The 72089-nt window shown below is 42.3% G+C and overlaps 1 protein-coding gene across 2 annotated transcripts; it reads right to left on the bottom strand.

Moving 5' to 3' along the window:
* Positions 1 to 21539: 21539 nt before the first annotated feature.
* On the bottom strand, positions 21540 to 64642 carry LOC149452425 (uncharacterized). 2 transcript variants are annotated; one of them, XM_089689405.1, is made up of 5 exons: positions 64530 to 64642; positions 54867 to 55202; positions 44797 to 44945; positions 33536 to 33654; positions 21540 to 21855 (listed from the first exon to the last, which is right to left on the bottom strand). In XM_089689405.1, the coding sequence occupies exons 1-4, from the start codon at positions 64594 to 64596 to the stop codon at positions 33562 to 33564; spliced, it is 645 nt and encodes a 214-aa protein (XP_089545531.1). In that variant the 5' UTR covers positions 64597 to 64642; the 3' UTR covers positions 21540 to 21855; positions 33536 to 33561. The 2 variants fall into 2 exon arrangements, with proteins under 2 accessions (XP_089545531.1, XP_089545530.1); XM_089689404.1 differs by lacking the exon at positions 21540 to 21855 and adding an exon at positions 29798 to 32576.
* Between the last annotated feature and the right edge of the window lie 7447 nt (positions 64643 to 72089).

Raw genomic sequence — 72089 nt, 5'->3', positions numbered from 1 at the left:
AATTGTACTTGCTAGTTGAAGGACATCTAGGAACTGCGAGTCTCAACAGAATATAGCTTCAAGAGCCTAAAACCCTTGGGAACGGATGGTGCAAATACACAAGAAAATTAATGAGAGAAAAGGGAGAGAATGAAAAGAACATAAGAACAAAGAGTAACAATCAGTATTAAATCAACTTGAAGTATCAAGCCCAAATGGCTTGCCCCTGTGCATGAAGATTAGGTGAAGCTGAAATGTCCATTGATATTTGATATTCTGGTTCATCAGCTGGGTGTGAAGAGGTTTCAAAGACCACCTCTTTTGGATCATTGATGGGGCAAGATCTGCAAACAGTTGGATGTTGTGCCCCAGCAGGGTGATGTAGTTTCTAGCGCTGTGTACTGACATGAATCTCTCCTTAATTCTATATTAGTGGGGCTTGACTATGATGTCTCTTAGGAGGCCATCAAGCCTGGGGGTAGTAAGAGCCCAATGGTCTCTGTCTACCTCCAAATGATGTGGGGTGATATGAGGTATGAGATCCTTCATCATTGTTTGCATTGCCTTGTCAAGATTTGTGATGGACTCCAGAAATCCCCTAATGCAGACATTATATCTTCTGCATCTATTCTCTAATTATCTATCTTGGCATTGGCCTATTCAAGTTTGGATTGTAATTCCATGATCATAGTGGAATTTTGATTAACTCTTGAAATAGTGCTATCTGCTTTGATTTCAGAAGTGTCTAGTTTCTCCTCTCCTATGTTGTTTAGGTCACTTTTCAATTCAGTGGTGACAATTCCTGTTTTAGGAGGCAGAGAAGTGTGCTATAAGGACAGTATCTCCTGAATATGTTGTCGTCTGAACCAAGCGGGGTTCTTGGATTGTTGGATTGAGCTAGATTGGCTAAGCACTATTTCAGCCATTTTAGCCATAGTTCTATCCATAGAAGAAGCTGGGGACAAGTCAAAATCTAGAGTTCTCTTCAGGGAGGCCGATAATGGTTACCTGGCAGTGCGGCAGGCTATGGAGGTCAGAGGGGAAGGGTCAACCCTCTGCATCTTTTCCTGACATAGCAATGCAGCTATGGTATGTGGAGGATACATGTGGTCTGCTGAGTTCTCCTTCTCTATGCAAACTGAGCATGTCTGTGGGGCTATGCTGCTGTTTTTTTTCTTTGGTAAACCCACTGTCCTCCATTGCATTGTGTTGTCCACTATCTCCTCAGGTGGATGGTTTACCATTCCCTGTACCCTGGTCAGCTAATTCTCGCTGAAGGGTCAGAAGTGTGTGGAGCCCACTCAGAACATGTCCACTGCTGGGACAGTGCACATTCACTCTCATTGGATTGAATTTTACAGAAAATTACAGCTCTGTAGACTGTAATAACATTATATTACTATATGGCTTGTGCCTCAATTGTGTGTGCAATTTTATTTTTTAATTTGCAATATTTTTTCCCCATGAAAATGGAGTTTCCCATTTAAGTTTGAGGTTTGTGTTTAATTGGGGGGTTACTTTGAATTGTGAATTAGTACTATTGAACTAAACATTCGAGAATGAAAGTTAAAACTTTTTTGTGCATCTTTCATGTGTAAATGTAGTCAGTGTTGTAATTTTTTGCTGCAAAAAATAATGTGCTTTTTTCTGCTGCTAAACATAACATACTGTGCTTTGATAGCTAGTGGTGTTTGATGTGGGGTTGTCCAACACCAATATAAAACTCAAAATTATTCTACTTAGAATGTATTGTAACACTTAGAAACTTGGGTACAGGAGATACACCTTCAAAAACTTCCAACAAAGTTCCTATGGCATAACTCCTATGCCCTGCTCTTCTTTCCCTGCCAGAACTCCCCCACAGCTATTAACCGCAAACAAAGCACCCTTTTTATTTTGCAAATAACTAGTGTCATTATAAATAGGGCACATTATAGAATATCTATACTTTTTATCTATAGTAACACTACTTATTGTAAACTAACATAGCATAGAAAATAAAATATTTTTTTCAATACAATATCGTTTAAAGAAATCCCTGCTTGTCCTACACAAATGAAACAAATGACGTATGTATGCATGTATGTATTTCTTCATCATCTTAAATTATGAGAAACTTATTGCTGAATAAATAAGTCTATGGCAAAGATATAAAATGGTCCATAAGAAGTGTATAGGTATTAGAGCTGAAGTAATTAAGTTCCTCATGGTGACCAATTTTTTGTTTCATCTAGCAGATAATATGATTTTATACCATGCACACAAAGTTCACAGTTTTTTTTCACAGTTCATTTTCTAAAGTTTTTTTTTTGTTTGTCAAAACCCTTAGCATCTAATTGTATCTTTTTGCTAAGTATCTTAAAAATAGCAACAAAGTTCTCAGCTAATTGTGAGAGTTGTCAGCAAAAAGTATCAAATATGGTTAACAATTTGAAGTTTTATTTAACACTGAACATTAAATAAGTATGCAATATGATACATTAACACAATACAATATTACAAAATAGTATGAAACAACAAGTGGAGATAACAGGTGCATAAACAAGCAACTTTCTACATACCATTGAATATAAATATAGTTACTATTACTGAATCCCACTACCACAAATGTAAGTATATACAAAAGCTTATAGTGGAGAAGATGTTTTGATCTGTTTATTTAAAGGATAAGTTCACCTTTGGAACATGTTACATGTTCCACCTGTTTTTAGAGTGGAGCATGTTCCACCTGTTTTTAGAGCCCCCTGGATGCCCAGACTACATTGGAAAGATAATTTGGGAGTTAGTGTCACTTTTTTTCCTTATGGGGTACCATGGGGTACCATATGTGGACAATTTTTATACAAGCGTGACACTTTTTAGATACCTTTTTGGTCATGGAATTGGCTTATGTGACACCGTGCGACCTAATCACCGGGGATTCCCCCAACTTGTAAATAACAGTCTTAGAAAGGGGGAGAAAGCCTGCTTGATAAATAATGAATTGCTCGCAGTCAAGCGAGACGCTGGTACAAAAACGTGTCAATATATTTATTTCAATTGGCTCTGTACAAGTGAATACTTCCTAAAATTTCAGGAAGAGATCATCACAACCCTTTTGTATCCAGAAGGTGCTGTGGCCCAGACCCCCAACCCAGATGCAGTGAGAGTGATAGGCATTTTCCTGATACCATTCCTGGTACCCCAACCCAAAATTCACTCCAAAAAAAAGATGTTGTGTTTTTAGCAGACAGAGAATTAGACATGGCACCTGCCTTTTTTGTCCCTCCTGTTCTGGCCAACCTGGTCTCTGTTTCAAGGACTGCTTCCTTCACTACCACACACTAGTGGAGTGTTAGTAAAGGGTACAGCACAGCATATTTTCACAGGGTCTCGAAAGATGTTAGGTAGTTAGGACACTGGCTTTCGCATGTTGAGAGTTCCTAAAATCTGTAACGTTTACTGTACAAAAAAAGAAAAAAATTAAAAAAGTAAAAAAATAAATAAATAAAAAAGCCAAAAATAGCTGTAATTTTATTGAGTTATTGTTATGTTGTTACTGTGTTTTATTGTTAATAGTTGTTTTTTTTACAGGAATGCCATTTAGCTGAAACACCTTTTCTGTTTATTGTGATAGCAACAGGGTGTGCACTCAGGATATATACTCAGCGGCCACTTTATTAGGTACACCTGTTCAATTGCTTGGTAACACAAATTGCTAATCATTCAATCACATGGCAGCAACTCAATGCATTTAGGCATCTAGACGGGGCAAAGACGACTTGCTGAAGTTCAAATTGAGCATCATAATGGAGAAGAAAGGAGATTTAAGTGACTTTGAATGTGGTATGGTTGTTGGTTGCAGACGGACTGGTCTGAGTATTTCAAAAACTGCTGATCTACTGGGAATGCCTTGTTGATGTCAGAGGAGAATGGGCAGACTGGGTCAGCTGCAACATTCAGATGGTAAGCTCAGAATTTGACGTACACAACATGAAATTGGATGAGATTTATTTTCCGCAGTTAACAAAAAGAACATATATGCCCAAGCATGGGTTCCTGGGGTGGTCAGTGGGTGGATCACTCCAATGCTTCGGCATACATTTTTTGGCAGAGATTTGATCGATGTGAATGAAGTAATCTGTTAGGTTCTTTCATGTATGCCCAGCATTAGAAGTAGGTAGATGCAGGGCAGTATAGTCTAATGGCGGGCATACCACACACATTTTCTGGCAGAGATTTTTTCTCTTTTTTTCACTCAACCCACAGGCTGTATAAAAAAAACAACATATATGCCCAACAAGGACCAGGGACATACTGGTACATCACTGGACTTTGAGTGGTTATACCAGGAAGATGACTGCAGCTACAGGCATCATCCTGGTATCGTTTTTTCAAGCCAGCTGTCAGCTTTCATGTAAAAGCAATCCTAGCAGCTAATTAGCTGCTGAATTGCTTTATAAAGCAGCAGGAGGGAATGCCCCCCACTAATGCCTTCCATGGCTTTCTCAGGCTCTCCCATCCCATTGGGGAATCTGAAAATGCAGCCGGCATTTCCGTCAGCTGACTGTAGAGTTGATCAGAGACCAGAAGTGACAAGCATTTTATCACTTTGGTTTTGCTGGATATAAACAGCACCATTTTGAATTGGGAAAGCATCTGATCACACTGATGTTGGTGTGATCAGATGATTTAAGGGCAGAGGAGATATCTATAGTCTAATAGAACCCAGATTTCTCAGAAAAGAGTACCTGTTACTGCCTATTCCTATCACAGGGGATATTTACATTCCTTGTGGTAACAATAAAAGTGATAAAAAAAGGAAGGGTACAGAGTATGGGATACCTCATGTGAGAGACTTTTTGTCTGTCTACCAACGTACAGGACCCCAAAATCCAAAAAGCATCTTCAGGCTTTTAAAGGGGTTTATTTACTCATTACATCTCCTGACTATCACAGATTCGGAGGCCCTGAAATGCCAGAATAGTACAACCCCCCCCCCCCCGAAATGACCCCTTTTTGGAAAGTAGACACCCCAAACTATTTGCTGAGAGGCATGTTGAGTCAATGCAAATTTTTTTTTTATCACAAGTGACTCAACGTGCCACATCCCAAGCAAATAGTTTGGGATGTCTACTTACCAAAAAGGGGTCATTGGGGGGTTGTGCTATCCTGGCATTTCAGAACCTCTGATACTGTGATAGGTAGTGAGAAATTTTTTTAGGCTTTCAGAGGGGTCATTGGATTTTGGGCTCCTGTATGTGGCTAGGCTCCCAAAAAGTCTTACATATGTGGTATTTTGAGGTGTAATTCCATGTATACCCATGGCATGTGTGAGCAATATATCATTTAAGTGACAACTTTGTTAAAAAAAAAAAATTTTAATTTTTAAAAAATTTGTGGAAAATAAAAAATCTTCCATGGATTCAACATGCCTCTCAGCAGACATTGTGGTCTAAATGCATGACGAAATGTGAGTTTAGCAAATATTGTTTTTTTTTTTTTAAATTTTCAGTCTTTTATCATTTATATCGCAATAAAAATAGAAAAAACCCAGTGGTGATCAAGTACCCCCAAAAGAAAGCTATATATATGTGAAAAAAGATATAAATTTTGTTTAGGTACAGCATTGCATAACCGTGCAATTACCAGTTAAAGAAACACAGTGCCGAATAGCAAAAAAAATGCCCTGGTCAAGAAGGGGGTAAAAAATAAAAAATTATTGTATCAGCATAGCATTATAAATCTGGCATACATCTTACATACATATATAAGTGGGGCATGCTTCTAAAGAGGTAGATTTCAATTCAGGATCATATAAACAGGTAAAAGCAGAGGGTTTTTACTATATATATATATATATATATATATATATATATATATACTATATTGCCAAAAGTAGTGGGACACCCCTCCAAATCATTGGATTCAGGTGTTCCAATCACCTACATGGCCACGGGTGTCTAAAATCAAGGGCCTAGACTGCTTCTACAAACATTTGTGAAAGAATGGGTCACTCTCAGGAGCACAGTGAATTCAATCGTGGGGAAGAAAGGGGATTAAGTCACCAGTCACACTACTGCGATTTAAATTTTCACGATTTGTGTGCAATTTCTGAAGACTTTATCGCTACTTATGAAGATTTTCTTGCAATTTGCAGTGCAATTTCCATTATATTCTGTGTATGTGAAATCGCAACAAAACTGTAGAAAAAGTAATGCAAGAACTACTTTACAAATTGCACTGCAGTAAATTGCAAATGGTAAAACACTGATGTTTACATTCATTAGCTGCAATTTCAGGTGCAATTTTGGGCACTTAAGTGACTTTGAATGCCACATGGTTGTTGGTGCCAGACGGGCTGGTCTGAGTATTTAAAAAACTACTGATCTTCTGGGATTTTCACGCACAACCATCTCTGGGGTTTACAGAGAATGATCCAAAAAAGAGAAAATATCCAGTTAGCAGCAGTTGTGTGGATGAAAATGCCATGTTGATGTCAGAGGAGAATGGGCAGACTGGTTCAAGATGATAGAAAAGGCAACAGTAACTCATGTCAGTATGAGGAATATTTCCAACACCTTGTTGAATCTATGCCACAGAGAATTAAAGCAGTTCTGAAGACAAAAGGGGGACCGACCCGATACTAGCAAGGTGGACCTAATCAAGTGGCCGGTGAGTGTATATAAGCTCTGTTTTATCTTTTTGCATGATCCTAAATCAGCACCACTGTGGGAGCATGTCTTACTTATAAGAATGTAAATTATGTCCTGGATTTTCATTGCTATGTTAATACATTCATTGTTCATACATGAAGTAAATGTTACTATTGGATTTTCTAGAATTGTAGTCTAGCACTTGATGGAGCAGGTTGCAGAGCCTGAGAAAAGCTTTGAAGAACCATACCCACACCCCTTAAGGCAGATTTGCTACTATTCATTCAAACACGGTTGTATGCGATGCCATTAAGGAATTGTACATGTGATAGAAGGAGTGATGTGGGTATTGTATTGGTGGGAAACTTGCTGTAGACTATTTGATAATGTTTTGATGATAAAATCATGCAATATAGTAGTTGTATGTATGTCTAGACAAATGTTTTGTCAGTTATATACAATTTATAGAATTTTTATTATGCAAATTAATAAACAATATATTTGTTTAGATATATTTGTTTTATTTCTTAGTAGAATCTGGAAAGTCCCAAATATTCCTTCTTGTTAGATTGTAATATAATGTAGTCATTATATATTCAGAAGATCCAAGTACTAGAGTTCATTTAAATCAGAGTAAGCAAATTTCTATCATTATACCACTCAGACATTACCAACTCCTATTTATTTAAACTCTTTTTATTGAACACAACAGTTGTAATTATTACAAGTCCTAAAAAGTTGTACATGAGTAAATCAGTGGAGTGCAGAGTGGTATTTTTGTCTTGCTCATTATATACATGGTGTTAAAGATCGGAGGTATCAGTCTGAGGTCTACAAGTGTACAGTTACATAAATGGTATTAACTACGATAACATAGGATCATAAATCATTTTGCAAACTTCTACTTCTGTCACCTTTATACTTTTCTGGTATGCTACTAACTCCAAAACACAACTATTCTGAAATGAAATTCAGTCAGAACATATCAGTGGTAAGAAAAGAGTAATTCCATACATCTCAGACTTTATAGAATTTAATAGAGCATTTCCATTTTTTAGAAGATAAGTTTTTCAAATGGGATTATTTGATTAATAACTTGTTTCCAAAGAGCAATTGTAGGAATCAAAGAGGGCATCCAGCACAATGCCAGCCATAGTTCTATGTACAAGAAAGATCCTCCAAGAAAAAAACACTTTGATATTGGAGCCCATTGCCCTTCCTTGAAAATAATAAATACACATATTTCTGGAGAAGCAGGGACAACTTGTTTTAGCAGATTGGAAAATTAATTTATAGCTGGATGCCAAACGTAGTGTATATTGTTCACTAGAGACTTTAAAAACTGCTTAATGGTTGAAGAAAAAGGCTAAGAGAATTATTCTGTTCTATTCTATGTATTCTTATTCTTAATAACTATCAAGCAAAATATTGATATTTTGGCTTTTCAAGAAAATTTGTGAAGATCGAATTAAAAGAACTGATATATACAGTATACTATATATATATTCACTGTATATTTATTTATTTACTTATATGGCGCCTTTACATATATATTGTATATTCACATCAATTCAGTCCCTAATAGAGATGAGCGAATCGAACATGACGAAGTGGAATTCGTTCCGAAGATTTGGAAAAATTCTATTCGCGACGAATCCGAAGATTAGCAAATTTCGGATGCACGAATCGAATTTTCCCAAAAATGGCGGCGACATGTGTGGCGACCGGAGAAAATGGACAGAGAAGATGGGGCGGGGATCTCTGGGAAGGCGCGCAGACAAGGCGCGCTGACCCATAATGCATTCATGAGTCATGAATCATGACATGTGATCGCATTAGCCAATCAGCAGCCAGCCAGCCAGCACTGTGTAATGGTGGAGCTATAAATCGCGGCCATCTTAGAATTCTCCATTAGCCTCCGGTCATTCAAGAGAGACAGACCTCTGTGTATTGAGGGACAGAGTTAGGGCCACAGAGACTTTAGGGCCACAGAATCGTTACTCAGGGACACAGAATTGTTACTCAGGGACACAGAATTGTTACTCAGGGACACAGAATTGTTACTCAGGGACACAGAATCGTTACTCAGGGACACAGAATTGTTACTCAGGGACACAGAATCGTTACTCAGGGACACAGAATCGTTACTCAGGGACACAGAATTGTTACTCAGGGACACAGAATCGTTACTCAGGGACACAGAATTGTTACTCAGGGATAAAGAATTGTTACTCAGGGACACAGAATTGTTACTCAGGGACACAGAATTGTTACTCAGGGACACAGAATCGTTACTCAGGGACACAGAATTGTTACTCAGGGACACAGAATTGTTACTCAGGGACACAGAATCGTTGCTCAGGGACACAGAATCGTTACTCAGGGACACAGAATCGTTACTCAGGGACACAGAATCGTTACTTAGGGCCACAGCTATCAAAGAATCAAAAATTTAAAGTGACATACACCATTTTTTTTTTTGGTGGCTGTCGTGCACAGTTGGTGCTGCAGTTTGCCGATTGTGCAAAATAAACTGACTTTCTGCTTCACAACCACTATTGTACGTTCAAAGAGTTAAATCCATTTACACGCCGGCTGGCGGTAATATTTTTTGGGTGATTAGTGCATTCCAGTGACATAAACGTACAGTTTACAGCCAACGGCAAGCTGCAATTGACCGACTGTGTACAATAAACTGACTTTCTGCTTCACAACCACTATTGTACGTTCAAAGAGTTAAATCCATTTACACGCCGGCTGGCGGTAATATTTTTTGGGTGATTAGTGCATTCCAGTGACATAAACGTACAGTTTCCAGCCAACGGCAAGCTGCAATTGACCAATTGTGCTAAATAAACTGACTTTCTGCTTCACAACCACTATTGTATGTTCAAAGAGTTAGATCCATTTACACGCCGGGTGGCGGTAATATTTTTTGGGTGATTAGTGCATTCCAGTGACATAAACGTACAGTTTCCAGCCAACGGCAAGCTGCAATTGACCGATTGTGCTAAATAAACTGACTTTCTGCTTCACAACCACTATTGTACGTTCAAAGAGTTAAATCCATTTACACGCCGGCTGGCGGTAATATTTTTTGGGTGATTAGTGCATTCCAGTGACAGAAACGTACAGTTTCCAGCCAACGGCAAGCTGCAATTGACCGATTGTGCTAAATAAACTGACTTTCTGCTTCACAACCACTATTGTACATTCAAAGAGTTAGATCCATTTACACGCCGGGTGGCGGTAATATTTTTTGGGTGATTAGTGCATTCCAGTGACATAAACGTACAGTTTACAGCCAACGGCAAGCTGCCATTGACCGATTGTGCTAAATAAACTGACTTTCTGCTTCACAACCACTATTGTACGTTCAAAGAGTTAAATCCATTTACACGCCGGTTGGCGGTAATATTTTTTGGGTGATTAGTGCATTCCAGTGACAGAAACGTACAGTTTCCAGCCAACGGCAAGCTGCAATTGACCGATTGTGCTAAATAAACTGACTTTCTGCTTCACAACCACTATTGTACGTTCAAAGAGTTAAATCCATTTACACGCCGGCTGGCGGTAATATTTTTTGGGTGATTAGTGCATTCCAGTGACATAAACGTACAGTTTCCAGCCAACGGCAAGCTGCAATTGACCGATTGTGTACAATAAACTGACTTTCTGCTTCACAACCACTATTGTACGTTCAAAGAGTTAAATCCATTTACACGCCGGGTGGCGGTAATATTTTTTGGGTGATTAGTGCATTCCAGTGACAGAAACGTACAGTTTCCAGCCAACGGCAAGCTGCAATTGACCGATTGTGTACAATAAACTGACTTTCTGCTTCACAACCACTATTGTACGTTCAAAGAGTTAAATCCATTTACACGCCGGCTGGCGGTAATATTTTTTGGGTGATTAGTGCATTCCAGTGACATAAACGTACAGTTTACAGCCAACGGCAAGCTGCCATTGACCGATTGTGTACAATAAACTGACTTTCTGCTTCACAACCACTATTGTACGTTCAAAGAGTTAAATCCATTTACACGCCGGCTGGCGGTAATATTTTTTGGGTGATTAGTGCATTCCAGTGACAGAAACGTACAGTTTCCAGCCAACGGCAAGCTGCAATTGACCGATTGTGCTAAATAAACTGACTTTCTGCTTCACAACCACTATTGTACGTTCAAAGAGTTAAATCCATTTACACGCCGGCTGGCGGTAATATTTTTTGGGTGATTAGTGCATTCCAGTGACATAAACGTACAGTTTCCAGCCAACGGCAAGCTGCAATTGACCGATTGTGTACAATAAACTGACTTTCTGCTTCACAACCACTATTGTACGTTCAAAGAGTTAAATCCATTTACACGCCGGGTGGCGGTAATATTTTTTGGGTGATTAGTGCATTCCAGTGACAGAAACGTACAGTTTCCAGCCAACGGCAAGCTGCAATTGACCGATTGTGTACAATAAACTGACTTTCTGCTTCACAACCACTATTGTACGTTCAAAGAGTTAAATCCATTTACACGCCGGCTGGCGGTAATATTTTTTGGGTGATTAGTGCATTCCAGTGACATAAACGTACAGTTTACAGCCAACGGCAAGCTGCAATTGACCGATTGTGTACAATAAACTGACTTTCTGCTTCACAACCACTATTGTACATTCATAGAGTTAAATCCATTTACACGCCGGCTGGCGGTAATATTTTTTGGGTGATTAGTGCATTCCAGTGACATAAACGTACAGTTTCCAGCCAATGGCAAGCTGCAATTGACCGATTGTGCTAAATAAACTGACTTTCTGCTTCACAACCACTATTGTACGTTCAAAGAGTTAAATCCGGTTTTATTTTTGGGGTGCTTATTGAATTAAAGAGTATGTCAGACAACACGCAGAGGAGTGGCAGAGGAGGCAATGTTTCAGGAGCGAGCAGACGTGGCAGCAGAGGAAGGGGTCGAGGCAGCACTAGTCTCAGCCAGAGGCCAGTGCTCCCGGTGTCATCCAGCGGTCGTGTCTCCACCGACAACCCTGCCGTCATCGATTGGTTGACTCGGTCGTCTTCCTCTTCCCAGGTCACCTCTGACACCTACAGCCAACGGTCGGTGGGTACGTCAGACACAACCGTTAGTTGGCATGGCCCGGGAGCAAGCCCACTGAAATCACGTGTCCTCGACCTGCCCCTGTCCTTTGGTGTTCCCTCACCAAGCGAAGTATCGCATGCTGTGGGCTCAGCCCCACTGTACAGTGAAGAAGAGCTAACAGAGGGTGGTCAGGAACGGGGGGAGACATCCGCCTCTTCAGCAGCCAGGCGAAGAAGTACTGGCGAGGAGAGTGGCTCGGTAGCCGGTCTAGAGACAGGTCTGTCTCCTGACCCACACGCAGCCGAGGGGGCTAGTAGTGAGGCGGAGACCCTAATTGATGATGATGAGGCTGATCGCACTTGGCAGCCTCGTCGTCATCAGGCTATTGCTTCCGCATCATCAGGAGAAGAGGGTGCCAGCTTGCCAGCGAGCAAAACAGTCGGTGGGTTGCCCAGGAGGCAGCAGGGTCACAGCAGTGTCAGTGGAGCCAAACGGCCACGGAGTAGAGCACCAGCTCCACTGCAGCATACCACCACGGCCAGTAGTGGTGCCGGTGTGCACGGAGGAAGTAGCAGTCAGCCAGTGAGGAGTAGCGGGGGCAAAGTTTCCTACTCGGCGGTGTGGCAATTTTTCGTCAAGACGCCCGAGGAAGTAAACGTAGCCGTATGTCGACTATGTGGCCAGAAAGTCAAGCGTGGCCAGGGGGCCAATGTTGGGACTACAGCGTTGCGTCAGCATATGCAGCATCGCCATTCGGTGGCCTGGGAAAACCGTGATAAAGATACGGCGGTTCTGCCTGCCCCAGCCCCCGCTCCATCACCCGCTCCGTTACTTGCTCCGTCACCCGACGTCAATCGCCCTCTATCAGCCAGTCAAGGCTCCAACACCTCTGCTGAGGGGAGTTGTCACTCGTTGGCATCTTCCGCTCGTTCAGATGCTCCTTCTCCTGCTACTCCTCTTCACGGATTCCGTCAGCAGTCTTTCTTGGAATCCGTTTCCAAGAGACAACAGTTTGCGAGCACGCACCCGACGGTGCAGAAGCTGAACGTCCTCCTGTCCAAGTTGCTGGTGCTGCAGTCCCTCCCTTTCCAAGTGGTGGACTCAGCACCTTTCCGAGAAATGATGGCTTGTGCCGAGCCACGGTGGAGAGTGCCAAGCCGGCATTTCTTCGCCAAAAAGGCAGTGCCAGCCCTGCATTCACATGTAGAAGAGATGGTGGGCCAGTCTTTGAGCATATCGGTCTCTGCCAAAGTGCACGGCAGCGCCGACGTGTGGAGCTGTAACTACGGTCAGGGACAGTACATGTCATTTATGGCCCACTGGGTGAACGTGGTGCCAGCACAGCCGCACCAGCAACTTGGACAGGTCACGCCGCTTTTGCCTCCACGTTTGCACGTCCTTGGTCCAGCAAAGATGTCCGCCTCTACCACCTCTTTTTCCGCCGTGTCCTCAGCCGCCACCCCCGTGCCAAGTCCCATTACCCGACCGGCATATCACATGTGCAGGGCGCAACAGTGTCACGCTGTGCTGCACCTGGTATGCCTTGGCGAACGTAGTCACACAGGGGAGGAACTTCTGAGTGTAATGAACAGAGAAATCGACAGATGGCTGTCTCCGCGCAAACTGAAAATCGGAACCATGTTGACCGACAACGGAAAGAACATGGTGTCTGCTCTGCGTCAAGGAAGGTTGTGCCATGCGCCATGCATGGCTCACGTGTTCAATCTGGTTGTCAAGCGGTTCCTAAAATCCACCATCCCACTGCAAGACATCCTTAAAATGTCACGTAAACTTTGCATGCATTTCAGCCATTCCTACACCGCAAAGCACACCCTTCTTGAGCTGCAGCGGCAGAACGGAATTCCACAGCATCGCCTGATCTGCGACGTTGCAACAAGGTGGAATTCAACCCTACATATGTTAGACCGCCTTTACGAACAGCGAAAGGCCATCACCGATTTCCTGATGTTACAAGCGGATAAAGGTACTCCCTGTGTAACTTAGATGTCAGCCATTGGCAGCTCATGCGTGACACCTGCCGCTTGCTCAGGCCCTTTGAGGAGGCCACGCTATTCGTGAGTCGGCAGGACTATGGGATGAACGACGTCATTCCTCTGTTGCACGTTCTGGAACAAATGCTGTTAACAATGGCTGGTCAGGGTGCGGTAGACGTGGCGCACAGATCTCAACGCCACATGACCCCTGTGGGGGCAGGACAGGAAGAGGAGGAGGAGGTAGAGGAGGACATTGGTGCTCAGGAATTATTGAGTGAAATGGGTGGTTTTTCCACTCAGCGGACAGGAGTGGAGGAGCAGGAGCATCTGGTAGAGGAGGAGGAGGAGACAGAGGACCCAGACGCACCGTGGCAGTATGCTGTGGAGATGGAGGCAGGGAGTCCCTCGCATTCCTTGGCACAAATGGCCCATAGCATGCTCGGTTGCTTGCGTAGCGACAGCCGAATAATAACCATCAGACAGAGGGATGAGTCTTGGCTGTCCACCTTGTTAGACCCTCGCTACCTTTCAAAAATGGTGGCCTTTTTCACACCTGCTGAGAGGGAGGCCAAAATAAAGTACTATAAAAACCACCTATGTAGTCAGTTGGTCTCTGCCTTTCTGCGCCAACGTCCATCCTCAGACACTGTGGGCCCTGTGCGCTCGCGTTCCGCTGCCATGGCAGCAGGGGAGGGGTGGGGTGGTAGGAGCAGTGGCAGCTCCACCAGCAGCGGCTGCCTCAGTCTGCAGTCGATGATGAGTAGCTTTCTTCACCAGCGCAGTGAGGAAACTACTAACCAGCCGCAGCAGCAGCAGCATCAGGTGGACCTGGAGCAGGACCTCAAACAACAAGCTTGGGCCTACTTGGACAGCACCCTGCCAACCGAGGTAGACAATCCCCTTGACTACTGGGCAACGAAACTTGACCTTTGGCCCCAACTAGCTGAATTTGACCTTGAAAGGCTGTCATGCCCGGCCAGTAGCGTGGCATCGGAGCGCGTGTTTAGTGCGGCAGGAGGTATTGTAACTCCGCGGAGGACACGACTGTCCACCCAAAGTGTGGAGAGACTCACGTTTGTAAAAATGAATCAGGCGTGGATTAGTCTGGATTTCAAACCACCAGTTCCTGACACAACTGACCTAATAACCTAGCCGTTCAGGCCGCTCCCTGAACACCTCGGGAATTGCTTTGTATATCTGTCGCCTTAGAGGCCGCTGTCTGAACAGCTCATGAATTGCTTTCTATATGTGTCGCCTTTGAGGCCGCTGGCTGGACAGCTGATGAATTGATTTGTATATATGTACTTATTGTCCGCTGTCCGGACAGCTCATGAATTACTTTTTGTATATAGCCTTCCAAACCACTCTCAGAATAAGTCATGATATTCATGCTGTGTATAGCCTTATAGGCCAATGGTCAATCAAGTCATGATTGTTATAGTGTGTATAGCCTTATAGGCCGCTGTGTTTACAACTTTATAATTCCATGCAGTATATAGCCCTATCGGCCACTTTCTGGCATCCAGTTGCTGTAGCCCCCATCACCACACTGTGCCACGGGCCCCTGTACCGCCTTCTCATACTGCTGCCAGATCCATCCTCTGCCATGTGTGTCTTTGTTGTCTGCTCACGCTGCTGGGTTCCAGTTTTAAACTTAGGCCTGTGTATGGCTTCCGAATACTGCTGCCTCCACCGCCACCCTGCGCCATGTGCCTCTGTCGTCTGCTCACGCTGCTGACGGCTTCCGCTTTTTAACCTAGGCCTGTGTATGGCTTCCGAATACTGCTGCCTCCACCGCCACCCTGCGCCATGTGCCACTTTCAGGTCTCCTTACACTGTTGGTGGGTTCCATTTTGTGATAGGGTGCTGTATGGCCTTCCATTGCTGCTGCCTCCACCGCCACCCTGCGCCATGTGCCTCTGTCGTCTGCTCACGCTGCTGACGGCTTCCGCTTTTTAACCTAGGCCTGTGTATGGCTTCCGAATACTGTTGCCTCCACCGCCACCCTGCGCCATGTGCCACTTTCAGGTCTCCTTACACTGTTGGTGGGTTCCATTTTGTGATAGGAGGCTGTATGGCCTTCCATTGCTGCTGCCTCCACCGCCACCCTGCGCCATGTGCCTCTGTCGTCTGCTCACGCTGCTGACGGCTTCCGCTTTTTAACCGAGGCCTGTGTTTGGCTTCCGAATACTGCTGCATCCACCGCCACCCTGCGCCATGTGTCTCTGTCGTCTGCTCACGCTGCTGACGGCTTCCGCTTTTTAACCGAGGCCTGTGTTTGGCTTCCGAATACTGCTGCCTCCACCGCCACCCTGCGCCATGTGTCTCTGTCGTCTGCTCACGCTGCTGACGGCTTCCGCTTTTTAACCTAGGCCTGTGTATGGCTTCCGAATACTGCTGCCTCCACCGCCACCCTGCGCCAAGTGCCTCTGTCGTCTGCTCACGCTGCTGACGGCTTCCGCTTTTTAACCTAGGCCTGTGTATGGCCTTCAATTGAAGCTGCTTCTGCTCCGCCACTCTGCCATTGGACTCTTGATAGTCGTCTCCCCACGCTGCTGCTGGGGGGACTTTTTAACATAGGCCTCTGTATGGCCTTCAATTTTATCTGCTTACGCTCCGCCACTCTGCCATGGGCCCCTGTACCGCCTCCTCATGCTGCTGCCAGGCCCGTAATCTGCCATGGGCCCCCATACCAACTCCTCATGCTGCTGCCAGGCCCGTAATCTGTCATGGGCCCCTGTACCGCCTCCTCATGCTGCTGCCAGGTCCAGAGTGTGTCATGGGTCCCTGTACGGCCTCCCATTGCTGCTGTCTCCATCGCCACACTCTGCCATGTGCCACTTTCAGGTCTCCTAACACTGCTGGTGGGTTCCATTTTGTCATAGGGTGCTGTATGGCCTCCCATTGCTGCTGCCTCCACCGCCACACTGTGGCTCCACACTCTGGTTTTGGCCCCCTGACTGCCCAAATGAGTGAAGTGTGCGGTGATTCTAAGATCGACGTCACTCATCTGCATGTCATACTGACTGACAGTATTATTTCTCTTCCCCAGCAGACTCCAAGGGCATTTAAATTAAAGGTACAGTGTTCTGCACTAATATAACCTATGTAGTCAGTTGGTCTCTGCCTTTCTGCGCCAACGTCCATCCTCAGACACTGTGGGCCCTGTGCGCTCACGTTCCACTGCCATGGCAGCAGGGGAGGGGTGGGGTGGTAGGAGCAGTGGCAGCTCCACCAGCAGCGGCTGCCTCAGTCTGCAGTCGATGATGAGTAGCTTTCTTCACCAGCGCAGTGAGGAAACTACTAACCAGCCGCAGCAGCAGCAGCAGCATCAGGTGGACCTGGAGCAGGACCTCAAACAACAAGCTTGGGCCTACTTGGACAGCACCCTGCCAACCGAGGTAGACAATCCCCTTGACTACTGGGCAACGAAACTTGACCTTTGGCCCCAACTAGCTGAATTTGACCTTGAAAGGCTGTCATGCCCGGCCAGTAGCGTGGCATCGGAGCGCGTGTTTAGTGCGGCAGGAGGTATTGTAACTCCGCGGAGGACACGACTGTCCACCCAAAGTGTGGAGAGACTCACGTTTGTAAAAATGAATCAGGCGTGGATTAGTCTGGATTTCAAACCACCAGTTCCTGACACAACTGACCTAATAACCTAGCCGTTCAGGCCGCTCCCTGAACACCTCGGGAATTGCTTTGTATATCTGTCGCCTTAGAGGCCGCTGTCTGAACAGCTCATGAATTGCTTTCTATATGTGTCGCCTTTGAGGCCGCTGGCTGGACAGCTGGTGAATTGATTTGTATATATGTACTTATTGTCCGCTGTCCGGACAGCTCATGAATTACTTTTTGTATATAGCCTTCCAAACCACTCTCAGAATAAGTCATGATATTCATGCTGTGTATAGCCTTATAGGCCAATGGTCAATCAAGTCATGATTGTTATAGTGTGTATAGCCTTATAGGCCGCTGTGTTTACAACTTTATAATTCCATGCAGTATATAGCCCTATCGGCCACTTTCTGGCATCCAGTTGCTGTAGCCCCCATCACCACACTGTGCCACGGGCCCCTGTACCGCCTTCTCATACTGCTGCCAGATCCATCCTCTGCCATGTGTGTCTTTGTTGTCTGCTCACGCTGCTGGGTTCCAGTTTTAAACTTAGGCCTGTGTATGGCTTCCGAATACTGCTGCCTCCACCGCCACCCTGCGCCATGTGCCTCTGTCGTCTGCTCACGCTGCTGACGGCTTCCGCTTTTTAACCTAGGCCTGTGTATGGCTTCCGAATACTGCTGCCTCCACCGCCACCCTGCGCCATGTGCCACTTTCAGGTCTCCTTACACTGTTGGTGGGTTCCATTTTGTGATAGGGTGCTGTATGGCCTTCCATTGCTGCTGCCTCCACCGCCACCCTGCGCCATGTGCCTCTGTCATCTGCTCACGCTGCTGACAGCTTCCGCTTTTTAACCTAGGCCTGTGTATGGCTTTCGAATACTGCTGCCTCCACCGCCACCCTGCGCCATGTGCCACTTTCAGGTCTCCTTACACTGTTGGTGGGTTCCATTTTGTGATAGGAGGCTGTATGGCCTTCCATTGCTGCTGCCTCCACCGCCACCCTGCGCCATGTGCCTCTGTCGTCTGCTCACGCTGCTGACGGCTTCTGCTTTTTAACCGAGGCCTGTGTTTGGCTTCCGAATACTGCTGCATCCACCGCCACCCTGCGCCATGTGTCTCTGTCGTCTGCTCACGCTGCTGACGGCTTCCGCTTTTTAACCTAGGCCTGTATATGGCTTCCGAATACTGCTGCCTCCACCGCCACCCTGCGCCATGTGTCTCTGTCGTCTGCTCACGCTGCTGACGGCTTCCGCTTTTTAACCTAGGCCTGTGTATGGCCTTCAATTGAAGCTGCTTCTGCTCCGCCACTCTGCCATTGGACTCTTGATAGTCGTCTCTCCACGCTGCTGCTGGGGGGACTTTTTAACATAGGCCTCTGTATGGCCTTCAATTTTAGCTGCTTACGCTCCGCCACTCTGCCATGGGCCCCTGTACCGCCTCCTCATGCTGCTGCCAGGCCCGTAATCTGCCATGGGCCCCCGTACCGACTCCTCATGCTGCTGCCAGGCCCGTAATCTGTCATGGGCCCCTGTACCGCCTCCTCGTGCTGCTGCCAGGTCCAGAGTGTGTCATGGGTCCCTGTACGGCCTCCCATTGCTGCTGTCTCCATCGCCACACTCTGCCATGTGCCACTTTCAGGTCTCCTCACACTGCTGGTGGGTTCCATTTTGTCATAGGGTGCTGTATGGCCTCCCATTGCTGCTGCCTCCACCACCACACTGTGGCTCCACACTCTGGTTTTGGCCCCCTGACTGCCCAAATGAGTGAAGTGTGCGGTGATTCTAAGATCGACGGCACTCATCTGCATGTCATACTGACTGACAGTATTATTTCTCTTCCCCAGCAGACTCCAAGGGCATTTAAATTAAAGGTACAGTGTTCTGCACTAATATAAAGGCTCTCTGAAGCCTAGAAACACCCTTTTTATAAGTTAAATTCGCAGCGAATATATTCGGCTCGAAGCAAATTTTTTCCGCGAATTCGGCGAATCAGCCGAACCGAATTTTTGAATAATTCGCTCATCTCTAGTCCCTAACCCTCAAGGAGTGTACAATCTAAGGTGTGTATATATATATATATAGTATATATAAAATGTTGTTTTTTTTTTTTAAAAAGGAAAGCAAATTGTTTGATTGTCTGTCAGGATTTATAGTATTTACTGTCTGTGTCCCTGCTGGGAAGATTCCTCCCCTGTCTACTTGTCCTGGTGACCATTGTAACTGGAACTGGAAAAAGGTGTTAACCATTCCCTAGTCAAGCCATAACTAAAACAGGTTTTGTTTAGATGCACCATGTGAATGGAAATGACCACCCTTACTGGCATCTATGGGTGAAGTGAGATCTGCACTTACGGTCACCATGGCAGGCAAGGATAATGCCATAAACTGCCTCAGCTGTGGTGTGTGATTTCAACCACTGTTGGGGATTTATATGCTCAATACTAGGATACCCTTTGGCTTAAATAATAGAATGGATGTTAGTCTTTTTTTGAAATGATAAAGGAATGATGATTTTGTTATTTCCATTCCATATTTGAAATGTATGCATCCATGGTGAGAATAGTATTGCCGCTGGGCATTTATGATATTTGTTGTGCTGTTCTTATACTGGGATGCATGTTGCTATGTTCTACGGGACAAAGTTTTTTTCCTCTGAAGTCTCATTGATTCACCTTCATCTGTAATTACTTAGACTAAATGATGATTTTAATTAAGTATGTACCGCCCCCATTTATTGTAGGTTGTTACACTATACAAGTTTGTATTTTAGTTTTCTGATGTAAGCTTTGAGAAAGGCTGTAGCCAAAATGCATCCGATTTCATGGATTTTATATCTTCTACTGTGTGCCAAAAAAGATATTAAAATAAAGAAATGAGTTGCTTGCTATATTGCTACATATCTTGGATTCAAAAACCAGCCTGAGCACCAGCACCCCACTCACATCTTTTTGACTAGCAGTAGAACTTGGGTGAGTTGTTTGTTGCAAATACTGTTGGGGATAACCCTTTTGCTGCCATTGACATATGGTCATACGCCGGTAGCAGAGGTGGCATGGCATGTACATAAACTCCTGGGTGCTACAACAGTTGGAAGTCTGTTTACATTTTCTTAGTTAACTGCATGCTTTCATGTGGAAGTGATTTGGGCACTTCCACATGGGCAGTATATGCTGACCTGCCCCCCCCCATCCCCTCCACCATGTATCTTGAGCTTAACCATCACTCCTGAGTGGCCATGGTGGGAGTCAGCAGGAGAGGTGGATCTGGTCTTCATTGGTCTTTCCTAGCTAGAAACGGGAAACAACTGTGGCCACTTCTGGGTTCAGAGCTGCCATTCTCTAGTTATTGTGGCCAGGGAAGAACCTAATTCAGCATGATCTGTGCTTGTTTCACCATTTTACATTTTAACCATACTTCGCCATTTTCCTACCAAACATCTTTATTGCATTTAAAGTCTTATTATATAAATATTGTTTTTAAAAATATTTAAGATGTATTACCCAAGCCTTATTGGCATCAAAGGTTTTTAGGTAATAATGTAATAAAGTTAAGTTTTTATATGATGTGTAAAGAGTAGAGTTTAAGTACATGTATGTATAAGTATGTATGTGCCTATTAATTTTTTTAATTGAATTTTTGTTTGATTTTACATTGTAATCCTGATGCATAATTTGATAATGGTTAAGATGACATACAAGTTTTCCTTTTTGAATAACGAAGGGTATTTTAGGATGCACCAGGTGCTGTGGCTTTTGTGCTTATAATGACATTATAGGAACCCTACTCTTGGCTCTCCCTCATCTCTGTGACCAAGCCCTTTTAAATGCTTCAAAGGGGGTGGTCCTAGGGTCAGAACTGTCATTGGCATGTTTATGATTAATTCATACAATAAATGAGGACGTTTTTGATATACCCAGAGGGCAGCTGTTTTTTTTCCTTTTTCTGGCTAGTGAGCATGGACAGCTCAGTCTTCAATTGGTAGCAGAAGGAAGCTGCTTGGAGTGAAGATCTTCTTGGTTTGATGTCATCTTAATGTGGGATGTTATAATAACTTTAATGCTTTTTAATATTTAAATATAGCAGTAAAGTTAGCATATTGTTCTGTAATTAATAGTAGGAATTTACCTTTCTGGGATTAAAAAAATTCTTTAGATCTGTGAAGGAAGAACTACTTTTTTGCAAATGAAAGTGAATAGTTAACTAATTTGCATTAGACAAGAAGCATGATCAATAGTTTTTAATTACAAATAGCACACTTATAAACCCTTAAGTGTTCTATGTTTTAGTAAGATGCAGTCACTGTTTGGCATTGGAGAGTTCTACAGACTGAGCAAGAAAATCAAGACGTGTGTGGTTAGCTTGAGTAGACTTTGAAAATCTGCTTTTTTATGCACCCAAACATGCTGCTGTGGTTTTTTTAGCTTTAGCAATTGCTAGTAGAAAAAAAGTTCAAGCTTTAAGCCAGCAACCTGAACCAAATAACCAAAGACAGCCTGACTAAATGACATTGGATTGAGAGTTTCTTCTTCTTTATCAGTCTAAAACAGAAAATAACATAAATAAATAAGTTGTACTCTGTAAAACAAATTGATATAAAAGCAATATATTCTAGTGCTGAGACTTTGACACTGGTGTCTTTCAGCACAGCAGTGGCTGGTCCTCAGTGCACATATGATGTGTTTTCAGTGCAGTAGGGTTAGTGTTAGGATCACAGGAAATTAGGGTTAGAACTTGGGCTAGAGTTTGTAATCCCCTGATGGGCCTGCTACTTTGTCCCAGGTTCTCTTCCCAATTTAACTATTTTACAGACTGTGCCATGGAGAAAAAATACTGAGAGTATAAAATTAGAACAATATATACTCCTGGCCGCTGCTATTCGTAATGTAACAATCATCAATAAAAGCTGGCAAATATGGAACAGCACTGACCTATCCTAAAATGGTGACTGAAATTTGTGTAAGATGCCCTTCAAGGATAAAAAATAGTAATATGAAAATGTTTAACAAATACAATAGAAGGCAAAGCTGGCAAATATGGAACAGCGCTGACCTAGTCTAAGATGGTGACTGAAATTTTTTGTGTAATCCAATCAATTTACTGATATAATCTACTCCAAAAACCCCTTATAAATTATTATTCATTAGTATAAATTGCCAAGTGCATTAAATATCTCCACTGTTCAATATTGTGCAAAACAAAACGTTATTGCCATCTACCAACCCCGATTTTACCACATATAAATGAAAGCGCCATTGCAATAAAAGTGCTGTATAATACAGGGTGCAGCAACATAACTACCTTTTTTTAAATGCGTGCCATTCGGGCTGTAGCAGCCATAGCAGGGCGGGAGTGGTCTCAGGCGACAGGCGTAGTTCTAAAGTTTTTGAAATTATTTGTTACGTGGGTCACTACGTTCAGACAAACCGCGAGTACGACAAGACGAAGAGCTGGAGTCCCTCGACCCATCAGATCACCTGAGAACATCAAAGCAGTGCGAGCTTCAATCTTGCGATCCCCGCAGCGTTCTGCGCGCAAACATGCGTCTGCCCTTGGACTTTTGGATCGTTCAGTGAGGCGAATTCTTCACGATGATCTTCATTACCATCTGTACAAGTTGGCGATTGTGCAGGAACTCTCCGAACGCGACTTCAATTCTTGGAGGAACGCATGTGAAAGAGTACTCGAAAACGTCCATTAGGACGCAATTGTTTTTTACAGTGATGAAGCCCATTTTCACTTGACTGGATGCGTCAACAAACAGAACATGCGCTACTGGGCCGACACCAATCCTTGAGAATTGCATCAAAGGCCTTTGCATTCATCTAAAGTCACAGTGTGGTGTGCAATTGCCTCAGCTGGGATTATTGGTCCCTGGTTCTTTGAAGAAAATGAGGTCACGGTGACAGTGAACTCAGACCGGTATGTGAACATGTTGGAGGAATTTGTTTTTCCACAACTTGATAAATTGGACTTAGGGGATATTTGGTTCCAAAAGGACGGAGCAACGGCTCACACTTCAAGAGCATCAATGGCTGTTTTAAGGGAACACTTCCCGGAGCGCCTCATCTCACTAAGGGGCGATTTGGAGTGGCCAGCCCGCTCCCCCGATTTGGCCCCTTGCAACTTTTTTTGGTGGGGTTTTTTGAAATCCCGTGTTTATGTAAACCGTCCAAGGACCCTACAAGACCTGAAGGCCAACATCCGCACAGAAATTGCCAACATACCCACTGCTATGCTGGTAAGGGTCATGAAAAACGCCAGAAATCGGCTTATTCAGTGTATGGACAATGGGGGGTGTCACCTACCTGATATGATTTTCAAAACTGTGTAAAACAGAACTTTAGATATGTACCTACATTATTAAAGACAATAAAAACAATTCTGATTCATAAAATGGGTTTTATTGCATTTTGAAAAAAGGTAGTTATGTTGCCGCACCCTGTATTTACATATATGCCAAAATATCAATGCCATATAACATCCCTTTACATTGTGCAAATAAAGTGCAAATACTGTCCAAATAAAGTGCAAAATAATCTGGAATTCTGTAATATATTAGACAGTCCACCCGTGCAAAATAAACTTCTTAAAGCCTCTTCACACCACCAAACGTTTCTGTTCCACCACCAAATGAATTGAATGAACTCACCAGAGCGATTGGTTGAAGGTTGATTGTTTTCATCTGATCTCTGCTTATAATTCATTATCATTTTTATTTCAGTGTTTTAATTTGGACTGCCATCTCTGGCCCTTTTTTGATGTACTGCCACTGTTATGGTGGTGATTGACAGTGTTCATCGAGTAGTATTCTTTGTGATACCACCATCTGATTAGGTATTAAACTAAGTTTTGTTCTGCTTTAAGCTCTTAATCTATAATATTGAGTGGCAGTTGATCTCTTTTCTTCATATTTTTGCACTTAGCCTTTGGGTTTCCTAAAAAACACCTACCATTTCAGCTATCTTCACATCCAGGTTGATTGAAAGAACTTTTTGAGTATTTTGTGCATTGTTTGTATCAGCCCAGATGGGTGGCAGTTTATGGAAAATGGATGTATAACTTTCTGGATTGGCTTTTAACTCTTTCTTTTATAAAACAAATAAAGATCATTGAAATGAAATAACTTTTTGTTCCTTTTTATTCATTAATGATTTTACAGACACTACATTTAAATGAGCCAGCTATGCATCTGCTGGTAAATTGCCCTCCATCGATTATTGATTTATATATGTTTATATATGTTACATGTTATACATGTTATATATATATTCCCATTTTTCTGTATGTTTTTTGGTATTCAATACCTTGTTTAATTGATCTGTTAAAATGTCTATTGCTTTTATTTTGTAATTTACATGTTTCATTGTTGTAGGTGCTATATTCAATATCTCCTGAAGAAGCCTGTAAATAGGCGAAACATGTTGAGAAGTAATGCACAGGATTTAGATTATTGTAACTAGTACTATTACCCAATTTAAACACTCCAGTGTATATGTTATACTTGTTTATTTTAACTGATTTAAATAAATGTTATAATTGAAAAAAAAAAAAAAAAGGTTTTCGTTATTATTGGCACCTTTAAAGTCCCGATTATCTTCTTTTTTTCAGTGAGAACATTCTCCTCCTCTTTATCTTTTCTTTGTATCCCTCCTCCCTTCTCTTGTATCATGTTGCTATTTGGGATGTATTTGCCTTTGAGCTCCCCTCGGAATTCTTGTATTCTTGCTTTTAATGAATATTAATGTATAAGGGTTTTTGGAGTAGATTATAGCTTTAACCTCCCTGGCAGTAACCCCGAGCTACACTCGGGCTTACCATGCGGTGTTGCTCAGTGATTCCCTGCAGCTCTTACCTTGTCCTTCGCTCCCGCGATGCGTCCCCTGCAGCGTCCCCGGCCATCTCCTCCGGCCGATGCCGGCATCTGGCTTCCTTGTTCCGGTCCCTGTGACGTCGGGACGTACGAACGCCGGAACCGGCGGCAAATTTGAAAATTTAAAAAAAATTACTTTTTTTTTAAAACGATTATTTCATAGCTAGACATTCCTGTATCAAAGCATTTCACATACATTTTGTCCCTACTGCTTTGTCCTGTGGCCTGCCTGCATTTTGACTGTTCTTTCTGCCTGGAAACTGAGAAAAGTCCACGGCGTCCAAAAAGCGTCCCTTTAGGTCAAAATCGGTTTTACACAGGCTAGAGAACAGCGATAGTAAATCAGAACCACTTGCAGAATTGAGTGATAATGATTCATGGGGAAATTCGGCATCAGACACTGAAAACGATTTTGTGACTTTGCTCAGTGATGTGCGAACTTGGCACTATATTTCAAATTTCAGTGTTTTTGGTTTGATTATATTATTGAATTAAATGTATTATTATTATATTATTATTTTTTATGAGTATTTATTAAATTATAATTTATGATTTCGTGTTTCAAGTTTTATCATATCCGGAATGTTTACTAGACTCTTGTTCGGACAGATTTCAGGGAGTTATTCCTAAATTACAGGCCTACAATAAAAAAAATACATATTTCCATGCAAAAAAATGGTACCGCTTTTGGTACAAAATTCCTGACATAATCATACCGCCAGGGAGGTTAAACTGATTGGATTATATAAATTTCAGTCACCATCTTAGGGTAGGTTAGGGTTGTTCCATATTTGCCAGCTCTCTTCCCAATTTGGTGTAGAAACAGCCAGTCACACAGCAGCACAGACACACTCACAGCTCAATGATCAGATGTAGGATGTCTTTTTATGCTTTAATGCAAGTTGAACTTGATTGGGGTTCAGGGAGCTGTGGGATACTGCAGAACACAGTGCAAAAATCAAAGAATACTCTTTTCTTTGTCTACATTCCTTAGGATATTCCCCTTTACTCTTACCTCCTTGCTGCTCTTGATTCCTTCACATGTGTGTTGTTCTGTGCTCACTTATGTGCGTCATCTGCTATTCCCTGGGTTTTCTGTCCTTTCCTTCCATCACTTCCTCTCCCACCTCCTTGTCTGCCTGTCTATTTAAGATGTGCTCAGACTGGGCCACATTGCCTGAGCAACGTTTGTTGTTGGAACTCCCCTGTGTTCTACTGAGTATCCATTTAGTATATCTGTGTACCGACCCCGGCTTCGTCCCTGACATCCCTCCTGTATTGTCTGCCCGTGTACCGACCCTGGCTTCGTTCCTGACATCGCTAGTTTTCCACCTGTCCTGACCTCGGCTTTCCAACTGGATCTCCTGTGTCTACTCCTGGTGTACCCTGCTCCCTCTAGCTGTCTCCTCTACCTCAGCTGGGTGTACCTGGGGGCTGCGACCTGGTTCCAGCCTGCTCCAAGTCCATCCCCACCCTCAGGGGCCCTGGTGAACAAGCAGGCTGGGGCTTAGATTCCGCACCCTGGGGAACCCCAAGCTGTGGTTTTATAGAGCTCACTATCATAGACGTGACAGCTAGGGGAATGAGCAACTCTTTGACCCCAAGGAAAAGGAAAGGTCCCATACCTGCAGCACAAAGGGATATTAGCAGCGGTCAGTCACTAGGATCCTACACTCAGGCCTGTACTCACTCCCTGGATACTTGAATGCCTTCCTCCAATATCAGCTATACACTTCTCCTGTGAGTTCCCAAACCAGATCCTCAGTTAAATCCCTTGATTTGGCTCCAGATATTTTCAGAAAATAGGCACCCTAGCTCCCACTGAGCTGTGACCTCAATGAACTCCTGCAAACATCAGCTATACTGCCCAGAAGGGCAGCAGCCCTTCAGTGTGGGGTCTTCTCCTCCTGGACAAGAACCCCCCCTGCTCCAGGCCCCTGACTATTTATGCACCCCTCAGCCACCTACTGGGCACCCCCCAAAACCCCACCCGCAACATTCTAGAATCCACTAGAAGGTAGGGGAGGCAATTGAGCCTGCAGCCAGTGGGATCCAGAACAGCTAAAAATAATCACACACTGCTGCAAAGATTACAGAGGATCTAAAGAACTAAATTTACTTGCATCTTTCTAGGAACATATTCTAGCAGGGTGCTACAAGTCATAGGCAGGTTAGTGTAATGTTTTGTGTTACAAGGTGGGTGGTGTGATGATAAGTGTTAAGGATGGGGTTACAGGGAGGGGTTAATGTGAGGGAAGGTGATAAGAGTTGGGGTTACAGGGAGATGTGAGACTTACTGTCAAGGTTGAGGTTACAAGGAGGCATGAAGATCAAGCTGGCCATACACTGTTCACATTTTGGACGATTCCTGATGGCTGTTTTTGCAGTGCCCTGCCAGCACAGCTCCGTTTGACAAATGTCAATTGTTTAATCAACTTTTTTTCGAAGAAGCCGGTCAAAGAATTGTCACTAAACAGTGCTGGCATCCAGTCAGATACAGGCACTGTTCATATATTCTGACAGCTGGAACCAAAGCAAATTCATCCAGCCATGTTATTGGCATGGATCAAGGAAACCAACTGCCCACAGTCTAAAGGAAAGAAATCTATGGGGGAGATTTACTAAAATTGTCACTCTCGGAATCTGGTGCAGCTGTGCATGGTAGCCAATCAGCTTCTAACTTCAGCTTGTTCAATTAAGCTTTGACAATAAAACCTGGAAGCTGATTGGTTTCTATGCAGAGCTGCACCAGATTTTGTACAATGTAGTTTTAGTAAATAACCCCCTATATGTTTATGGCCAATATTGAGCGTAGGGTTTAAATTACAGCAAGGGTTAGTGTTAGGATTGAGATAACAGTAGTACCCCGGTCACATTGGGTGTAACTTGGCATGCGATTTGCATGCCATGTGACTTGCAAATCGTATGCAATGTCACACCCTATTGTCAAATCGGTGCGGTTCTGACTTGGTCGGATCCGCACCGATTTTTAAAGTAGTGCATGCACTACTGTTGGTGCGATTGGTATAGACAGCTGTGTCAGATATCTTGCAAATCACACCTGAAATTGGCATCTCACCCGACACTGAAATAATGCGACTTCACTGTAAGTTGCACGATTTCAAAGTCGGTCTTGATGTGACTGGGGGGTAAACGTTAGTGTGACCATCACTGATAAGGTTCCAGATAAATTTAGAGTGAGGGAACCCTTGAGATAGGGCATCAAATTCTGCACTAAAATTTACCAGTGCCAATCTTATGGAGCTGAAAGCTAACATATAATGGCAATGCTTTGACAATTTGACAATCCTTTGGCTCTATTAGGTTATAAAGACTTACAAAATATTAAAGCCATGCATACGGCCACCCATGTTGCAGGTTTTGTGGTTGGATTTTTTTTTGCTGAAGTTTGATAACACTTTAACCTCCCTGGCGGTATGATTATTTCAGATTTTTGGTGCTGAAAGCGGTACCATTTTTTTGCATGGAAATATGTATTTTTTTTATTGTAGGCCTGTAATTTAGGAATAACTCACTGAAATCTGTCCGAACAAGAGTCTAGTAAACATTCCAGATATGTTAAAACACAAAATCATAAATTATAATTTAATAAATACTCATAAAAAATAATAATATAATAATAATAAATTTAATTAAATAATATAATCAAACCAAAAACACAAATTTGAAATATAGCGCCAAGTTCGCACATCACTGAGCAAAGTCGCAGAATCGTTTTCAGTGTCTGATGCCGAATTTCCCCACGAATCATTATCACTCAATTCTGCAAGTGGTTCTGATTTACTATCACTGTTCTCTAGCCGGTCTAAAACCACTTTTGACATAAAGGGATGCTTTTTGGGCGCCATGGATTTTTCTAAGTTTCCAGGCAGAAAGAACAGTCAAAATGCAGGCAGGGGACAGGACGAAGCAGTAGGGACAAAATGTATGTGAAATGGGTTGAAACAGCAATGTTTTACTATGTAATAATGATTTTTTTAAAAAAAAATTTTTTAAAAATTTCAAATTTGCCGCTAGTTCCGGCGCCCGTACGTCCCGATGTCACAGGGACCGGAACACAGAAGCCGGATGCTGGCATCGGCCAGAGGAGATGGCTGGGGACGCTGCAGGGGACGCATCGTGGGAGCGAAGGACAAGGTAAGCGCTGCAGGGACTCCCTATGCAACGCTGCATGGTAAGCCCGAGTGTAGCTCGGGGTTATCGCTTTTGGTACTGAAACTTTACCCCGAGCTACACTCAGGAATACCGCTAGAGAGGTTAAGGTTTCCTTCTCATCTGCACCTTGTGGCTGGACAGTGAAAGAAGAAGCAGCAGACTAATAAATGCATCTATCAGTTACTATGCTCTCTCCTGTAGTCCTGTGTCCTGCAGTGCAACTGAATTGGTTCCTTGTGCTGCTTCTTCGTCCCCTAGTCTGAGCTCTGATGTACATTGGATTGCAAGAGGTGGACACCAAGTTTTATTCAGATTTTTAAGCTGTCTATGCTATTTTAAATTTATTTTGCTTCCTGAAGTTCAGCTTTAATAATTTAATATAGAACGCAAAACACAGATGTTATGCTATGTACAAAATACAATAATCCATGGAAAACATTCAAATTTAATTTATTGCAGTCAGAGCAGGAAAGCAAAGATTTCAGTGATTGCATGAGTTATTTGGATTCAGGTTTAGAAACTATATGACCTGGCAAGACAGCCATGACAAAGGGTTTTTTATTTTTTACATACAATCTATAAATCATTTAGCTGGTTGTGCGTTACTAAACAGATACCTATCCAACATTTACCTAAGATATCTTTTGGAAGAGATGCAATTTATCCCTTGACAACAGTACTTTAGTTATATTTCTGGAAATTCCATTATTTTTTTGTGGGGGGGCCTGATCCCCAGACATGTCTTTCTTCTCCTGATGACTGCACATCACTTGCCATTCAGTTCCCAATTTGCAACCCACAAGCCTTAAATTGGGTCTCCTCAACACATCCTTTGGTGAATGATTGGATAAGTAAACGGAACAAATGCATTGTCTTTGAGAGGCACACTTATTATTTAAGCAATGTGGCAGACTAATTTGACAAAATATGAATTAAAAAATATAGGCCAGAGTGGCAGGAAAAAAGACAACGGTACATCATACTATGCATCAAAGAAAATGTTGTAGATTTTTTCAATCTGCACCTATATCCCCAACTAATATGTAACAGGCAAAGTGTAATAAAAGGGAAATTATCAGTAGGAAAACAGCTGGCATCTAACACATGTATAGAATTAAAAATGTTTGATATTTTATTTTAATCAAATCAAAATATACATCAATTTGGGGTATCCTTGTTTTCTCATCTAGGAGGGCATATCTCTTCTTTAAAGGAGTCCATTAGTTCAGACACTACTACCTGATTTCCTTCTGTAATGGATCGACACCTTATGACAGGATGGAGATGTTAAAAACCACTAATGGTATGTTGCACAACTTTAAAGAAGATCTGTGTTATTGCTATTGTTAAAAATGGAATTTTGGTTATTATATGTAACTTCTGATATATTTTGTGTATATATGTTATCTGCAAGATTATTCCACAACTTTGCATATTTATCCCTCAAGAAGTGGACTTTTTTCCAATAAATGTGTTGCATCAGAATATGCCGATATAGATCAGAATATGCCAAATGCAATATATACAGTACATAGTACAAAAATACTGTAGTGTTGAGAATGTCTATTGCTTTTATATATTTTCAGATGATACGATCAAACTAAAACATAAAAAAATCTTTAATGCAATATGTGTGTTACGTTCAAGCTGTTACCCTTTCAATAATTCCTTTCATTACACATTTCTTGTTTCATGTTATGGTGCCTATTGTCTCTTGTTGGGTCCTGTGTTCCTTCTGCCAACTCGGCAGGAACACCAGCTCCTAACGAGAGACGCACACCTGGAAATGTTAGACAGCAGTGAAGTCTGGAACTCAACAAGAGAGCAAAGTTTCAACACATCACCTGCGGGAAATAAGTCTAAAGTTTCATTCAAATGCTGCTGCTGGATTAACACTTTCCCTCTTGTGATCAGGACTCTCACCTTGGCTGAGAACTGCCATGTAATGATCCAGAACAATATGAAGGTAGGGACTTTTCTTGGCCTTCCTGATCCACATAATTTTCATGGTTATTGACTCAGAAAATATTGAAGCTATTAAATCAGCATGACTAGCTTTTTTGGAAGGAGGTCAACAATGACAGCCTCCACATTTTACTCACAGAATTTTACCTTTAAAACAAGATTCATGGAGGCAGCTGACAGGAGCTCATACTATCCCATGGATAATGTCAGATGTACACTGCCATTTCAGCAAACCCTATAGTTACCACATTATATTTGTATGGTATTCATGACCTAGAGGTGTCTGCACATACCTGCAGCAGCCGCCCTCTATAAACCCCTGGGTACAGCAGAATGCCAGGCCAGACCTTTCTGATGCCAACACTTGCTTACCTCTCTCATATTGCTGGCCTGTAAGGTAGCCTATCATAATGATGTACCAATATGGAAGTGCAGTGGCAGGAGGCAACAGCAATCTCCAACACTACCCAGGAATGTAGGGCCCTTTGCCAGAATGTCCCAAATTTGGCCATAACTGTAGGCTATTCAGAAGCTGCAGGTGTGTGTATGTATCTCTATCAGCATGTACTTTAAACCTTCAGCAGTGTTTTTTTTTGATGAATTCTCTTTAACACTATCCACTATGTCAGGAGCATCATACTATCCATCAGTAAAGTTGTGCCAGCTATAAGGCTCATGAGCAAAAACATGCATGTTTCCATGCATAGGAGCCTAACTAAACTTACAATGATGCGCTCATAGGAATATGCACACCACAGTGTGCATGTGAGTGTACTGGCACATCCTCCACAGGTACTAGCACCTAGCTGGCTATTTAAATGTGAGTTTTGCATTGGATCATTGCTGATCAGACTGGGTTCCTCTTATTCCTGATTCACAACCTTAGATCTGACCTTGTTATTGACTCTGCTTTTGTCTGACCTGCTTCTGGATTATCCTTGTTGGGCTATGTCTGTTTGTAGTCAAAGCATTTTTTTGGAATGTGCTCAACATGGACTTTATAGGCAATATCAATATAGATAAAAACACATATTTATTGACATCATTTGTTAAAATTAATATAACTCAGAGTGTGATACATTTACAAAGGACGCAGTGTATTCCCCCCACTTGGATGCAAATGGCTGGCAATGGACGCTGAATATAAGTGTAGATAGTTAATCCAACTGCAGGGGGTTGCACTGTTCACAATCTGCCCAACATGTTTTGCGACTAGGGTCGTTTCCTCAGAGGCTTGAGGCTTTTCATCTAAAAAATAAAAAAAACTTACAAATAATAACCAAAGACCATTGTAATGGTAAACAATTCAGAACTAAATAGAAGAACACTTACTAACATAAATGTATATCTGTCATATTGTCTGCAGATTTTTATTTTTTAGATGCATTTCAAGCCCCTGAGGAAGTGACCTTAGTTGCAAAACATGTTGGGCAGATTGTGAACACTGCAACCCCCTGCAGTTGGATTAAGTGTACTATCTACACTTATAAGGGTCCATTGCTGGCCATTTGCATCCAAGTGGGGGGAATACACTGCATCCTTTGTAAATGTATCACACTCTGAGTTATATTAATTTTAGCAAATTATGTCAATAAATAAATCAACATGCTGCAAATGTGAGAGGCCACCTTCATCATTTCGAGCTCCTCATGTAAGTGCGTACGTAACACTCTTCCTTTTTAGAAGGATATAAATATCTTTTTTAAATCATCATTTTCTAGCAGATTAAGGCAGAACTTTATTCTAAAAGGGAAGATCTACTTTAATACCTCCTCCCCCCTCCTCTTCCACTTTTGGAGGATTGTTGCCTTATGGGGGGAGCAGGTACCTAGTTTTAGCAGGTACCTGCTTCCACTTCCGCTCCTACTGCCTAGGCCCCGGGAAGCCAAGGGACCATTCATACAGCACAGCACGGCTTGCACATGGGCAGTGGGAAGTCGGCTCTGATTTCCCTTAGAAAACATGCAGGTGCCAGGGACCCGAAGAACAATGAAGAACTGGTCCAGGGATGGACAGCGCTGGATCTCTGCACAGGTGAGTGTCCTTTTTTTAAAAGTCAGCAGCTACAGTATTTGTAGCTGCCAAGTTTAATTTGTTCTTTTAAAACTGATATTTAATTTCAATTCTAATAGAAATTCAGTCATATGTTTTATAATGCTCATTCAGCATGTTCAGATTTCAAGTTTTTAAGATAACAGATCACATACTTGCAAATGGATTGCATTTTGTTGTTTTATGCCCGGCAATAAACATTACTTTGCATGGTGTTTCGACGGAGAGTTTGTGTCATATCCACATAGGTATTTTGGTTGTTGTTTTTCTTCCCCTGTTCAACAAGGAAAAAAAAATATTACATTATAAAAATAAATTACGGGAGCTGATTTTTCATTTTTCATTTTCATTTTTCATTCTCCTAAAAATATAATTAAAAGTTATTTAAAATATATTTTAAAATGTCTACTGAATATAAACTGTGGCAGAAAGGTTGATGATTGGTCACTCTATGAACAATAAAACTCTATGTCTTATGTAAATATTTTAAAGTGACCCTAAATGATAAACTTATTATCTAAAAAGAAAAAATCCATACGCATCCACTACTTAATAGCCCTGTTGTTTATTTTTCATTAAAGTGGTTGTAAACCCTTACATATACCCAGCCTCAGGTTATTCACAGAAATAAAACAAAACCTCCTGCATAAGTTGTACCTCTTTCCTCTACAACAATTCAAGGTACACAGATCAATGGCTATTTCTCAGCAATAGAAGGCATGTGAGGTTACACACTGCACAGCATACAGCAGGGAGCTGAGTGTAATCTGGGACCTAAGAAGATGCAATGGACACACCCCCCTCTTTACAGTCAAGGTGATTTGGACTATAGAGGAATAGACTATAGAGGAATATGCTACTTGTTCATTTCAGAGGCTTACAACCACTTTCAATCCTTTCTTGCTGTGTTTTTCTGCCTCTTTTTAACTCAAGTCTGTTTGCTTGGAAAAAGCAATGCACATTAGTTGCAGTCATATGCACTGCTAGGCTAGTCCCTAGCCTATCTTGGGAGTGAACAAAAGGGGATGGCTACACCGCTATATACAGAGGGACTAGACAGAATGAATGTAGCTACCCTCTAGTGAGAAATCAGGTCACAACAGCAAAAGATAAGCAAAAGATAGAAAAGGGGTGAAAAAATGGAATTTGGAGATTTGGATGAGGCTGGAAGCAACAGAGGGTGTTTTTTTGGGTTACAAATACATACTTGAATCAAATTTCTTCTAGATCAGAGTTTAGTATCACTTTAAAGAATAACCTTCAGGTTTCTATTGCCATAAGTGGCCCAGCTGGGAAGAGTTTCTCTTACTCACTATATAGAGCTAGAAGCATTAGGATATGTTTTCTTTTTAATTATTTTGCTATCTTTGATCTTTGGTCCTATTGGGGAAAATTATATCTTTCCCTGTCCCAGATACAATGGTCAGAGGGGATCATCTCCACTTATGGGGGTAAAGCTTTCTAACATGTACTTTTTCTTTTTTTTATAGAAAAGTGTTTTCTATTAACTGGTGTAACCACCCAACCACCTGTATCTAACTGGGGATAAAGGGAGGTATGTCTTTTTTAGAGGACACACTTTTTTGGGAAAAACACTTACCCTTCAAATTCTATGTTTAAGGCGTTCAGAAAACATTCTTCAGAAGAAGACAACCTAATCTAAGTACGTCACAATAGTTGCAAAGGTAAGATTTTCCAGTAATTGTTACACCACCTAATGCTTAAAGCATTTTTATTCGTATTGGAGACTCATCAACTTGAAGAAGTGCAAGCCTTCTTGGTGAGTACTTGATTTTAGCAGGAATGCACAATCTGATCTTCACAAAGTGCAATTTCCATTTTTCTTTCTTACTGAAAAATAGTAAATTCTCAAGAGTTTTAGACTCCAAGCAGCTAAATGCACACCTGTGTCATGATATATCTAATAGTTGTTAGTCACATTAAACTGAAATTGTTCTGTAAGGTAAAGAAGTTTTGCTCAGTTGAGTCTGGTTGGTGAGATGAAATATCAAAATAGGGTGAAGCGCTAAATACTATAAAACTTCAAAATACAATAGAATGCAATAATAAAAATATAATACAAAATCATAAGTCCATAAAATGGTCATCAATAATCATATATCAAGAAGTGCCACTATTAATGATGTAATAGTATAAAGTGACAAAGTGCAAATAATTCTCAGTTAGGGTGATCAAAGGTGTAATTATAGTAATAGAGTCATCTTATAACAGGTAGACGTGAAGTCTCAGATGAGGGTGATCCTCTAAAGATTCTTCTGGTGATAATCAAAATAATAAAATTACGCACTCACCAGATGCGCAATAATGTTGCGCATTTGGGAACATAAATATCTAATTTGGTCAGCTGGATCATTTTATGGACATCTATCCCTGGTAAGGACTGCCTTCTAGGTCATCAATAGTGATGCAGCACCTCACACCTCTTCTTATGATAGGCTCTGTGGGTGGTAAGGCTCAAACAAGAGCCTCCAAGAAAGGATGCCAGAATAGTGTGATATTGCTTCAGGGTATTTATTAATCCAAACACAGGAGATGAAACAGAGTAAAATCACATAAAGACTGGTTGGTGCGATGACTTGTCTTAAGTTGTACAACTTGGTCATGTTCCTGCCCCCACCATGTGACTGAAGACTGCGTTCTCCTCCTTGTCAGCATATGGGCATGTAATACACCTGGTGGGCTTCAAGCATTTCCTCTCCCAGTCAAAATTATTCTGTACAGGGGATTACAAATGGCCGATATTTATGCACTTACAGTATACTAGCTGTATTTTAAGTTTTTTTTTTTTAATGTTTTCATGGAAACATAGCTGAATTTATTGAAGTATTATATTTGCCTAGAGCTCTCACTCAAGAGCTGGTTCTGGCCAGTTCAGTAGATTGCTTTAAGAAAGGCCTGGATTCTTTACTAATTGCACACAATATAAATGGATACTAAAATGTAGAAGTAAAGTTGATCCAGGGAATATCTGATTGCCTCTTGGGGGATCAGGAAGGATTTTTTTCCCCTGCTGGAGCAAAGTTGGATCATGCTTTACTGAGATGGGGAAACAGCTCTCATTGTTTGAACACTGTTGTCTGCAGTAAATTATTGTGTGGAGTAAATTAAATGTTCTGGAGTGACATTCTGCGGTTTAGCCACAAGATGCCACTGTTTTCCTTACACAGCCTCAGACTGCATAGATATTTCTATATTCATGAAGAGGTGGGGTTTTCACACAGAGTTTAGAGAACAGGAAGGAGAGAGACAGCAGCCATGTTTTGGAGGATGGTGAATGCAGGAGCCGTGTGAGCAGAGAATCTGATGGCATCCAGGTGTGAGAGCATCCCTCAGTAACCACAGCTGCAGCTAGGTGAAGCTGATCTTGTCCAAGACCCTGATCCTGTTCAGAGAAAGGAAGATTGCTGCCAGGAATGCTGATGAGAGCAGAGGAACAAAGCAACATTCACTGCGATACCACATGCTTGTTGGAGAGACATTTGTTCTGTTCAGAGTCACCAGCGGATACAAAGCAGACCCAGGTTGGTAAGATCATGCACGCACCTCATTTCAGTGTTGGCACCTAGAGACTGAGTCCAGGCCTATAGTTAGTTAGGGTCTCTGTTTGTGTCAGGCCACAAGTGTTATTACTGATCATTGGAAGGACTCCATAACTTAAAGTGACATTTCCCATTGGAGAGCTGATAAAATCCCACAAACTCAAGCCAGACTGGCGTTTTGCTCAGAAGGAATACTCAGGCACGTGCTACAGGACCAGTTATAGGAAGGGGAATACTGTAGATTTGTGTAAGATTGTAAGCTGTTGTGCTGCACCGCAGGCTAGCCCATACCATACACCCATACACTGATTCCTGCTCTTTTAGGGTAATGATGGGTAAGGTGTGGCAGCTTAGTTGTGCCCGCCAGTAGGTAAATTACTACACTTTCTACCTTCATCCATCAGCACAAGGGTCTCAGCCTTTGGGCTGGGTGTATGTAAATTTATTGTATGTTCTCAGCATTTGTGGTTTTGTTTATTTGCCACATCTAAGTAAAATTCTGTTGTGGAAAAAGCTGGTGTTGGGGTTGCTTTCCTCGTTCGTGACTTCACTGTATCCTGGGGAGCCCACCCCGGTACACAGCTTACACTTTGCTGGGGTTTTTTGCCTTCCTCTGAATCAACTGTGAGTATAGGATTGTGTATATGGGAATGTGTGTGTGTGTGTGTATATATATATATATATATATATATATATATAATATATATATATAAAATTTATTTTTTTTTCCCAATGTTTTGGTTGGACTAGATTAGGGGTCCTTAAACTACGGCCCATGGCCTGAATACAGCCCACCAAAGTCATTTATCTGGCCCGATAGGCAAGCTGGAAAAAAAAACCCAACCCCCCCCCAAAAAAAAAAAAAAAACAAAACACAAAAAGCAAATAGCTAGGCGGCTCACTGGGTCATCGGCCATGAGGACCCAGCAAGCAGCAGCCTGGGAGCCCCTGATTTCACCTGCTGCAGCCAGAGGAGCAACGGGAGAGGAAGAGAGCACACTAGGCACCAGGTACAGTGCATTGCAGTGTCCAGTGTGTCAGTGTACAATGCATTGCGGTGTACAGTGCATTGCAGTGTACAATGCATTGCGGTGTCCAGTGCATTACAGTGTACAGTGCATTGCAGTGCAAATGGCGCCGCACTGCAGGGGACTTCCTGCTGTGGATCGCATCTGCGATCCACGACAAAATGGCGCCGATCGTTCGCGCATGCGCAGTAGCGCGGGAAGACGACGCCGACGTTCTGCGCATGCGCGGACAGTCGAGAAAATGGCGATCGCACTAGGCAGAATTGCCATTCACATTTATAAATAGCACAGAAGAGGATGTCCTTGCTGGCCCTAAACCCTATGAATACGTGCATCGCACGAAACGCGTCAGAGGGGCAGCAACAGCAGCAGGACACCTAACCACCTTGAAATGCATATAGTCAGTAAACTTTTTGGTTAAAAAATTTTTTTTTATGTACCCCACACCTACCAACCCTGAATAAAGGTTTTAAAGCAGTATCACGCTATGAGGTCTCTTATTGGGCACTCTGTGTGAGTGCTATCATTCGCAGTGCCCATTTGGAGGACTCAGGACCCTGGGGGTGACACCTGGTAGCGGTTTCGGATGACCTTACTTCTGTGGAGCCGGGATGGTGATCTGGGTACAATCTGATCTGGGATCTGTTGATCGTTCTATGGCCTGGTGACGCAGGATTACATATTGCGTATAATAAACGCACATCTGGTGAGTGCGTTTTTCACCTATTTTGTGTGGTTCACACTTATCATCACACCTTGGATCAGGACGTCCACTCACCTGGAATTTCCATGATCCGCACTATTATATTGAACTTTTGCATTTATGGATCACCATCAGAGTGATATCACGCATGTGCATATATTGTGTGTATAAACTGTGCTCTATTATTTAGCGCTGCACCATTTTATTTAACATTTATTATTGCGGTATCCAGTGCGTCACAGTGTACAGTGCATTGCGGTGACCAGTGCATTACAGTGTACAGAGCATTGCGGTGTCCAGTACGTTACAGTGTACAGTGCATTGCAGTGTCAAGTGTGTTACAGAGTACAATGCATTTTGGTGTACAGTGCATTGCAGTATCCAGTGCATTACAGTGTTCAGTGCATTGCAGTATCCAGTGCATTGCAGTGTCCAGTGCGTTACAGAGTACAATGCATTGCGGTGTCCAGTGCGTTAGTGTACAATGCACTGTGGTGTCCAGTGCGTTACAGTATACAGTGCATTTTGGTGTCCAGTGTGTTACAGAGTACAATGCATTGCAGTGTCCAGCGCGTTACAGTGTACAGTGCATTGTGGTGTCCAGTGCTTTACAGAGTACAATGCATTGCGGTGTACAGTGCAGTTTGGTTTCCAGTCCGCTACAGTGCCCAGTGCATGGCGGTGTGCAGTGTATTACAGCGTACAGTTCATAGTGGTGTCCAGTGCATTACAGAGTACAGTGCATGGCGATGTCCAGTGCGTTACAGAGTACAATGCATTGCGGTGTACAGTGCGTTAGTGTACAGTGCATTGTGGTGTCCAGTGTGTCAGTGTACAGTGCATTGTGGTGTCCAGAGTGTCAGTGTACAATGCACTGCGGTGCCCAGTGCGTTACAGTATACAGTGCATTTTGGTGTCCAGTGTGTTACAGAGTACAATGCATTACAGTGTACAGTGCATTGTGGGGTCCAGTGCGTTACAGAGTACAGTACATTGCAGTGTCCAGTGCGTTACAGAGTACAATGCATTGCGGTGTCCAGTGCGTTCGTGTACAGTGCATTGCGGTGTCCAGTGTGTCAGTGTACAGTACATTGCGTTGTCCAGTGCGTCAGTGTACAATGCACTGCGGTGTCCAGTGCGTTACAGTATACAGTGCATTTTGGTGTCCAGTGTGTTACAGAGTACAATGCATTGCAGTGTCCAGCGCGTTAAAGTGTACAGTGCATTGTGGTGTCCAGTGCTTTACAGAGTACAATGCATTGCGGTGTACAGTGCGTTAGTGTACAGTGCATTTTGGTTTCCAGTCCGCTACAGTGCCCAGTGCATGGCGGTGTGCAGTGTATTACAGTGTACAGTTCATAGTGGTGTCCAGTGCGTTACAGAGTACAATGCATTGCGGTGCCCAGTGCGTTAGTGTACAGTGCATTGTGGTGTCCAGAGTGTCAGTGTACAATGCACTGCGGTGCCCTGTGCGTTACAGTATACAGTGCATTTTGGTGTCCAGTGTGTTACAGAGTACAATGCATTACAGTGTACAGTGCATTGTGGGTCCAGTGCGTTACAGAGTACACCCTCTGCCACCAATCATCTACTCTAGAACACCAGCAAACAAAATGTTTTTTTGTTACTACCTTGTTCACAAAAAATCCATAGAATTTGGCACTTTCCCACAAAGATGATACAAGGCAAGGAGCTTGCTTCCAATGCATACAGTGCACACCTTTGGCACACATTTGCAGAATATTAAAGATATTTATATAGCACTGGCAATTTACACAGCACTTTACATATTAAACATTCTTCAGTCCCTGTCCTCAATGATCTTACAGTCTAAGGTCCCTATCTTCACATGCATATACTGTATACACATACGAGAGGCAAGTAACCTGCCAGCCTGTCTTTGGAGTGTGGGTGGAGGGCCAGAGGGAGAACATGCAAAGTCCATGCTGGTAAAGTCCTAGATGGGATTAAAACCAAGGACACTGGTGCTGCAAGGCATTTGTTCTAACCACTAAGCCACCATGCCATCACATTGTGGTTGATTGTGCCATCTTTCATTCATTCACTGTTTATAGCTTCCAGAAGACTTAGTTGATGATGCATGTATCAAACTTAATCTCTGAGCACTCTATTTATAGCTGGATTTCAATTTCCAGACATAAATTGCTCTTTAGCTGTCTTCTCTGCATTCTCCAACTGCTAGTCTTCTTCTTTATTATAACTGCTCTGAGGCAATAAAACCCTGAGGAGTTTCCTTCTTTCCATGTAATAAAGATAAAACTTTGGTTAGAAAGCCTTTGAGGACAAATGAGGTGACATCATTAACTCATCTCAACACAAATATTGTAGAATGCCATCTACAATCTTGAGCAATTAGCGGTAGACTGAACACAACTGTTTTACATTCCATTTTTCAGCAGTCTAATACCTAGTCAGGTTAATGTTTATGGGGAAATTGGTATAACCTTTACAAGATACTATTTTGGATGTCAAACTTTTTTCACGTTTTTTTCTTTTTTGATCCATTTGTCAGGCTACAAATTTGTACAGCATGCCCGTTCCTAATCTAGATAGATATGATTTGTCTTACAAACCCATACTATGGGTCTTCAGATCCCTCACCTGTCCAGAGTCCTCAATGCTTTTAGGAAGAAGGGCCCAACAGCCTCATGCATTACCCTAAAAACCATTTAATAATGAAAGGATAAAAATATAACCCAAAAGCCATGTGGCTACTGAACCACTGGTAAAGCATCAAGGTTTGCAGAGCTTGCAATGGCAACCCATGTTCCAGGGTATGTGGCCTCCATTTACACCTGGACAGGAGGGGCGGCATATACAGGAACCAACCTTTTCCATTTTCTTCCTGCAGCCTCTGAAAAGCCTGCTTCTCTTCCTCTTCCTCCCACTCAGTGGGTGCAGGGGGGTCTGCAGAGTCTGTTGCCCAGGCCCCCTGTGTGCTCCCCTGGCCCCCTTCCCCCTCAGCACTGCAGGATTCCCCCTCTTTACTTCCACTGGCTGCTGCGGGGGATGTCTCAGGACGGAGAGCAGGGGAAGGGGACGGTAAATATGTAATTTACCGACCCCTTCCTTTTCTGAATGAACATAATGATCATTCCTGTGTCCATGCATAACTGAAGCATAGTAAACTGTGTTTTCTATGCTTTGGTTTGTGAATGTACAGAAAGCTCTGTACAAAGCTATTCCTGTTCATTCATTCTGTGCAGCTGAGGCTGCAGAGATGTCCTCAATCTCCCTCCTTTGTCTCAAAAGTGAGATATCAAGGGTCAATTTAGACCCCTGATATTTCACCAAACAGCCCAATATGGCTCTTAGAAAAAAAATAATAAAAAATAGACCTGTAAAAAATAAAATAAAATGGTATAAATAATAAAAAAAAACAAAATAACAAAAATAAAAAAAACTGCTGATATCATCCACTGCCGTATTGACACCGTCCACTGCTCTATTAACTGACACCAGAGACGGACTGACCATTTAGCCACTCGGGCACTGCCCGAGGTCAGTAGGGGGCCCCATGAGATGCCCCTGGTACCTTTCATATGCTTTTTTGGGTGTGGTTTGAGTGTAGACGAGGACACAGGGGCCCCATGATTTCCTATTGCCCGGGGCCCCATGAGCTGTCAGTCTCCCCTGACTGACACCATCCCCTGTCTTAATGACACCAACCTCTGTCCTACTGACACCGTCCTGTGCCTTACTGACACCGTCTACTGCTCTATTGACTGACACCGTCCACTGCCCTACCGACACCAACCTCTACCTTACTGACACTGTTCACTGCTCTATTGACTGACGCCATCCACTGCCCTATGGACACCAACCTCATGCATTACTGACATGTCCACTGCATTACTGACATCATCCACTGCCTTCCTGACACCATTTACTGCCTTATTGAACCCATCCACTGCTCTACTGACACTGTCCACACACCATCTACTGCTCTACTGACACCATCCACTGCATTACTGACATCATTTACTGCCCTACTGACATTGTCCACACACCCTCCCTTGCCCTTTTGGCAATGTCCACTGCCTACTGACACTGTCAATTTTTAAGGTAGGCTTAGTTTATATTTTTACAGTGACATTTGTTTTATTATATTTTTCTAAGTTTTCCTTACTATTTAATTAGACCTTGATGTCTTTCATGTTATTCAGGTAAGTTTCCACCATTGGCTCCTGCTGCTATCACTCAAATCCTGTGAGGAGAGATCAGGGGGCATCTATGAATACACACTGCCCAGCTCAGGTGTGCGCCCGCACCAGTGCCCCCTCAGCACATGGCTTGAAGGCAAGAAGGAGCAGAGCAGCAGTGGGGTACTCCAGAAGATGACGTAAGGGTCCACTCCGTGAAATGCCTTTGTACAGAGTAGGTAAGTAGAACTTCTTTTTTATATCCTAATTTAAAAAAAATAGCCTTTACAACTAATTTAAAGTTTACAACACAGGCATTGAAATCTTAGCTTCCTTTCTATGAGAGCAGAACTTGGGAGCCTTCCAGCCCTCCAATGTAAACAAGAGACCATCTGAAATATACGTTTAGAGCAGGGGTCTCCAGACTTTCCTAACAAGGGGCCAGTATACTGTCCTTCAGACTGCAGGAGGGCCAGACTGAAGCCAGTGAGAGTAGAAATTGTCTTGGTGTCAGTGGGACTAAACAATGTCCCATCATTGGTGTGAGTGGTAAGAATACTGCCCCATCCTTGATATCATTAGGAGAAATTTTGCCCCTTCATTGGTGTCAGTCGAAGGACTAATACCTGAATTTTGGTGTCAGTGGGAAGAAGTGTGCCTCACCATTGGTGTCATTGAGAGGAATTGTGCCCCATCATTGGTGTCATTAAAGGAATTGTGCCCCAATCGGTGGTGTCTTTGAATAATACAAAAATTCAGCGCTCTAATATAAATAATAATAAGGTGGGATAGTGACGTGAAAAGCGCAATTATTGCGCTATCAAGTGAACATATACGTGGTGTCTTTTAAAAGACAATAAATGGGTAAACCATAAAATCATCTGATAGTGACATATAAAATGACAATAAAATTATAAAATATATATGAGTCCTTAAAGTGTTCAAGCAGGATGCGCCAGACTCTCCTCACAGTTGAAAGGCATCAACAATTCACGGAAAATGACATCAATGGTAGTGGGTGCTGGTGACTTCAGTGATATGATGAAATAAGGGGTGTGCTTGCACTCACCAGACGTATGGTATTATTACGCATGTAATAAAGGGGCACTGATAGTCATCTGGAACCAGGTAGATGAAAGGCACTGCACTGGTACTACTAACCACCTGGGAAGACGCTCCAGACCTTTCAGTAGACCCTCTTAATAGACATGAACTACTCCTTGGTGATACTCAGCCAACAGAAGGAACGCCACCTTTAGTAGCTCAAAAATAAGCCACCAAAACAAAAGGCTAATATAGTGTAGCAATTTTATTATGCCAATGGTGGTGCATAGATTAGGGCAGCATAACAGTAGCCATAAGTAAACATAGGCAGATGACCGCAGCTACAAACAGGTGGATATGGTCACAGATGTAGGCAGTAAACAAACCATGCATGGAAGTCAAAATAAAAAATATCAAAGATGGCCGATGGCCAGGCACATGGCTCTCAGCAGCTGTTAGGGATGTCGGTGCGGCAAGCCCTGTCGTGTTTCGTGCTATGGCACATTGTCAAACCCTTTGGCCACCGGGTCGCAGTTTGGAGACCACTGCTTTTAGAGGATGGATACCTTTGCATTGAAAGTAGGATAATGCTTGCGTCAAAGTTATTTTACTGCTTATTAAGGATATGTAAATATTTATTGTCTGTTGTCTGAACACAGGTACACTTTAAATAACCTTTCCATTACTAAGCAGATAGAGTTTGGCCTTCCTGCTTTATACCTGGGCTGATAATATTGGTCATTCAATGGCATGATTTTCCAACAATCATTTTTTTTGTCAAGTTTGGTCAGCCAGGGAATATCCGCAGAGGTTACAGAGTATCCATAGATATAGCTATTGAATAGTTTTCATTATCAGATACATTAGTCATCAGGTATTGGGTTGTTTCCATTAAACATAAAGACGTCATTCACTTACCTTCTTATAGTATCTGACAATTCCGAATGTTGAAAGTACAAGAAAGAGACAAGCGATTATAGTGATGATGTACAAATGTGCTTGGCTCTTTTGGTTGTTTGGTGTTGCTGGACCTATATTGGGTTCCTCTGCTTTATCTTCCTGTTTTCCTGTGGAAAAATTAAAATATTCACAACTGATGTCACATTTTGCCATTTAATGTAAATATTCTTCTGCATAAAAAATATTTTACCTAGGAATGACATTTTTATATAGTAGGATGTAAAGGTCTGTAATAGGAATGCAGTGCAGAAGGGAGATGGCATACTTGTAGGCTGTATGAACTGTAGGGCTAGTTATTGATGAACGACAGCCGAGATCCTGTCACTACTTCAATTTTTAGAGAGGAACTTCACCCTTCCTAACTCCCTTCCCCCCTCCCCATAAAAAAATAATATAATAAAAACACTTGTCCCTATCCACTTAAGGACCAGGCCTATTCTGACACTTCTCTTCTACATGTAAAAATTACTTAGAACCCCTAAACATTATAAATATTTTTTTTAGCAAAGGCCCTAGAGAACAAAAATGGCGGTCTTTGCGTTTTTGTCACACGGCATTTGCGTAGGGTCGTTTCAAACACTTTTTTTTTTGGGAAAAATACACTTCAATGAGTTTTTAAAAAAACCCACAATATATAACCTAATTTTTGCTTTAATCATGCTGGAAAGGCTCCTAACTACGGTACTTAAAAATTTCTATAGGCAATGCTTTCAAAATTTTTATAGGTTACCAGCTCAGAGCTACAGAGGAGGTCTAGTGCTGGAATTATTATTCTCGCTATAATGTACCTGGTGATACCTCACATGTGGGGCGTGTGCACCGTTTACATATGTGGGTGTGACCTATGTACATGTTCGCATATGCGCGCAAGCAGGGGGGGATGGGGGTGCTTCCAATTTTAATTTATTTATTTTGTTACGGTTTTATATTTTTACACTGTCCCTTTAAATTTTTTTTACCACTTTTAGGCTTGGTTCACACATATGCGGTACAGCACATCGCATGTGATTCGCACAGGAACCGCACCGCATTCCTGTGCAAATCACATACGATTTGTGTGTGGTGTGATTTAAGTCATACATTATGTATGGCTCAAATTGCACCGCATCTGCAACAAAAAGGTGCAGGACCCTTTTTTGGGTCCACATTAGAATCGGACCGCATGGGTATTCACACCTATGCAATCCGATTCTGCACATCGCACCAAAGGCCCTCTTTATGGAGAGATCTGGGGTCTATAAGACCCCACATCTCTCCTCTACAAATGGAAAGCCTCAGATTAAAAAAAAAGCATTGTTCTAATGCTTAAAAAAATGGCATCGTTTACATTGGGCCAGAACCGAATGTGACGTCATGACATCACTCAGGTCCTCCTGGACCACAGAGATTAGTGAAGGCCATCTTTCCTCAGCTAATCTCTGTAGTCGGATACCGCAACTGCCAGATCAGTCACCAATCATCCAGGTAAGCACGTGGGGGGGAACTATCCCTCCCACTGCTTCTTAAAGTGATCCAGCAGCTAGTCAGACACTTGGATTACTTTTAGCATAAAGAGCGGAGGCTGAGGAAAATTTTAATACTGGGGTTATAGCATCTAGCTGCAGCCATAACCCTGGTAGTAAACGTCAGACCAATGACGTATTTTTCCAGCTAGGCGATCGGCAAGTGGCTATCTGGCTATCATAGAATTAAGAAATTCTCCCTGGACCATGGAGTCCAGTCTTTACTGGAGATCTGGCACATGTACAGATCCCCCTGGCATACCCGGTAGAGACCCCCACAGCACAACCGCACATGCATAAGATCCCCTGCGCATGCACAGACATGCTGCAGAGAACTAGTAGCGTCCCCAAGCTATGCTTGAGCATGTGTGACATCTTGCAAACAGTTCCTAAGAAGATGTCACACATTACAGAAGCCAATTTGTGAGTTGTAGCACATGTGCACACACACCCCACCATGGTATCATCCTGGCTTAAAGTGTTACTAAACCCACAACAGTAAAATCAGTCTGTATATGTAGTAAAGGATGCTTGTTATACTCACTGTGGAACCTAAGGGGTTAATCCTCTGCATTGTGTAAAAAGGCTGTTTGATCTTGTCTTCTCTGATCCTACCCTTCCTCCAGAGTGCCCCTCTTATCTCCTGATAAGACATATCGTATGGAGTCACTCTGCACATGCTCAGTTTTGTGTATATTACTAGAGAGGGTTTCTTTTTTTCTTGGGAGAGTGCATGTGATCAACACAGGGTCAATCAGCGCTGTCCAGACAGAGGTCAGGGGTCCTGCATCCTCCTAGAGCAGAATGAAAACTCCTCATACAAGCTTTAACCAGTGCTCTGCTGGACACTGATAGAAGTCACAAGACTGCTCTACCTGCTGATGAGAAAAGGTATTTAGAAGTTTATATTTACTATAGTAATTGAATTTCCATGTTGTGTGCACTGTGGGAGACCAGATATAGTGAATGCAGGGACCTGGGTTTAGTAACACTTTAAGCCCGGGTTCACACTGATGCGGTGCAGAATTCGCAAAAGTTTTTTGTGATTTCTGCACTGCATCATAATCGCACCCCATTCATGCGAACCACTGCGGGTGTGTATTTTAAGTTAACGACACCCCGAAATCAGTTCATAAAATGTGGTGCGATGTGCAGAATTGGATCGCATGGGTCTGATTCTGGTGCGGACTAAAAAAGGGTCCTGCACTTTTTTGGTGCTGATGCCGTGTGATTTGAGCCATACAAAATGTATGGCTCAAATTGCACCGCACAGAAATCATATGTGATTTTGCACAGAAATGCGGTGCGGTTCCTGTGCGTATCACATGCGATGTGCTGCAACGCATCAGTGTGAACCCGGGCTAAGGCTAAGTTCACACTTACGCAGTTTGTGTTTGATCCATCTCTTCAGAGCTTTTTGCAGTGTGTTTTTGCACATGCACTTTTGCTGCGTTTTTGAGGCGTTTTGCATTTTTTTCCAACTTGTTGCTGGGTAGATAAAAAATGTAAAATGCATCAAAAACACACTACATGCTTTTATGCAACGTCTCCATTGATGTCTATAGAACCAGAAATGCAACATTTTGCATTTAAAAAAGTCCCTGACTCTCTCTGAAAAAATGCACCAGGTGCAAACCCAGAGACGATAACCTGTCAGATAGGAAATCATGTTAAATGGACTGCTGTGCGTTTCTGCAAAATGCAACGGAAAACGCATAGGTGTGAACCTAGACTAAATTGGGATTTGGCAAGTGAAAAAAAAAAGAGAAAGTTTTTACTTTTCAATTTTTTTTTTTTGCTAATATGTAAGAGGGAGGGGAGAGGAGGCAGGAAAGACAACGTTGCAAAAATGAGTAAAGTTCGGTTTTAATTAAAATGCTCTTTTTAACAAAGCTAACATTACATGCTTGTGCCTTTTTTTTTTCTTTTTTTATAAGCTGCCTGTTTTTTATTATTAGCCTTAGAAAGTTAGTAGGAATCTGAGACTTTCAGGAGTATCAGATCCTACGAACAGTCATCCCCCCCCCCCCCACCACCATGGCTTTGTTGCCGCTCTCTGCCAAGTCTCCTGTTGATACTGATAGCGCAGAGGCAGAGAGCAGGAACTGTCGGCACATAATTCTATTGAATATTGTATTAATATATAGCCCGACGACTACAGAGAAAGTCTCTCCAGAGTTGTCAAGGCTGCATAACAAAACATCCCTGCTCTCCGCCTCAGAGCGATCAGTATCTGTGGGCGATTGTGTCTGCAGAGAGTTGCATCCAGTAACACAGACCTGAATCCGCTCCAAATGCTGGCCGTATGCTAGTAGACTTTCAAATATAACAGTGAAAATTGCAAGTCTTCAGGGGACAGCTGTCCCCCAAATGACGTCTGGAGACAAAATGCATCAGAGCGGAGCTTTTGGCAGTGACGTCATCACACATGACCATGGGTCAGAGCGGCATGCGATTTTTGCTGTTATGCTGTTCCCACTATTCTGTTACTAGGTACCTGTCTATTACCTACTTTCCCACCGCCCTTTAGCAGAAATACTGCTGCAGGGCTGCGCAAAATCACGTATATGTACATGATTTCGCATTTCCGGGTAGGGGGTGCATGCGCGCCCTACCTGCGCTGCCATTGGTGGCTTCAACTGCCGATCACCGGGTCCTGGCTGGTGATTCCCCGCTGACATCTGGCAATCGCCGAGTGTCATTGACAAGGGATAGACCTGTATGTAAACAATACAGATCTCTTCCGTAAGCTCCTGCATGCTGCTTTGAATGGTTCTGCATATCGGGGTTAGAGCGGCGTGCGATTTCTGCTGTTATGCTGTTCCCACCATTCTGTTTGTAAGTTCCTGTCTATTAACCGCTTTCTCGCTGCCCTACAGCAGAAATACTGCTACAGGGCAGCATGGCTTACGTGTATATACGTGATTTTGCATTTCTGGGTAGGGGTTACATGCGGGCCCTACCTGCGCCGCCATTGGCGGCTTCAACTGTCGATCACCGGGTCCCAGCGATCGCCGAGTGTCACTGACAAGGGAGAGACCGTCAGCTCCTGCACGCTGCTTTGTATGGCTCTGCATAGTGGGGTCAGAGCAGCGTGCGATTTTTGCTGTCCCACTATTCTGTTTGTAAGAACTTGTCTATTTCAAGCTTTCCTGCCTTCCTATAGCAGAGATACTGCTACAGAGCGACAGGGCTGCACAAAATCATGTGTATATATACACGTGATTTTGCATTTCCAGGTAGGGGGTGCATGCCCGTCCTACCTGCGCTGCCATTGGCGGCTTCAACTGTTGATCGCCATGTTCCGGCTGGTTATTCCCCACCGGCACCTGGTGATTGCTGAGTATCACTGACAAGGGAGAGACCTGTATGTAAACAATACAGATCTCGCCCGTCACCTCCTGCACACTGCTTTGTATGGCTCTGCATAGCAGAGCCATACAAAGTAATGTGCTGACACAGTAAAACAGCACGCAGTTAACCCTTTGATCGCCCCAGATGTTAACCCCTTCCTGCCCAGTGCCATTAGTACAGTGTCCGTGCTTTTTATTAGCACTGATCACTGTATTACTGTCACTGGGGATGTCAGTGGCAGTTAGTCAGTTCCCCCCCAGTGTCAGAGTGCCCGACGCAGTCCCGCAGTCCTGCTGATGGCCGCCATTGCTAGTATAAAAAAAAAAATCAAAATTCCAGTATATATACACCGCCATTTGTAAATGCTATAACTTTCACGTAAACCAATTCATTTATATGTATTGGGATTTTGTTTAGCAGAATACATTTTGGCCTAAATTTAATGCAATTTGATTTTTAAAATTTTTTTACTGGACATGTTTTATAGCAAAAAATCTAAAATATTGTTTTTTTTCCCAAATTGTCGGTCTTTTTTTGTTTAAAGTGGAAAAAATAAAAAACACAGGCGAACAAATACCACCGAAAGGAAGCTCTATTTCTGGGGCAAAAAGGACGTAAATAAGAGGCATGGAGGAGCTCAGCTATGAGGAAAGATTAGAGGAACTGAATTTATTCTCTCTTGAGAAGAGGAGATTAAGGGGGGATATTTATTTATTTATTTCAGGTACTTACGCAGCGCTTTACATATATATTGTACATTCACATCAGTCCCTAACCCTCAAGGGGTGTACAATCTAAGGTCCCTAACTCACATTCATACATACACATACTAGGGCCAATGTAGACAGGAGCCAATTCACCTCTCAGCATGTCTTTGGAGTGTGGGAGGAAACCGGAGTACCCGGAGGAAACCCACACAGGCACAGGGAGAACATGCAAACTCCAGGCAGGTGGTGCCATGGTTGGGATATGATCAACATGTATAAATACATCAGTGGTTCATATAGTGAACTCGGTGTAGAGCTATTCACCCTGAGGTCATCACAGAGGACAAGGGGGCATGCTTTATGTCTGGAGGAAAGAAGTTTAATCTCCAAACACGGAAAGGTTTCTTCACAGTGAGAGCTGTGAAAATGTGGAATAGACTCCCTCAAGAGTTGGTTCTGGCCAGCTCAGTGGATTGCTTTAAAAAAGGCCTGGATTATTTCTTAGATACACAGAATATAACTGGATACTAACATTTATAGGTAAAATTGATCCAGGGAATATCCGATTGCCTCTCGGGAGATCAGGAAGGAATCTTTTTCCCCTGCAGGAGCAAATTGGATCATGCTTTGCTGGTTTTTTTTGCCTTCCTCTGGATCAACTGTGGTTATAGGATTATAACTTTTCTTTTTTATGGTTGAACTGGATGAACTTTTGTCTTTTTTAGCCAGACTAACCAGATGTAACTATGTAAATTTCATTGGGGTACAGTGTTGCATGACTGCGCAATTGTGAGTTAAAGTAACGCAGCGCCTTATCACAAAAAATGGCCTGGTCAGGAAGGGGAGTAATGCGTCTGGAGGGCAAGTGGTTAGTAAAAAGCTGGTTTGCAAGGATAATACACTATCGTATGTTTTATCTTTTTTATATTGCATCACTTATTACCACCATTGTTATCCGTGAAGCCATCACATTGGGGCTTCTGATATATGAAGTGGATAAAAGTAACTGCTAATACTGATCCTGGGAGAAATGATGGTGTTACGGCGATTAAAGACGAGCGCTTTTGGACCCATACTTTTAGCCCCGGGTTCACAGTGATGCACTGCGGCACATCGCATGTGATTTGCACAGGAACCACACCACATTCCTGTGCAAATCACATGCGATTTCTGTGCAGTGCAATTTCAAACCGCACCAAAAAAAATACAGGACCCTTATCTTGTCCACACCAGAATTGGATCGCATTGGGTGTTCACACTTCGCACTGCGTTTTGTGAACTGATTTCGGAGTGGCGTTAGCTTACAATACATAATGGAACGGTTCGTATAAACGGGGTGCGATTATGATGCGGTGCAGAAATCGCACAGAAACAGATGTGAATTCCGCACAGCATCAGTGTGAACCCAGGCTTAAAGTGGAACTAAATCCATCGCGCAAACTGTTTCAAAAAGCAGTTACACTCCAGCATGAAGGATTGCTGTCATATTTGCTTGTGCTCTCAACCAAACTGTCAAGATATCAAATGGCTGAGGTCATAACTGATCACATGTGCAGAACCATGGCAGTTGCAGATCAAACAGAGACTAAGATAACAGCTTCCTTGGCTGAGAAGAGGAGGGTTTAGTTCAGCTTTATTATTATTATTATACGTGATTTATATAGTTTGCACTGCACTTTACAATATCTTTTATTCTATTCTATTGGTTTTTTTTCTATTCTGTTCTATTCTATTCTATGGCTTCATTTGTTGCTGGGAGTGATCTACCATTGAGGGAGGTGGGTCTATTATCGCTGGCTGCTGCAGCGTTTAGAGATCTGTTGTTGCTGCCGAGGGTCTATCGTTAACAAATTCCAAAGTACTTAGCACAATATGGTACTTGGTTCTGTATTCTCTAAAGTGGGCAGTACTGGGAGGTGGGACCAAGGGATTGTTTTTGGAGGTGGGTAGGAGGCGGAGACAAGGGTGACTCAGAAGGGGGGAGTCCCTGCACCTTATCTCTGATCTTTTCTATTCTATTCTTTTCTATTCTATTCAAATTCATATTTATGCTCTTTGAATTTCAGAAGACAGTTATATTCTTTCTATTCTACTCTATTTTAGTTCTATTCTAATCTGTTCTATTCTTTTAGCATTCAAATTCAATTTCAATTTGAGTCAAAGTCGAATTTCGTCCAGATTTTGTTTTGTAGCGTATTTGTTTCTATTGCAGTTCAGAAATTCTGAGACATCCGAATGTCCGAATAATGAACAAATTGTACAAATTCGTAATGAAATGAACTGCACATGTCTACTGGATTCACGTGTTTTGTCTTCTCACTGAAGTTGGTGCTAATAGCCTGCAGTGGTTTCATGCACTCTACTTCCTCTTAGACTGTTTTTTTTGGATTTTCATTTATATTGAATTTTGATGTTATAGTTTTGACAATATTGCACATTTATGCTTGATGCGCTTTATTATATTTGTCATTTAAATTATAGTGCACCTGATTTTGTTATGGTTTAATTCTGTTCTATTCTTTTCTATTCTGTTAGAGTCTAATCTATTTGAATTTATTCTATTTGAAATTTGAATGTCAGAAGACAGTTATATGCTTTCTATTTTATTCTATTCTATTGTTTTCTCTATTCTATTCTTTTATAGTCTGATCTTTTCTATTCTATTTGAAATTATTCTATTCAAATTCTGAAAGACAGTTATATTCTTTCTATTTTATTCTATTCTATTGTTTTTTCTCTTGTTTTCTTTTTCTAGTCTATTCTAATCTATTCTATTCAAATTCAGATTTGTTCTATTAAAAATTTGACATTCGGAAGACAGTTGTTATATTCTTTCCATTTTATTCTATTATTTTTTTTATTCTATTTTATTCTTTTCTATTCTATTTTTATTTTCTATTCCATTCTTTTCTTTTCTAATCTGATCTATTCAAATTTATTTTATTTGAAATTTGAATATCGGAAGACAGTATATTCTATTCTATTGTTTTTTCTATTCTTTTCTATTTTCTATTCTATTCTTTTTTATTTAATCTATTCAAATTTATTCTATTTGAAATTCAAATTTTGGGAGACAGTTATATTTTTTCAATTTTATTCTATTCCATTGTTTATTATTTTCTTTTCTATTCTTTTCTATTCTATTGTTTTTCTGTCCTATTCTACTCTTTCTATTCTATTGTTTTCTATTCAGATTCAAATGTTTTGTTTTTGAAATTAGAATTTTGAAAGATGGTTGTATTCTATTTTATTCTATTCTATTCCAATCTCTAATATTCTTTGATATTGTATTGTATTTTTTTATATTGTATTCTGTTCTGTTTTTCTATTCTATTCTTTTAATGTCTTATCTATTCTTTTATGTTCTATTCTATTCTTTTCATATTCGAATTTGAGTCAAATTTGATTAGCTTTTCATCTAATATTTGTTTCGATACATCAGATTTCTATTGTAATTCCATTGTAGAAATTATGAGACATCTGAATGTCTGAATATCAAAAAAATTGTCAGAATTTGAATTTGGAACAAACATGTCTAGTGGATTCACGTGTTTTGTCTTCTCACTGAAGTTGGTGCCAATAGCCTGCAGTGGCTTCATGCACTCTGCTTCTAATTAAACCGTTTTTTGGATTTTCATTTAAATTGAATTTTATAGTTTTGGCAATATTGCAAATTCATGCTTGACGCACTTTATTAAATTGGTCAATTATTTGTCAAATAAAATTATAGTGCGCCTAATTGTTTTATGGTTTAATTATATTATATTCTTTTCTATTCTATTCTCATCTATTTTATTTTCATTTTAATTTATTCTATTCAATATTTTAATTTCGGAAGATCGTTATATGTTTTCTATTTTATTCTATTGTTCTATTCTATTCAGTTCTATTCTTTTGTAGTCGATTCTTTTCTATTCTTATTTATTCTATTCAAATACATTCATTGGAAGGCAGTTATATTCTATTTTACTCTATTGTTTTTTTCTATTCTTTTCTTTCATATTCTATTCCATTGCACCTTAATGTTTTATGGTTTAAATTTTGGGGTGTTTCTGTGTTCAAGCACTTATTTAGTGTGCAGCTTTCCAAGTACAGGAGGCTCACGCTTTTTATGTGCATTGTTGGTTTTACTGTAGGTATACTCAAAATGCAGAGGTTTCCATAGCAGTTATGGGAACTCAAAAACATTTTCTAGAAAGTCAAATGCAGATCAGAAGGATGTCAGTTGCAGGTCAAATGCACCTGTCCTTGAATTATCTCAGAAGTGCCCCAAAGCCTGACAACAGGCTCCATACCAGTTCACTAATACATCAGGATAATCAGTTATTCACCAAGCAGATTGAAAAATGTAGTCATCTTTTGCCAAATCACTTGCCAAATCCATCACTCACGCAAGTCTAATCAGTAAGAACATTTGCGACAAGCTGTAATAGGTACAGTGTTAAAATGTTTTGGTTGAGCTTACCAACAAAAATGAAGGTTCCTTCTCCAGTGATTGGAAATGAGCCCTCAATATATGCATCACAGATATAAAAGTCGGAGTCATCATGTGTCACATTCTTCAACATTAGGGTGAAATGTGGAAAGTGGCCAGAGAATGTCAGATGATTCTTATAATTCTCTATTTTCAGAAATCCAGTACTGTGGGTCGTATTCACTACTATGACCATTAATTTTGTGAAACGTTTCCTGAAGTAAACATTTTTTACATTATTTGTATCCACTGTGCAGTTAATGAATGCAGTTTCTCCAGGATTAAGTAGTAACTTTTTAGGTTCTTGCTTCACTAAATAGACTCCATCTATGAGAAACAAATAATATATTATTTCACACTTAAACACAACTTTAAGGCTCAGTTCAAACTGTCGCGACTTGGGATCCGACTTGTGAGACCCCAAGTCACTTGACATGTGAAATCCCATGTTAGTTAATGAGAACTGTCTTAATTAGCACTACTGTAGTCGCTCCGACTTTAGAAAAGGTTCCTGTACTACTTCAAGGTGACTTCTAGCTGACTTGTGCCTATAGACTTTAATGGAAGTCGCTTCCAAATTGGATCCTCATCTAAATGTGATTTGGATCTGACATTACAGGAAGATTACCCAGGCATTCCCTGAAAGTCACTTCAAAGTCACATCAAAGTAGTACTCAAATTGCCAGGAAGTCGCCAGGTAAAGTCGCACTGTAAGTCGTACAACTTTCAGGTTGCAGTAGTGTGAACCTTTCACATGGGCGTTCTGTTTTTTTCATCAGTTCAGTCACGTTTTTTCCAAGAAAAAACGGATCAGTTCACATCAATTTTTCATCAGTTTACATCCGTTCTTTATCAGTGTATGTCAGTTTTTCATCAGTTTACATCCATTATTCATCAGTTTACATCTGTTTTTATTAATTGTCCGTTTACATCCATTTTCATCTGTTTTCATCCATTTACCTCCGTTTGTCTGTTTACATCTGTTTACATCCGTATTTTATCTGTTTCCATCAGTTTCTATCCATTTACATCTGTTTTTGTCCTTTTACCTCCGTTTTTGACCGTTTCAATCTGTTTACATCAGTTTTTTATCAGTTCTATTTTTTTCTAACAGAAGAAAAATAGGGTTTTCTTCCGTTCAAAAAAACGGATGTTAACGGATGTAAACAGATGCACATCCATTTATATCCGCTAGTCCATAGAAATACATAGGTGTCCATTTTTCATCCGTAAACGGACAGATGAAAAAACGGACATACAGAACGCCTGTGTGAAAGGGGCCCTAAAGATAACCAAACCCCAGAACAAAAATGCAATAACTTGCAGCTCACAGTCCTTAGAAGTGGTGACTACATTAGTTTCCTTTTTCTAAAGCTAAAAACATTTTTTTGCTCAATGTGTTTATTGAAGTTTACAAGTAACAGATAATAATAACTGTAAGACACTTGGGATGAGCAGGAGATGTTACAAATGTACAGTCAAATGCATATTCAAATCAGCATAGTAGAGTGGGTTTACAAATTACAGAAGTTCAGATTTCCAGAGAGTAGAAGCTCAAGAGTACAATGGTGAGCAAAAAGAAAAATACATATAGAGTCCACTATAGTGAGATGGAAGTAATACAATCAGCTAAAGGGAATTTCGATCAGATACCGTATACATCCAAGTGCTAACAGGAAAACGATCAATCATCCGGGAGACCCAGACCAACGTCCATGTTGTAGGGAGAAGTGGTGAGGTTAGCAGGGGTTGGAAAGGGGATCTCAGGGGTCTACATGATGGGAGATGGGGGTAAAGCCTTAGCGATGTAAGCGCATAGGTCATTATCTTGGGAGCAGGAGTGTGTAAACAAAGTGCAAGGGAAGATAATGGTCAACTCGCGGTTGCTTAACTTTAGTATATTTTGCAACTCTATTGCGTAACACCGCTTAGATTTTCGTGTGCACTATTGCTTGGGTTATCCTATTGTTAGTCTTGACCAGGTGAAGGCCAGGGGTTATCCATGCCATTGCTATGATTTGTTTGGCTGCCATGCTTACCTGAAGTAGTAGGTAGAACTGGGTTTCATGATAGCATCAGGCTGGGGATTCAAGAAGGCTACTAATGGGTCAGGAACAAGCATTTGAGAGAACAAGGTGGACAGTAACTGGAAAACATTGGCCCAGAATGAGTTCAGCTAAGGACATTTTCAGCAAATACAGAATCACTTATCATACTTGCAGTCCATATCAGGAGAGCAGCCTAGGGTGACAACCATTGTTCCCTACAAAGATACAGCGTAGATACAGATACAGTGATGTAGCCACCCAAGTGTGTTATTTGCAGGATTACCAGGTAAATCTAAAGCAAAAGAAGACTGAAAAATGAAAACTAATACAACCACCACACCCAGGTCAAGTAAGCTAAAATAGATTACATTTTTGAGTTTGGGTTTAGATCCACTTTAAAGGAACACTATCATCTTGCCAATGCAGAGAAAAGTGATTTACCAAAGGAGTTGAGAATCATCAGTAAGTAAAATTAGTAAAAACTCACTTTAATTATCCAGTCTTGAGAAAAGCAAATTCACGTTCACTTTGACTATCAAATAATGTAAAGTAAACAGGAATTTGCTTTTCACATGATTGTATAATTGAAGTGAGTATTCACTCAGTGTACTGAGTGTAGATTCTCAACTCCTTTAGTGAAACAGCTTAAATTTTTCTGCAAAGGCACCCCAATGATCACTTTAGTCATCTTGCCATCATCAGTGCACTGATCTACTTTTCAGCTGCCACTAATGTTACCAGTGTCAAAAACCAAGGGAGTGGTGACATAATGCCCTCAGTCAAGCCTAGCAATTGGCTGCTAGACCCGAAAACTGTCACAGGAGTGGAAATCAAATGCTGTACCCCCCAACTTTCTAGAGTAAAATAAATGGACACCTTTTACTAAAAAGTATGTAGGCAAAGGGCAGTGCCCAATAAGCTCCCAGTTACCAGGATCATGGAGAAAAATTTTTTAAAAATCAAATGTTAAATTCACAAATGCGTTTCTTCCCTTATTATTTTTCCTTTATATTGGCTTTTCAAAAGTGAAAAATGCAATAGTTTATTTCAAATCTGAATTTATTAAGTTTTAGGTTTAAATCAGCCTTTCTCAACCTTTTTACTCAAAAGAGAATCCTTAAAATTATTTTCAGGTCTCAAGGAAACCCTGATAAGACAAATTAATTGGCTGCCAATGAGAAAAATGCAACTTACATTGGTGGCTAGTTAAAAGAATACAACCCTTACAAACAGTTAAAGAGATCCTTGGTGTCATGCAGCTGACTCCGTCAAATGGTATTGGGCTTAGAACTATGCAAGTACCATCAAATAAAAGGTCAGTTTGCCACAGCTGAAGGAATCCCTAGTAACCTCTGGAGGAACCCAAGGATTCCACGGAACCCTGGTTAAGAATGCCTGCTTTAAACAAGTGCAGGGTAAAACATACATACAGTAGTTGTAGCACTACCCCCTTGTAAACACTCTCAATATTACCAGAAAATAGACTCACATGCAAATTAGAGTGAACTGATATTTTGTTTATATTAGAGTTGAATATCTGCATGGTAAAGCAGCACAAAATTATAGGCGTGCATATAACAGTTATCACTCTTAATAACTTTAAGCAAAGGTTAACATATATAGCAAAAATCTCAAACAGTTTTGGATGTCCTGCAACTTAGAATTTAACCAAAGGCCTCAACTCTGAGATGTTTCTGTCCCCAGTGAGCAAAGGAAAACTATTAAAGTGTAAAACTAGCCCACTTTTGCCCTCAGAAGTTGATGACAAGGTTTAAGTCTGTGGTAAGGAAAGAGTTCTTTCATTAGGAAGGCTAATGTCCCTTTAACTGCAATAGAAGATCTTCTACATGCTTGCTGGGGCCCAGTTGGTGCACTACAAGAATTCAGATCTCCTTGGTTGCAACAGGTGGAAGTCCATCAAAAGGATTTATGCAGGTACTGGCACTATCCCTTTAAGTGGTATTTAACTTGGGCAGTACCCCTTTAATGTACAAGATGAGATACAGGATTTAAGCAAGAGGTTTTAAGGGGTGGGCAGAAGCACTTATTGGTAAGGGTTAATTCCTCTTTAGTAGCAAATAGCAACAATGACAAGTGTCCTTTGATAAATGGGACTCAATTGTGGAGGAAGCAGTGGTGTGGCTTGGCCCACAGAGGGCGGACACTGCAGTAGGCTCTGATGACTGCCTTATGCTTGAGATGTGTTTGCTAATAGGTGTGCTGAACTAGGCATCAACTTGTGTAACTAGTGAACAATGTCAGTAACTAGATAGAGTAGCCGATTCAATAGAATGTCAGTGACAACTTACCATATTTTTCACTCTATAAGATGCACCTGACCATAAGACGCACCTAGGTTTTAGAGGAGGAAAATAAGAAAAAAAATATTCTGAACCAATGGACCGCAGACATAGTACAGGAGATGACCAGAGACTGCGGATGTACTACAGGAGATGACCAGAGACTGCAGACATAGTACAGGAGATGACCAGAGACTGTGGATGTACTACAGGAGATGACCAGAGACTGTGGACAGTACAGGAGATGACCAGAGACTGCGGATGTACTACAGGAGATGACCAGAGACTGTGGATGTACTACAGGAGATGACCAGAGACTGCAGACATAGTACAGGAGATGACCAGAGACTGCGGATCTACTACAGAAGATGACTAGAGACTGCAGACATAGTACAGGAAATGACCAGAGACTGCGGACATAGTACAGGAAATGACCAGAGACTGCGGACATAGTACAGGAGATGACCAGAGACTGCGGATGTACTACAGGAGATGACCAGAGACTGCGGACACAGTACAGGAGATGACCAGAGACTGCGGACACAGTACAGGAGATGACCAGAGACTGCGGACATAGTACAGGAGATGACCAGAGACTGCGGATGTACTACAGGAGCTGAACAGAGACTGTGGATGTACTGCAGGAGATGACCAGAGACTGCAGACATAGTACAGGAGATGACCAGAGACTGCGGACCTACTACAGGAGATGACCAGAGACTGCGGACATAGTACAGGTAATGACCAGAGACTGTGGACATACTACATGCGATGACCAGAGACTGCAGACATAGTACAGGAGATGACCAGAGACTGCGGATGTACTACAGGAGATTACCAGAGACTGCAGACATAGTACAGGAGATGACCAGAGACTGCGGACCTACTACAGGAGATGACCAGAGACTGCGGACATACTACAGGAGATAACCAGAGATGGCGGACATACTACAGGAGATGACCAGAGACTGCGGACATAGTACAGGAGGTGACCAGAGACTGCAGACCTAGTACAGGAGATGACCAGAGACTGCAGACCTACTGTAGGAGATGACCAGAGACTGCGGACATACTACAGGAGGTGACCAGAGACTGCGGACACAGTACAGGAGATGACCGGATACTGCGGACACAGTACAGGAGATGACCGGATACTGCGGACATACTACAGGAGATGACCAGTGATTGCGGACTTAGTACAGGAGATGACCAGAGACTGCAGACCTTGGGGGAGCGGGTACCGGAATTTGACAGGTACCCGCTCCCACTTCCGCTGCAATCGCCTAGGCAATTGGAAGCAGAAGTTGTCATCCCTCCCCGTAGTCTTCTGGGACATGTGACAGGTCCCAGAAAACTACTGGGCCATTCACAAAGCGCAGTGCTTCTCACGCATGCGCAGCGGGCACCTGGTTGTAAAGCCGCAAGCTGTTAGGGATGCCGACACCAGGGAGAGAAGATGGCCGGAGAAACCAGCGGTGATGAGGACACTGCTGGACCAAGGAACAGGTGGGATCAAGGAGCATGTTCTGCTGCACAGAATAGCAGAGGGATAACTAAGGAGGAAAGGGGGCAGAAGGATGTGATTTCCACAGAGGGACACTCTCTCCAAATGAGGGACAGCCAGGAGCTATACAAATACTCCCCCATACCTTTTAGCCCTTGGTATTGGTTCCATCTGTGAAGATAGCAGGAGCCATGTGGTAGTGCTGAACAGGTGAGTATAAGGGGGTGGGGGGCTTATTTGCAGAGACATTGTCATTTTGCCTTGTATGGGTAAGGTTACAGTGTCTCTTTAATTAAAATGCAGGCAAATGTCTTGAATGAACATTTTCTAGGTAGCACTGTTGTATTACCACATATCTGATTGGACGGCATTTAGTTTGATAAAAAAAACACTATATATAATAAACAATTTATATAGAAAATATTGTTTCCTTTTTTTCATCCTTGTTTTGCAATGGAGTACTGCTGATCTCCCACAACTTCTTTGCAACTACTTCCTACATACATGCACGTTTGCAGTTGGTAACAAAAGGAGAACATGTCTGTGCAACTGGCACTTATCTCCACTAAAAGCAGATGTGACAGGGTGACAATACAATTTGGAGAAAGGACAAAAGTGCTCTCAACTTATGACAGCAAGTGCCAAGGATCTTCCTGGCAGGATCACCAGCTATTATTTTAATGCATGCTGCAGGTTTAAAAATTATTTTTATATATATTATTATATTTATATATATTATTTCTTACAGTGAGGAACAGAAGTATTTGAACACCCTGCGATTCTGCAAGTTCTTCCACTTAGAAATCATGGAGGGGTCTGAAATTCACATTGTAGGTGCATTCCCACTCTGAGAGACAGAATTTTAAAAAAATTCAGGAAATCACTTTGTATGATTTTTAAAGAATTTATTTGTTTTGCACTGCTGAACATAAGTATTTGAACACCTAAGAAACAGCAAGAATTCTGGCCCTCAAAGACCTGTTACTGTGCCTTTAAAAAGTCCACCTCTACTCCACTTATTAATCTAGCACCTGTCTGAGCTCTTTAAGACACCTGACCACCCCACAGTCAATCTGACGCCAAATACTACCATGGGCAAGACCAAAGAGCTGTCAAAAGACACCAGAGACAAAATTGTGGACCTCCACAAGGCTGGAAAGGGCTATGGGGCAATTGCCAAGAAGCTTGGTGAAAATAGATCAACTGTTGGTGCAATTGTTAGAAAATGGAAGAGCCTAAAGACGACTGTCAGTCTCCCTCGGATTGGGGCTCCATGCAAGATCTCACCTCGTGGGGTATCACTGATGATAAGAAAGGTGAGGAATCAGCCCAGAACTACAAGGGAGGAGCTGGTCAATGACATGAAGAGAGCTGGGACCACAGTTTCAAAGGTCACTGTCGGTGGTACACTACGCCGTCATGGTTTCAAATCATGCATTGCACGGAAGGTTCCCCTGCTCAAGTCCTCACATGTCCAGGCCCGTCTGAAGTTTGCCAATGACCATCTGGATGATCCAGAGGAGGCACGGGAGAAAGTCATGTGGTCAGATGAGAGCAAAGTAGAACTTTTTGGTCTAAACTTCACTCGTTGTGTTTGGAGGAAAAAGAAGGATGAGTTGCATCCCAAGAACACCATCCCTACTGTGAAGCCTGGGGGTGGTAACATCATGCTTTGGGGGTGCTTTTCTGTGAAGGGGACAGAACGACTGCACTGTATTAATCAGAGGATGAATGGGGACATTTATTGTGAGATTTTGAGCAACAACCTCCTTCCCTCAGTCAGAGCATTGAAGATGGGTTGTGGCTGGGTCTTCCAACATGACAACAACCCGAAGCACACAGCCAGGATAACCAAGGAGTGGCTCCGTAAGAAGCATATCAAGATTCTGGAGTGGCCTAGACAGTCTACAGACCTAAATCCAATAGAACATCTTTTGAGGGAGCTGAGACTCCGTGTGCACCATCTTTAGTGTTAGTGGAAGTAATAGTGTCCTTTAGTCTATATCAGTGGGAGGAATTATGTCCCAATGTTGGTGTTAGTGGAAGGAATGGTGCCTCATATCAATGGGAGGAATAGTGCCCCAAGGGTCAAAAAGAGGCAATGAAAGGGCCACACCTGACCCCCAGGCTGCAGTTTGGAGACCATTGTACTAAATAAATAGAAGCTGTTCACTTAGCAAAGTCAATATTTATTTTTGCAAAGTAAATGTCAATCAATAAAGTTAACTTGTTTCCAAGTTGAATACCCAATCATGTGCTAGCAAAAATCCTGTTAATTTTTTTTAAATTTGCATATGATTGCTTATTCAAAGTGAACTCATGCTAGCTGATTTCCCATAACTCATTTTACAAAGTGAATATGCACTGTACAGGGTGAACAGCATTTACTACTTTAGTAAATCAACCGAATCTTTAAGTGTTAAAACATGAACCACCGCAGTTGCTATACTAAGTAAGCCACACTGATATCAATGACAATGCATCAGTTATTTTGAGAACTATTTTCATGATCTTTTTTGCTGCTGGGATTCATTATTTTGCATGTGTTAGAAGCTTTCCTTAACCTAATACCTAATATCTTCTTATTAACAGTACTAACATAAGTATGAATGAGTTGGATCTTAATAGAATAATTGAGTTATTATATTTATATTTGTTCTAGATTGGGAAAAGTAAGTGATTAGACTTCATAGTTTGTGAATTTATATATGAACATATATCTTGGGTTTCCTTTACATTCAAGCCACATATGGTAGCAATTGGTCTACCATCCTCCCCCATCTATGTAAGAGATAAAGTTACACTCAGACTTTGAGAGAAGTAGGCTGGAGGGTTTGTTATATATATATACATCTGTTTCCAATTATCTTTGTGGGACTACAAGTATATCAGCCCATTTTGAGGAAAAGGTGGGGGCTGGATTGCTTTCTAGAGCAGGACAAAGGTTTAAAGCATTCATTCTTTGGACAGCTAGGCGAAGGGAGCTGCTTGCTCATATCTACACACATTCATATTATACACACACAATTACATACAATTTTATTATTAAGAACTTAACTATACTTTTTGGACTTTATTTAAACATTCTGTATTCCAATATTTTATTTCTAATTTTTGCAACGTTATTATTAAATCATCTTTTTGAGTTTATACAAGAAATGGAAGGACTTTCTATCTGAACATTTCTCATCAATACAAGTTAAGAAAATATCGAGACAATACGATATTTTACAGCATGTGATTTGTCTGTCAATTGGTACATGCTCTAAAAGTTCCTTAAAGGCTCCATGTACACTAGCTCCTAGAAGCTGTAAGAATTTTTTTTTCTGCTCCTAGAAGCTAGACAGTGTTATCCTGTGTCCTTGCACATTATTTCAGACTAGTAGCGTTTTTCAAGCTTCAGCGTTTAGCAGCAGAAAAAAAGTGTTTTTGTAGGCAGAAACAAAAATTGCTGAATGTTCCTCAACATTACTAAAATGCTCCTAATAGCTTTTTTCTAGCTTTTTTTCCCCCTATATGTACTATAAAAATGCTAATAAAATGCTGATGCTCCTAAACGTGACTAAAAATGCTATTACCAGCGTTTTTTTAGCGTTTTAAAAATGCTAATGTGCATGGAGCTTAAAACAGATTTTGTTTTCCTTTTACCAAGGTTTGTAAATTCAATCCTATTCCCCTTATGTTATTCTTTATAATTCCACCAATAAAACACATCCTAGCAAGTTTATTGCAGTCTTATCCCTCAAAGTATAGCATTTATGTTAATATAGAATATGGTGAAAAAAAGACATTTTTTACTTACTGTTAATACAGATGTCTAAGGCCATAGTGACAGAGCATAGGAGACAGGCATATATTTTTAGCAACATTTCTTCTAAGATTTCCTTCTAGCTGTGGTTCACCTGTGATGTTTTGTCACCTATGTTCGTCTGCTTCTAAATTACAGTATATATAGCATAACATGATGCCACCCCCACTTCTAAAGCCCACCTACTTATGATAATGATGAAATAACGATGCCTCTCTCTTTTTTCTTTTTTTTTTTATTAGTTATAGTGAATATGAAAAAACAAAAAGCAAAAAAGCTGCCTGGAACATTTTTTAAACCACTTTTTAGCTGGTCTGACAATTATGTTTTCTCAAAACTTTTATAAATGACTATTTTACTCTTTTTTTTACTGCTCTTTTTTTCAGTACTAAGTAGGGTGAGAAATCACCCATGTATTAAACTCAGTAATTTACAGATGAGTAGGTTAGAACTACACAGATGATTTTTACACTCATTCTTTTTTGAGATTTATAGCCAGTTCACACAATCGTGTGTGCATTACACGAGTTGGTAGAATTGCACACCAACACACCATGCCAACAGAAAATTCTTAAATTTGCAGTGACCACACATTACAATGACCAGTAGCTAGTGGTTATTGGAAAAAATACACCCATACATTTACATTGGTGGTTAGTTTAGAGCCCCTTTACATTGTAGTATAATCAGTGGTGTAGCGTGGGTTGTCAGTGCTCGGGGCAAGGCAAGTAATTTGCAACCCTACAAATGACAATGAAAGCTGCACCACAGGCAAACCCGAAAGAAACCAAAAATAAAGAAACACAGATGAGTGTGATTATGGCTGCTCTCTTCAAAATGTGCCTAAGTTACACATTAGTGAGCCCTATAATTGTGTATAGACTGCGCTGCCAAAAATGTGAACCAAGATTACTTAACAATTTGCCACATGTGAAAATGCAAAAAAAAGATATAAACGGACAACACAAGAAAATACAAAAAAATGTCCAATGTATCATTAAGTCTCATTCAAATAATTGTTGCTTGAAAGCCAAAAGATAGGTGAACATGTGTTGGTGCCATTAGTAACAGAAAAAACAGGCGACCACTTCCAGGTGACCTCACATGGATTTACACTCACTACAATGGATGGACCTTCTATTTGGACCTTCTATTACTAAATAGTCCTCACTGTGCTTTTTTTGGTTGGACCCATTGTATGTCTTGTCACCAACTTGACCATTCACATGTACCAGGAATGTGATTTCTTTCCATGCAATACATCACCACTCAAAAAACAGTATCAGGGAAAAGGTTCATCGCGCAAAGCGGCTGACTTTATTAAATCATATAAACCTAACAATTACACCGCACTCACATGTATATGTGCCTAGGGATCGGCACCAGGTACATACATTGCTGCCACCGCCCTGAAATCAGAAACTGGATTGCGCTCCAGGGATGGGATGGGATGTGATGTATTGGCTGGGGAACACTGCTTCATCTAGTTTCGTTTGTAATCGGACATCTTTAGGAAGCTAGTGTTCACCATTTTGGAAGCTGTATTTATACCCTGCCGAATTAACTCTTTGGGAACCAGATGTGAACTAGCCAGTATACATCACTGGATGTACCCTTAATGCCGCCATATAATCACTTAATATGGATACACATTCACAGGTACAGTTTATGTTACCATAAAATAAGACTAAAACATTTAGCAATAAGCAATAACTAGTCCTAGGCATTCACTTATTGTTTTGCAGTATGCTTAAACATGCCCTAACCTGTTTGATATTGCACACTGCACTCTAGTGGATGTCACTAATATTGCTTGCAAGTGGATCACACAATACAAGTATACAACAATTTGTACCCCTAACCTGTAACCAGGAAGAGGGTGGGAAAAAAAAGGACTGGAAGGGAGGAAGAGAGAGGGCAGGGAGAGAGAGGACATGGAGGGGGAAAGAGAGGAAAGGAAGGGAGAGAGAAAGAGAGGGCAGGAAGAGAGGGAGAAAGCACAGGGAGGGAGAGAGGGCAGGAAGAGTGGGAGAGAGAAAGGGCAGGGAGGGAGAGGGGGCAGGAAGAGAAGGAGAGATAGGACAAGGAGAGAGGGCAGGGATAGAGAGAGGGAGAGAGGTCAAGAAGAGAGGGAGAGAGAGAAGGCAGGAGAAGAGGGAGAAAGAAACAGAGAGAGGGCAGGGAGGGAAAGAGAGGGCAGGGAGGGAAAGAGAGGGAAGGGAGAGAGAGGGCAGGGCGAGAGAGGGCAGGGAGAGAGAGAGGGGGCAGGGGGGGAGAGAGAGGGGGCAAGGGGGGAGGACAGGGGGAGAGAGAGAGGGGGAGAGAGAGGGAAGGGAGGGAGAGGGCAGGGGGGAGAGAGAGGGCAGGGGGAGAGAGGGGGGGCAGAGAGAGAAGGCAGGGAGAGGGGGCATGGAAGGAGAAAGAGAGGGCAGAGAAAGAGAGAGAGAAGGCGGGGGGGAGAGGAGGCAGGGAGAGAGAGAGAGGGCAGGAAGGGAGAGAGAGGGGGGGAGAAGGCAGGGAGAGAGAAGGCAGGGGGAGGGGGGGGAGGTAGGGGGCAGGGAGGGAGAAAGCGAGGGCAGGAAGAGTGGGAGAGAGAGGGTAGGGGAGAGAGCGAGAGATAGGGGAGAGAGAGCAGAGAGGGAGAGAGAGAGGAGGGGAGGGGGAGAGAGGGGGGAGAGAGAGATAGGAGGGGGGAGGGCAGGGAGAGAGAGGGTGGGGGAGAGAAAGAGGGCAGGGAGAAAGGAGGAGAGAGAGGGCAGGGAGAAAGGAGGAGAGAGAGGGCAGGGAGAAAGGGATCGAGAGAGAGCAGGGAGGGAGAGGTCAGGAAGAGAGAGAGGGCAGGGGGAGAGGGAAAAGAGAGAGCAGGACCAGAGAGAGCAGGGAGGGAGAGAGAGAGGGCAGGGAGAGACAGAGAGGGCACAAAGAGAGAGGGCAGGGAGAGAGAGAGACTACAAAATGGCCCCATACCTGGAAGTGCTACAAGACCCCAAAGACAGACAGACCCCCAGCCGGTACAGGCTGAGTGCCCACAGCCTGGAAATCAAATCCGGATGGCACAGACAGACCGACAAGCCCAGGGAGAGCAGACTGTACCAGCAATGTGACAGGGGTCCTGGAGCATGAGGACCACTTTCTACTACAGTGTCCCAAGTACTCATCAGTGAGGGATACTAACTTCCAGAAACTCTCCGCTCTCATCTCAGACTTCAGTTAGATAAAAAAAAAATGGAAATTTAAAATTTTATTTGTGAGAAGAGGAGCTAATGGTGAAAATAGCTGCACAATATGTGACAGCATGTCACAGACTGAATGGAACATGAAAAACTGAAGACTTAAAAATCCTTTATATGGACTCACCCCCTATCCCCTTTTATATTACCCCTTATCCCCTCCCCCGCTCTGCTTTCCCATACATACCTGCTTTGGCAGTGCTAAGATGTTATTTGGTCCTGCCAATAAAGCTCATGAATATGAATTTGAGAGAGGGCAGGGAGAGAGAGCAAGGAGGGAGAAAGGGCAAGGAGAGATAGGACAGGGGGAGAGAAGGAAAAAGAGAGAGGGCAGGGAGAGAGAAGGCAAGGAGGAAGAGAGAGAGGCAGGGAGAGAGAGATCGGGCAAGGAGGAAGAGAAAGAGATGGGGGAAGGGAGGGAGGGGAGTTCAGGGAGGGGAAGCGGGAGAGAGGGTGGGGAGAGAGAGAGGGCAGGGAGAGGGGGGGGGCAGGGAGAGGGGGGTAGGGAGAGAGGGGGCAGAGAGAGAGAGAGAGATAGAATTGGCAGGGAGAGAGAGAGAGGGCAGGGAGAGAGAGACGGGGCAGGGAGAGTGACAGAGAGAGGGGGCAGGGAGAGAGAGGGCAGGGAGGGAGAGAGAGGGCAAGGAGAGAGAGGGCAGGGAGAGAGAAGGCATGGAGAGAAAGAGAGGGCAGGGAGAGAGAAGGCAAGGAGGAGGAGAGAGAGGCAGGGAGAGGGAAAGAGGGCAGGGGGAGAGAGAGGGCAGAGAGGAAGAGCGAGGAGGGAGAGAGAGGGCAAGGAGAGAGAGGGGGCAGGGAGAGAGAGCAAGGAAGGAGAGAGATGACGGGGGAGAGAGGGCAAGGGGAGAGAAGGCAAGGAGAGAAAGAGAGGGCAGGGAGAGAGAAGGCAAGGAGGAAGAGAGAGAGAGGCAGGGAGAGAGAGGGCAAGGAGGAAGAGAGAGAGGCAGGGTGAGAGAGAGAGATGGGGCAGGGAGGGAGGGGAGTTCAGGGAGGGGAAGAGGGAGAGTGGGGAGAGAGGGCATTGAGAGAGAGAGGGCAGGGAGAGAGACAGACCAGGGAGAGAGACAGGGCAGGGAAGTAGAGGACAGGGTCTGGACGCAGTGACAGTTGTCACTCACTTGAATGGTCCCATGGGACTTCCTGGCTCACTCAGCAGTTTCTGTTTTAATGCGGCTGTTGGCTGCTTGTTTAAACTTCCTGCCCCCACATTCCCTTCACAGATGGAGCACACAGGCTGCAAAGAGCGTGGACTGGACACAGAGAGAGAGGGATGGGAGGGCAAAGAACATATGCAGCCTCTCCTATTTGTGTGGAGGAGGGAGTTGGCTCTGTTAAAATGTAACAGAGACACACAGCGGTGTGACAAGCTCAGGCATGCTGGAGGTAGACAGAGCAGAGTGGGGATCCTCTTCTTTCAGGAGAGTTGTACCTCCCCATCCAGCTGTCACCCGGACACTGAGACCAGGCAGTGAGCAGGATGGAGCTGCTATTGGAGGAAGGGGAGGAGAGGAGTAGGTGTATGGAGCTGCAAGTTTTTTGGGGGTCCAGGAGGGGGACAGGAACTCATATCTGCACCTCTCAAAATGTTACGCGTTGTGACAACTGCACCAGCTTCCCCCCCATGTTACGCCATCGAGCATAGTAGTATAGTGCCCCTTAAAATTGTGGTCAGTGTAATACCTCTTTACATTAGTGGTCAGTGTAGCACAACCCACGTGTGAGGTTACAGAACAGTATGGTTCTACAGGGCAGCTTTAATGACGCTTCATTCTGTAATCACATAATTATTTTATTATTGTACGTTATTCCTAGGCTTACATAAAGCATCAGCATTCCTATCTGATTCATTTTAACTTGATATATATCTTTTTTAAGGTCATTTTTGCTGTGACACGTGTTTTTTATCTAGCAGTAATAGGTCAGAAGTGTGTAGTTGAAGTAGTAAAACAAATCTAAAATCTTTCTGAAGGTTTACACTTTAAAATAAAATAAATCTAAATCTTTCAACTTGGTAACAAGGGCCAAACAGTGGCAAAACATTAGTCATAGCATAGCAGGTGATCTTCTTTTAGTGCAGTATCACACTGTATTGTCTACAAAGTTCAACAAAAAGGTCAACGCAGAGTTCATAAAAACACCTAAAAAACCACAATCGCATATTCTGGAGACAAGTCAATTGTTATGATGAAATAACAATTACAGAGCCATATTACTGTTGGGAAAGCATGCATATCGCTCTGTATGGCGTCTGGACCCTTAGAGGCATTGTGACATATAGCAACAAAGGGAAGTGGGGACGTCTTGTGTTGGATCACAGCAGAACCCACAGAAGGGGATTAGGAGAGTAAAACTTGTATTCATGCTGACAAAGAGAAACAAAGGTCTGCGTGTTGCCCATGAGGTGTAATTTAATGTTTTGGATATGATTCGCATGACCCCCTGGATCAAACAGAAAAATTGACTAGAATATACTGTATAGAGTTCATGTTGGAAGCTCGTGGTCCATCTAATGACTAGTCTGTGTATGTTCCCCTCTAGGTAGTCTGGGATACCTTCATTATGTAGACTATTTAATATGCAGTTGTGCTCAAAAGTTTGCATACCCTGGCAGAAACTGTGAAATTTTGGCATTGATATTGAAAATATGACTGATCATGCCAAAAATGCTCTTTTATTGAAGAATGATGATCATATGAAGCCATTTATTATCAAATAGTTGTTTGGCTCCTTTTTAAATTATAATGATAACAGAAATCACTCAAATGGCCATGATTAAAAGTTTACATACCCTGGAATGTTTTGACACACAAGGTGACACACACAGGTAAAATGCCAATTAGAGGTTAATGTCCCACATCTGTGGCTTTTTAAATTGCAATTAGTGTCAGTGTATAAATAGTCAATGAGTTTGTTAGCTCTTATGTGGAAGCACTGACTAGGCTAGATACTGATCCATGGGGATCAGAAAAGAACTGTCAAAAGTCCTGCGTAACAAGGTAATGGAACTTTATAAAGATGGAAAAGGACATAAAAAGATGTCACAATTTCTGCCAGGGTATGCAAACTTTTAAGCACAACTGTGTATATATATATATATATATATATCATATTTCCATATTGTCTGAGGAAGAAGGCAAGATCTGTCAAATTTCTAACCATTCCTAAATCAAAATATCAATGTCATCTGTAGGGTAAAAGTCTGTGCAATTTAAAATTGTAATAACTCCATTGTATGCCTTTTTTAGTAGGCCGCATTTCAGAAGAGAGAGACAAAGCACATTTTAGCCAGATATAAAAACTACAATAGATTATGTCAGAGACTCAAGGTAGAAAAATTACTGAGGTTTACATTTAAACAAAGAGAAACAATGCACTGTTTTATCCGGAAATAAAAATTATATCGGATTATGTCAGAGACTGTAGTAGTCTCTGCAGTAGTTTGCATTTTAAGAGGGAGTGTTACGTACCTGGTGGTGGAGCCTAACGTGGAGATGAAGGAGTCCTCTTACACCTGGTAGAGCAGACAGGGGGCATGAGAGCCAAGAGTGGCACGAGTGCCTGGCAGGTCTGTGATGTCAGCTGATAGGTGGGTAGTCTGTATGACCAGGATGCAGGCTGGCTGAGGATGCAGGGCAGCAGGAGCAGTGGCTGGCAGATACTAGTAGCCGAGCAAAGGGAAATCAGTGACTGCAGATGACTGGTAGCGGATGACAGCCACAGACTGGACGGATATCAGGGTCAACCAAGGCAGGTCAGGATCTAGCGGGCGAATCAGGAACAGACAGCAGGCAGGCGGACAATCGGGATTCAAGCCAGAGTTAGCATTGGTCAGGCAGAAAGCAACGGAGCAGGCAAGATGTAATCCAAAGGCAAGTCAGAGGCAGTACAGGTGGAGTTCATGCGAGGCCAAGACAAGTTAGGTCGGCAACAGGATCAGGAGATAGCAGATAACATGACGTAGAAGACCAAAAGGCAAAGACTCATGGTACAGTGTGGTTTAAATAGCCCGCCTGGTGCCAGTCTGGTGGCTCGCACACATGTGCACAGGCCACGGTAAGGAGCACTGCTGCTGGGCAATTGGCATTGGTACAATAATGTGCACCTGGGCATTCTTTGTCTTCCTGAGAGGGAGAGATGAGGCACTTTTCATCCAGAAAAAAAATTACAGTGGATTATGTCAGAGACTTGAGGTGGACAGATTACAGAGATGTGCTGTACATCACATAAGCCTTTTTGTAGATGATATTTGAAAATGGAGAGGTAATGCCCTTTTTTTTATCCAGAAATAATTACAGTGGATTATGTC

Source organism: Staurois parvus, unplaced genomic scaffold (assembly GCF_062004578.1).
Source record: "Staurois parvus isolate SC_StPar_1 unplaced genomic scaffold, SC_StPar_1.0 ptg000473l, whole genome shotgun sequence".
Classification (NCBI taxonomy): Eukaryota; Metazoa; Chordata; class Amphibia; order Anura; family Ranidae; genus Staurois; species Staurois parvus.
Note: the sequence above shows the minus strand (reverse complement) of the source record. Positions and strands in the feature narration are given on the sequence as shown.

Bases quoted from the DNA above. Each gene is read 5' to 3' on its own strand.
- LOC149452425 (XM_089689405.1), bottom strand. From the start codon at position 64,596: ATGTTGCTAAAAATATATGCCTGTCTCCTATGCTCTGTCACTATGGCC. The intron at 44,946-54,866 runs GTAAGCTCAACC...ATTTTTCCACAG, and splicing joins AGGAACCTTCATTTTTGTTG to GAAAACAGGAAGATAAAGCA. The intron at 33,655-44,796 runs GTAAGTGAATGA...CTTGTTGAACAG, and splicing joins TTGTCAGATACTATAAGAAG to GGGAAGAAAAACAACAACCA.